General features: G+C 45.1%; 4 protein-coding genes across 4 annotated transcripts in view; 2 read left to right on the plus strand and 2 right to left on the minus strand.

Annotated features, from left to right (window-relative positions):
- Nucleotides 1-5,760: 5,760 nt before the first annotated feature.
- LOC130486781 (N-acetylglucosamine-6-sulfatase-like) lies at nt 5,761-29,639 on the minus strand. The gene is made up of 14 exons (XM_056860078.1): nt 29,633-29,639; nt 27,681-27,874; nt 23,279-23,338; nt 21,017-21,220; nt 20,474-20,539; nt 19,055-19,153; nt 18,753-18,917; nt 17,326-17,408; nt 14,802-14,920; nt 13,624-13,727; nt 12,514-12,615; nt 11,323-11,433; nt 8,940-9,047; nt 5,761-5,914 (listed from the first exon to the last, which is right to left on the minus strand). The coding sequence occupies exons 1-14, from the start codon at nt 29,637-29,639 to the stop codon at nt 5,771-5,773; spliced, it is 1,566 nt and encodes a 521-aa protein (XP_056716056.1). The 3' UTR covers nt 5,761-5,770.
- A 514-nt stretch (nt 29,640-30,153) lies between these two features.
- Nucleotides 30,154-41,441, plus strand: POLM (DNA polymerase mu). The gene is made up of 11 exons (XM_056859984.1): nt 30,154-30,341; nt 31,428-31,614; nt 32,583-32,681; nt 33,310-33,480; nt 34,508-34,579; nt 35,080-35,200; nt 36,121-36,253; nt 37,806-37,908; nt 38,783-39,067; nt 40,067-40,150; nt 41,235-41,441. Exons 1-11 carry the CDS (start codon nt 30,154-30,156, stop codon nt 41,319-41,321), a joined length of 1,530 nt encoding a protein of 509 aa, XP_056715962.1. The 3' UTR covers nt 41,322-41,441.
- Nucleotides 41,442-63,134: 21,693 nt separating this feature from the next.
- Nucleotides 63,135-64,043, plus strand: LOC130486734 (heparan sulfate glucosamine 3-O-sulfotransferase 1-like). The gene has a single exon (XM_056859989.1). The coding sequence runs from the start codon at nt 63,135-63,137 to the stop codon at nt 64,041-64,043; it is 909 nt and encodes a 302-aa protein (XP_056715967.1).
- Nucleotides 64,044-67,514: 3,471 nt separating this feature from the next.
- The window catches only part of LOC130486736 (histone H2A.V), a 13,087-nt gene continuing 9,764 nt past the window's right edge, over nt 67,515-70,837 (minus strand). Inside the window, exons 4-5 of the mRNA XM_056859991.1 lie at nt 68,836-68,965; nt 67,515-67,847 (exon numbers count right to left, since the gene is read on the minus strand). Of these exons, the coding sequence (XP_056715969.1) occupies nt 67,786-67,847; nt 68,836-68,965 (192 nt within the window). The 3' untranslated portion in view covers nt 67,515-67,785. The remainder of the gene's footprint in view (nt 67,848-68,835; nt 68,966-70,837) is intronic.

Here is a 70,837-nt window from a genome sequence, read left to right on the forward strand (position 1 = left end):
GCCCAAGACTCTAACCGCTACATCAACACTTCACCAATGGGAAAAGTAAAGTGAATCTTTTGAGAATAAACCTTAAATCAGCCCAGAGAAAGACCCAAACCAGCTTTCAACCACTCGCACTAGTTGGCCTTGGTCCTTGCAGGTAGGAATTCCACAAAAGTACTGCTGTATGACTCTTTATGGAGTTCACAGAAATACATTAACATCCAGGTACGGATGCCAGCCTCCAGGTGGGAACTGAGGATCCCCCGGAATAACAGCTTATCTCCAGAATACAGAGATCAGTTCCCTGGGAGAAAATGGATGCTTTGGAGGGTGGACTCTATGGCATTGTATCCCATGGAGATCCCTGTCCTCCCTAGGCTCCATCCCCCAATCTCCAGGAGTTTCCCAACCTGGATCTGGCAACCCTACCCACCCATCTGCGCTGGTGGCCAAAGGGGACCTGGCAACCCTACAACTAGAACACCAAGCAATATACAAACACTCCTTCTATACCAACTCCAGCCATCATAACAATGGGCATTTTTGCTACTCCTCAGCACTGACATGAGACCCATCACAGTCCTCTATTAATGTCTAGCTTGCGCAGTGCCCAGGCAAACAGATGGAATACATACTTCTTTGTGTAAAATTCCTTCTTTCACCACCACCCCAGACCAAGTATAAACCAACACCATACCACAGAAAACAGTTTCTGGGTGGCTAGAGGACTTTTTTTTTTTTATCCTGCTGAGATCAAATTTGTCATGTCAGTCCTCCTGACCGTACTCTTATGCAATTACTTATCAACTACTTGAAAGAGCTGTGAAGCACTGAATACATTTTAGAATGAGCTGCCAACAAATCAATATAGCGCAGGCCAAGATGGACCCCATCCCCACACAGATGTGTACATAGCAAAACCACTTACTAGCTATAACGGTTTCCTGTAAGAAAGTTCTCTCTCTGTTCTTACAGTGTTTGACTGACCCACAAAATAAGGGCAGAAAGCAGAAAAATTGCAACCTTACCATCCTGGGAGAAGAAACACAGCTTCGCTCTACCACCTTGGTGCCAGCTCCCATGCAAATGGTGCCCTGGGATTGTGGGGCAGGCACAAAACTCCACTGTATTTTGGATTTGCATATACCTTACTGATGAATCAAGCAGAAGCAGCAGAAACTGAGGATGAGGGTAAATAGTACAGAGGAACACAAAAGGAGTCCAACGTTGTCACCGCCACTTTACCCACCCCACTCCCTTACAAACCACCCGAGAAAACCGGTGAATGACTCAGTTATGAACCAAGAAGTAGCCAAGGCCAATCACTCCTGTGCTATGAACTCCTTAGATGGGCCTTAAGCAAGCAATTCTCTCTCAACCTCCAGTGTTCAGTACAGGTATAATAATACTTCTCCAGCTTAACAGGCTGATTATTGACAAAGTAAATTATCGACAGATAAGTGCAATTGAACACTGTTGGCCCAAGAGAGAAGAGTGGCCCTTTTTGACTCCCGGATGGCAGCCACAGTGAGGGGGGCAAACCTTTGAGGTTGTCCCTTCTCCTTGGTCCAGTAGAAAAAGCTGGTAAGAGCCATCGCAAATGGTATGATTATGATACAACAGAAAGGCGAAAGGAGAAAAAACAGCAAGCCACTAAAAACATGAACTGTGAGATCCTGGGTTCAAACGTTACCTCAGCTATACAAACTCGCTAGTGGTAACTGTCATATGGAGATAATTGATGAGTATATCAAACCCACCAAAGGAGTGACCCCCACCATACACCAGCAATACACTATAAAAGAGTATGCAAAAAAATAGCATACAGTATTTACAAAAATGCAAAACTAGATTTTTACACACGTATGCCATCAAAAAAGGGGGGTCATTTTACATTCACACACAAGTTACAGTTATGTACCATAATTTTACATATTGGGATATAACACTTTTAAGGATTTGTCCCCAACGGGACCTGCCAGAAAACCTTGTTTCCTTCTTTGATCGAGTAATGAGCTTACTGGATCGAGGGAATGCAGTTGATGTTGTTTACCTGGATTTCAGTAAAGCTTCTGACAGGGTCCCCCATGATGTTCTGATAGGTAAACTAGAGGACTGTGGACTGGACTCTAGGATAGTTAGGTGGATAGGGAACTGGTTGGAGAACCGCACTCAAAGAGTAGTTGTCAACGGCATTTCATCTGAATGGAGAGAGGTGTCCAGTGGGGTGCCACATGGCTTGGTTCTGGGCCCAGTACTTTGCATTATTTTTATAAATCTGGATGAGGGTGTAGAGGGACTACTCATTAAATTTGCAAATGACACCAAATTGGGAGCAGCAGCGAACACACCAGAAGATATAGAATTCAATGAGATCTGAACACACTGGAAAAGATGCAATATGCAATTCAACAAGGATAAGTGCCAGGGTCTACATCTGGGTAACTGAAATGAGGGACACACATACTGGATGGGGGATACACTTCTGGGTAGCAGTGTATGAGAACAGGATCTTGGGGTAAGGGTGGATTGTAAATTAAATATCAACAGCCAGTGTGATGCCACAATAAAAGAGGCTAATGCGATCTTGGGGTGTATCAACAGGCATAACATCCACATCACGTCATAGTTCTGCTGTACGCTGCATTGGTTGGGCCACACACACATAGAGTATCCTTTAAAAAGGATGTGGACAGAATAGAGTGGGTACAGAAGAGAGTGACCTGGATGGCCCAAACTAGCCTGATCTCGTCAGATCTCGGAAGCTAAGCAAGGTCAGCCCTGGTTAGTATTTGGATGGGAGACCACCAAGGAATACCAGGGTTGCTGTGCAGAGGAAGGCACTGGCAAACCACCTCTGGTGGTCTCTTGCCATGAAAACCCCAAAAAGGGGTCGCCATAAGTTGGCTGCAACTTGACGGCACTTTATACACACACACACACAGAGGAGAGCAATGAGGATGATCAGGGGCCTGGAGACCAAGCCCTATGAGGAAAGGCTGAGGGAGTTGGGAATGTGTAGTCTGGAGAAGAGGAGGTTGAGGGGGGACATTATTGCTCTCTTTAAGTATTTGAGAGGCTGTCACTTACAGGAGGGCAGGGAGCTGTTCCTGTTGACAGCGGAGGGCAGAACTCACAATAATGGGTTTAAATTATGGGTGGAAAGACTGGATACTAGGAATTTTTTATTTTTTTTATTTTTTACAGTAACAGTTGTTCAACAGTGGACTTAGCTTCCTGGGGAGGTGGTGAGCTCCCCCCTCACTGGCAGTCTTTAAGCAGAGACTGGACAAGCACTTGTCAGGAGTGCTCTAGGCTGATCCTACATTAAGCAGGGGGTTGGACTAGATGGCTTGTATGGCCCCTTCCAACTCTAGGATTCTATAAGAGGAACAACTAGATTTGAGTCCAGTAGCACCTTAAAGACTAACAAGATTTTCAGGGTATGAGCTTTTGAGAGCCAACTTTTAAAGAGGTTATCTTACATTCAGGGTCATCTTCCTTTTAAGTAAATACAGGTACATTAATCTGCTGTAGTTTTTCAACATTATACTGGTATTCAAAAAAGATTTAAGAGAAATGTATGCTACACAAAATAGTAAATTTAAAAAGCCTTGTGCTTAAAAAAAAATAAAAGAAAAAAAGCAGGGGTGCCTACATGGATCCAAGATTCATCACTTCAGATCTGGGGTTTCTATCAAAGAGGGTGGAAGGAGGACAAGAGGTGGTTTGGCACCTCTGTCATGCCTGGAAAGCCCCTTCTCTCCAGCCTCAATCATTTTACCATCTGTTTTACATTTTTCTACACACAACTTAAGAAGCACTGGTGTTGAAAAGCAACGCATAAATTCAACAAATAAATTCTGTCTAATAAGCATGATGTGCTGAGTGCTGTTTCATCAAGAACACATTGGCAAGCACCTTTTCTCCCCCTAAAACCTTCCAATGTAAATAGCAGAAAGCCAGGTATGCAGATTGCAAAGCTCATGGATGGAGGGGCGGGGCATCAATTGACAAGCATTTTACCAGCCCCTCTAGTATTTCAGATTTGGATTCAATATTGTGTATGTTATTAAACAAAATAGGCATTTCAAGTTGGGGAAGTCACTCCCCTATCCACTGATTCCTCACTCTGACCAATTAAGCTCTACTTCTCACCCAGATTGTTTGGACTATTAACCCGCTCACCACAAAGCATTTTTCAATCCACACTCCTTTGAACTGAGATGTGGATCCACGGGGACCAGATACAAACGGTGGGCACATTTGATCCCCCACATGATCAAATGCATCCTCAATGCCAAGCCGAACAAATCAGCTTAGAGAATCCTGATATGGCATGTTTGAATTATCTCAGGGCAGATAATGCCCAACTTGAACTTTCCCACTTGAAGCACTCACCAAAGTCTGTACTCCAGCATCTTCCACAGGTGCTTATATCCATGTTATTGGACATGGCCTTTTGTGGTCAGGTAGTTAGAGCAAAGGTGGATAGAGATTTTGTTGGCATTTTCATTTTTGATGGGATGCAGTGGAATTCTTACATCAGTTATGTTTACAGAATTGCATTTCACTATTGCCTTCCCTGCTCCTCCCATTAATCTGTTGCCTCCCTCCACAGTTGACATTTATATTACAAGCACCTTGGTGGCAGAGATGTGTATTTTTTTGCTTACTGTACTGTGTAGGCCATTATGCATTTTGTTGCATAATAATTTTATTACTTTTTATTTTATGTTGTTGCAATCCTCAATGTTGTGATAGGGAACCCAGGGAAAAAAACAATTTGTTGACATCTTTTCAGGTATAACCGTCTGATGTTTAACACGAATCTAGCCAAGTATATTGTAAATGTACCATGACCCAACAAAAGGCCTTTATTAACACTCAAAGAAGTGGTCCCTTATTTATTTAGTTGAATTAATGAAGGTGGTAAGCTGTGTTGTTGTCCCCATGAAAAGACTGCAGGTTCTTCAAATGCTGATTATCTTATATATTCTTAAATCTCAGGCAGAATTTTTGCTCTCCTCCAGTTTTTAATAGAAGACATGCATGCCTGGCTTTTGTTTACTTGTGTTCAGAGCAGAAGCTGGTTCAGCAAATGTTAAGGCAAGAGATTCATTCCTAATAAAAAGTCCTTTATTCCATTTATTTTCACAGCACTCACAGACAGTCATGGGTGGGATCAAATAGCAGCTTCCAGAGCCACCATTGGCTACACGGCATTTGAATCAAAATTTCTAAGGGTAGAGGAGGGACAGGAACAAAAAACCGAGAAAGGACACTCAAAGCTTACGATAAGAGAAAAAAATATGGTGATGGTGGTGATAGTTATCAGATTATCAGGAACAGGATATATTGGTTAAATGAGAAAATGAACCTATTCCCACCCCATGTCAAGGAGGGTAGGCTATCCTTCAGTTATCTGGCTGTGAATTACTCTTTAGGGTATGGATCAGCAAGGGGTAGCCCTTGGATCATATCTAGCCTGTTGAGTTTGAGCCATTTTGCCTGCTGATCCCAGACACAATAAAGAAAGTTGGGGTCTGGTGGCAGAAGAAGCGGCAACAGGAAGTGACATTAGATCCAGCTCACCACCCCATCCTCCTGATACCAGGTCCCATCAACAAAAGTGCTTGCTGACCTGGGCTTGCCACCCAAAAACTCCAGAACATAAAACCAGCATAAGGTCAGTTTAAGAATGGGGAAGCTGAGAATCAAGAGAACATGATGACTTCCTGGATGTTTTGGCACAGTCATTGAGTGAGAGCATCACTGAGGTTCCCTAGGAGTTGCAGCTAGCCCCGGAGCAAGCCTGGAACTTGATCAGCCTTTGGTTCATCTGCTCCAACAGTGAAGGGTCCACAGTCTTGGCTATATTGAGGAGCTGATGTGGGTCTGACGTCAGATTATAAACTTCTACAAAATTCTGCAAAAGAGAACATGTGTCAGGAATTCCCAAAAAACCCAGAAGATACACCCTCACCACAAGCTTCAGGGATGCAGCTGGAGAAGGAAGGATGGTCTTAAAAACAGAACAGCAAGCAAAGCTCAAGGAAATACCCATCTAAGGAAGCACTAGTTTCATCAAGGACATTCCTGTTTGTCTCGGTCAAAATAGGAAAGCTTCAGTGTCAAAGAGGGGATGTAGAACTCATTTATCCTCACTCCATTAGAGTGGGAGCATGGCCCTGCGGGTACGCATCTGCTTGGCATGTGGAAGGTCCCAGGTTCAGTCCCTGGCATCTCCAGTTAAAAGGATCAGGTAGTGGGTATTGAAGACCTTTACCTAAGACCCCAGAGGGTTGCTACTGCCGTCACAGTAGGCATCACTGACCTTGATAGTCCAGTGGTCTTACTCGGTATAAGGCAACTTCATGTGGTCATGGCTTCTTTCCCCCCCTACATCAATGTACTAACCAAAATACATTTTCATGGGCTGAAAAACCAAGCCCAGTACATGATCGCATGAGATGGCCTTTCTAAATCGTGTTTTCTGGCGATCAATGCTTACATGAGGTTGAATTAAGCTTCTCTCTGTGGCAATGGATTTTAATTGAATTCTAGCAATTTTGAATCCTTTCAAAATGCCAACAAAGCTTCCCAGTGATCAGTAAATACTGACAATCTTCCCAAACAGAACTTGGCCCCATCTTTACAATTAAGGAGGTATGCTGGCCATTGGCCATAACAAATAAACAAATAAACAATTAAGGAGGCTATGACTTCATGACACAGCACATGTTTTGCACACTGCAAGACCCAGGCTGAATTTCTGCTGTCTAGGTAAAAAAGGATTTTGGGTACTGCCAATCAAAGTAAGCAAAGCTAGGTGAACCAATACTCTGACTTCACTGAAGCTTCATATATTCATTTCAATGAGCTACAGGAAAGAAGTGCTTTCTGAACACACACACTCTGGATTCACACAAGATAAACAAGGATCAGTGGGCTTGTCCAGCACACTGGGAATCCAAGAATATTCCCCAGAATGCTTCAGAGAAAACAGGAAATCTCTAGCAAACAAACTGATGTGAGAAGATACAAAAAAGGTAAGTAGCGATGGAGCTCCATAGAGGAAAAAAATTCAAAAGCCATTTCTCATATAAAGCCATTTCTTAGGAACAACTAAAATGTTAAAGAAAGTATTGAGAAACCTTTCAGGTTCCCCAGAACTCTTGATCAGGCCGGACGTTTGGTACAAAAAAAGAAAGTGGAGGATGAAAAAGAAAAATAGTTTCATGAGTGGATGAAAAAGCAAAACCTGCTATTTGTAGAGTCTTACAAGTGAAAGAGTGTTGGAGAACGTGGGTGGTGGTGGAAAATGCTGTCAAGTCACAGCTGACTTATGGCGACCCCGTAGGGTTTTTAAGGCAAGAGATGTTCACAGGTGGTTTGCCACTGCCTGCCTCCGTGTGGGCTGAGAGAGTTCTGAGTGAACTGTGACTGGCCCAAGGTCAGCAAGCAGGCGTCATGTGGGGGAGTGGGGAATCGAACCCAGTTCTCCAGATTAGAGTCTGCTGCTCTTAACCACTACACCATGCTGGCTCTCAGAGTGTGGGTACTTCCACACAAGCTATTTAATCTTATGCCAGCTGTTCACTTAGGATTTTTTAAAAAAAAGAATCAATATTGTCAATATATTCTAGTGTTTGTGTTTTTGGCTTTTTTCAGACTTCATGTAGCAATTCCCTGCCCCCCCCCTTGAAATGCAATTGCAGCATAGGCTGACGAAGCATTACTGAGGCTTTCCAAGGTCTGTCCCTTGAAAGTAAACAAAAAAGAAAGAAAGCAGATACTATTTATGCTTAATTAACTTGCTGCTTACTCTGGGCATTAGTGAAGGGTTCTCCTTAATCATGTCCTTTCTTCTGGAGAGGGAATTTAATTGCTCCTTTTTTTCCTTTTCAGTACATGTAAGTGTTCATTAACTTTTTTCCTTAGTATGATAATTTCACATTTACAAAACTATAATAATAAAAAATAAGGGGGGGATCATAAACACACATTGCAGCCGAAATGAAAAGCAGTAATTAAAGCCTCTCTGTTCAAAGAGAGTAATTGGTTCAGAAATTCACTTGCACCAGAGGAATTAAACTATTAAGGCCGGAATAAGCAGCTGGGATGCATCACATTTAAAAGGGACAACTGAAGGGAGAAGTAAACATCTTGCCCTTGGAAATGGGCAATGCCAGGGAAATGTAGTAATATATTAAGTGTTGCATGCTGTGTTAAAATTCCATTTTAATTCTACTTGAAGCTGAACGTTAGCACTGCTGAAGGCCTCCTTTTCTGCAACCTTAAGATGAAATGGTGCTGGAGGCAACACAGTTTTTTTAAGTTGCACCAAAGGTTACCAGAGCAGAGAAGCAAAATAAAAACCCACCCATTATATTTTCAAAGCTAGTAATTAACCAGCTGTGACCTGGATGGCCCAGGCTAGCCCAATCTCATCAGCTCTCAGAAGCTAAGCAGGGCCAGCCCTGGTTAGTACTTGCATGGGAGAACACCAAGGAAGTCCAGGGTCACTACGTGGAGGTAGACAATGGCAAACCGCCCCGAAGTCTCTTGCCTTGAGAACCCCATGGGGGGTTGTCGTTAATCAGCTGTGGCTTGATGAAACTTTACACAAACGGAGTTACCGGTATTAAGTTGTCCTCCATTTTAAGACTGCTATGAACTTGGCCTTTCCATTATGATCAGAAACAATATGTTCTCCTTCTGGCCATCTCAAGTTCAGTTTTTTGGTACAGAACATGCAGCCTGATGGGGAAACTTGAAAGCTAACAAACTACTTTGTGATTGGTTGGGTAGATGGGAAAACAGATTCCTTCACGGTGAACAGCTTTGAAAGACTGCCTGACTGCTACTGTTCCCAGTGCATCCAAGTACAGAATTCCTAGCTCATTAAATCTTCTTTAGGAAGGGGGGGTACAGAATATGGCCAAGCTCACCTGGGTATCCGCAAACTCACAATACTGCAAGTTGATGTGGCTCAACGTGCGTACACAGGCATAAGTGTTATTGAATGCATCCTCACACACACAGTCAGGAAAGCATTGCTAGGTGGGGAGAAAAAAAGCAAAAGAATTTATGCAAAACAAGCATCTAGCCGAGAACTTGAAACACCCTAAAATATCTTCATTAACCAGGGTTTCCGAAAGCCATCATGAGACCCTAGGTCAAGACTCCCTCTGGACCCTCTCTCACAACACAGGACTTAGCTTAATCATTGTTTGGAGGAAAATTGTTTGGAAAAAACCAAATCACTTGCTTTGCCCTACCCAGAGTTCTGGGATGTCATCCCTCTAACCCCTTTCAAAACTTTTGGAAAACTTTTGGAAGAGATCTGGATTAAGTAATAGGAAGGAGGAGAGATTTCCTTCCGTAATCTTTCAACACAAAACAAAAACTCTAATTGCACTGGCACAAGAGAGTGTGGAACACAGAGTGGGAGATAAATCTGGGGTAACTGCATCCATTTTTATTTGCTTGGTATAATATAACAAGGGCAGAAGACATTGACAAAAAAGAAGCCCAGACCTTCTGTCAACTGTTTGGGAGGCTGGCTTGTATGAAAATTATGGGAAGGAATGGAAACAAACTCCTCTTTGCATAGGCAAATATTAAACCTCGTGAGTCCTGGGGTAAAACCCCTGCTGACAGAGTGCCGGAAAAGAAAATACTAGGGTTTGCATGTTCTATGGACACAAAGGTTTTGTTCGGAAGTAAAAACTAGGCCTTATTCTTGAAAGGGATGGCTGCAGATGCATAGGTGGTTCCTACCTGAAACCATCCCTTTCATAAGCAAAGCCTAGTTTTTCTTCTGAACTGAGGCTACCTAAGCCAACAGAAAACAAAATTGAGAAATGGGCTGACTTTGAGAAGTTGAACCACCTTTGAGAACCTGTCACAGGGTAGCTTTAAGGGGCAGCTCCCTATGCTATATAACCAGCTACTGGAACAAGAATGTAAAAACTCTGAAAGCTTTGTAAACACCCGGAATAGAGCTCTTGGTTATAGTGGACAGTGATGTGTGGAAATATTTATTCGTAAAGCGATCTGCATTTTCAGTGAACCCAGTATTGAAAGAGAACACCTGCAAGATGGGTGCCCAATGACATCTAACAACACTTAAAATCACAAAGAAATACAACACAAATTCTAGTAATTGCTGCTACCGTTGTGAGGGCAACGCTACATTTTTGCATCTGTGGCAGCCTTGTCCAAGGGCTCAACAACTCTGCAGAATAGCAGCAAGGAAGATCTCCAGTAGTTACAACAGTGTAGTACTGTGGTCTCCCAAACATGCTCTCTTGAACTATGTGGTTGAACTACCAAACCAGAACCAGAGATAATATTAAATGTGATTACTGCAGCTTGGAAGTTCTTTGCAAGCCATCAGAGGCAGAATACTTTTCCTCAAGAGACTGAATGGCTGGGGGTCAGGGAACTATGTTGCAATGAGATTTATGCCCCTGTAAAAAGCTCTAGATACCACACAGACATATACTGAAAACATTTATTGGTTTGAAGAGCATTTAGTAGGCCAATAATGGGCTCCTGGCAAAGAAGAATTATTGTGAAAAGTTAAATGACGACCCTTTGCCATAAATAGTGTGAATAAATCTGTATTGCAATCTGGAACTTGAGCATGGTTTTTATTACTCAGCTTCTTTTTTAGAGGCATTGTATGTACTATATGGATCTATTTAATATTCAGAATAAAATTATTTGATATTAGAAAGGATAACTTTCACAAATAAACATGCAAGTTAAACAAAAACAAACTGCACAATATATACGCTGATGGCACAGCCAGCCAGTTTGGAGCAGTGGTGATGTTGCACTAGAATCTGGAAGACCCAGGTTCAAATCCCCATACTGCCATGAAAGTTTGCTGGGGGACCTTGGGCCAGGTTTGGGAAACTCCTGCAAGTTGGGAAACTCCTGCAGGTTTGGGGATGGAGCCTGGGGAGGAGAGGGACCTCAGTGCGGTACAATGCCACAGAGTCCAGCCTCCAAAGCATCCATTTTCTCCAGGGGAACTGGTCTCTGTAGTTTGGGGATGAGCTGTAATTCCGGGGGATTCACAGGTCCCACCTGGAGGCTGGCATACCTACTTCGGCCAATCACACTCTCAGCCTAATCTACCTCACAGGGCTATTGTGAGGATAAAATGGAGGAGAGGAGAACAATGCAAGCTGCTCTGGGTCCCAATTGGAGAAAAGGTAGGGTATAGATAAATAATCCAGTTTTTCTCATTGCAGGAGCTTGATTTTTCCCCCCAAGGGAAGAGTAAATGAAGCCCTGTGACTAACAGGAAAAAACACTCACCGATACCCCTGGTCCTAAATTAGGACACGTGGGGTCTCTTCCACCACTGCCCTCTCCAGTGTACTCCACCAGGAAATCAGACCGCCAGTTATTATTGTGTGTCTTGTTCACCTACAGCAAAAGAGACATATGCTTGAAGAAAAATCCCAGCTAGAATATTCCCCTCCTGCTGCCTTCCACCGTAACATCCCAAACTTGTCATTCTATAGTTTAATCTATGGTAGAAGTTCTGGCCCAATTCAAGTACCCTTAAGAAGCGGACTCGTCGTGATGTGTGTGTGTGTTTGTGTTAAGTGCCGTCAAGTCGCTTCCGACTCATGGCGACCCTATGAATGAAAGTCCTCCAAAATGTCCTATCTTTGACAGCCTTGCTCAGATCTTGCAAATTGAGGGCTGTGGCTTCCTTTATAGAGTCAATCCATCACTTGTTGGGTCTTCCCCTTTTCCTGCTGCCCTCAACTTTTCCTAGCATGACTGTCTTGACTTTTCCTGGCATGACTGGTCGTGATAAGGGGGGGGGGATCTCTAGCAAGGAACTGCCTGTTTGAGAGCTGCATCTTTCAAATTTTGTTCCAGGAAATCCAGTAAGGCAGACAAGCTTCCCTGAAAGAACTGAACACTACTGTCCCATGCTACAAAACAGTGTGTTGTATAGTGTAGTCTTCGTTCATGTTGCATGACCAAGAGGTCTTGCAGCATGCAAACCTAGCAAACATCCATCTATATTACTGCCCAGTATCTTCTGCAACACACAGGAATTCCATGGCAGGTGGTGCAACAGCAGAAAAAAATTGTTATACTTATATTCCACTTTTGACCATAACAGCCTCAGTGGTATACATCATATTTTAAAATAGAATTCTAGCTTCTTATTTCCCCTGTTATCAGTACCTCCTCCCTTACTAATGGGCATGATTTTGCTATACAAAATTCTGTCTCTAACATCTTACAGTCTATCCCTCCCCCTCACACACCATTTTGTAACCAATTAAAGTAATCCAGCCTCATTATCCTCTGAACCACTAAGCATTATTCCCAAAGAGCATCTGCCCAAACAGACATGCAGAATTATTGTGGGAAGAGTTCCTTACAAAGGATAACGACTGAAAACCACAGGTCTATAAAATTCCTAACACCTCTCTTGTTTGTTACCCAGTACATTTTAGAATGGAGTCATGGGGAAGTTGTTACCAGCAGGGGCAGAAAGGACTGTCCATCCATACGAGTCTGAGATACATTGATTCCTGCAATGTCCAGGAAGGTGGGACCCAGGTCGATATTGAGAATGGGCTCCTGGCAAAGAAGAATTACAGAATGATCTAGACCAGAGGTTCCCAAACTTTTTGAGTCATGGAGCACTTTTCAGGAAAGAAATTCATTACAGAGCACTAATCTTCACCTAGCACCTATATACTAATCCGAATGACAGTAGTATTTTTCTTCCCAATCTCTTCACGGAGCACTAGGAGATGCCTCACAGAGCACCAAGTGCTCCTTGGAGCACAGTTTGAGAACCTCTGACCATTCAACTCAACATACAAAATCCTTCTTGATAAGACAAGACGGAAGGCTTTCCCTCATGGCAACAGCACCCACAGAAATCTAGCATGTCAGGGCTAAGAATTCTAACTCAAGTTTTCACTAGCTTTCCATAAGTGGGGAATACCCTTCTCAGTTTTGGCATCAAGCTTAGCATCTATGAGCTTCAAGTGTATCACTACAAAACCTGCCTTACTTTTGCTCATAAACATTCACAGCCACAGAGATTAAGATCATGTCTGCAGTAAGGGTTACCAACTTCCAGGTGGTAGATGGCGATCTCCCACTATTACAACAGATCTGCAGGTGACAGAGATCAGTTCACCTGGAGAAAAGGGCCACTTTGGAAGGTGGACATTATACCCCACTGAAGCCCCTCCTTTCCCCAAACCCTGCCTTTCTCAGGCTCCATCCCCAAGATCTCCAGGTATTTCCCAACCTGGAGCTGGCAACCCTATTCAGCATGCACGCATCACTGAACAAGGCCAATTAGACATTTGGACATTCATAGACATTTGAAGCTGCCTTATATAGAGGCAGATCATTGTTTCCTTTTCACCCATTGTTGCCTATTCCAACTGGCTTCAGTGAAAGGGGTTCTCCAGCCCTGCTGCTGGAAATCATTTTAACAGGGAGTCATGAGGATCTAGTCTGGGGCCTTCTGCATGAAAAGCTATGGCACCTCAAAAGGAGACATTCAGTTCAAGGTGACGGGGGGTGGGTGGGACATGGGTGGAGGTGAAAAAGAAGAAATGCGCCTACCAGGCGGGTCTGATTTGGTTTGATGCCTGGGCCTCGCACAAGCAACGGCACTCGGATGTCAAACTCATAAAGCTGCCGCTTGTCGATGGGCAGTGAAAACTGACCTGTGAAGGCAAAGAAGTCCTTGTTATGGATTTTCACCTCCAAAGGTAACATAAATGGAAAGATGGTTAGGATACTTGGGCACTCGTTTTTGGAATATGTATTCCTGGTTCTCACATGTGGATTTTCTACCCAGCAACTTCCTTTGGCTCCTTACTTAACCCCAGATACCCAGAATCAGCTCTGCCCAACAAGTGAGGCTGCAATTATGGGTGGGGATTTAGGGACTTTCCCCCACCCCATGATATTCTGGGACACTTTCCTTAATTTTCAGCTTTGATTTAAACACACACCCAAGTAAGCCCCTTTCCTTAAAAAGGTGAAAGGAAAACATCACAGTGCCTTCCCCTTAAATATTCAGTAAGAATGCAACCTGCTCCCACCTCACAGAGTTCGGCCCAATGAGCAGAAAGGCACCGGACTTATTGGCAAGTGCCTGGCACTTAATTGAATTACATTTTGTTTACTTAAAAGGTACCTAATACATTTGAGTTATAACTTATTTAAACCACTTGGGCATGATCTAGCCAGAGGTATGTGCTCTTAAATCCCACAGGTTTTAACGGGAGACTAAAACACATGCTGAAATACTTTCCATAGAAACTACCTGGTTTTAAAAGCACTTAAACTTTACATTTGCCCTGATCTGGATGGCCCAGGCTAGCCTGATCTCGTCAGATCTCAGAAGCTAAGCAGGGTCATCCCTGGTTAGTATTTGGATGGGAGACCACCAAGGAACACCAGGGTTGCTGTGCAGAGGAAGGCACTGGCAAACCACCTCTGTTAGTCTCTTGCCATGAAAACCCCAAAAAGGGGTCACCATAAGTCGCCTGCAACTTGACGGCACTTTACACACGCACACAAACTTTCCATTTTGATGCTGCTGCTGCTTCACCTTGTAAGTCAAGGATCCCCCTCCCACAACTGCAAGACATCTGGCTATAGGTCTGAAAACTCCCCACATGTTGTACTGGCTCTCTAATGAAAAAGAGTGAAAGCTATTCCCAACCGCTACCATTCTTCCACAGCTCCTCCCCCGCCCAAGGATATCTAGACAGCAGCAATTTGCAGCTCACCAACATGGTAACCGTGGTCGGAGGTATAGAACACGTATGTGTTACTCATCAAGCCAAGAGACTCCAACTGGCCCAGCACCTTCTCCACCATGTCATCTACAGATAACAGAGTCTGCCACCTGCAAGCAGACATGCACACACACATAACTATCTGCCCAAGTACAGGGCTCCCATGCATTACATTAACAGGATACTCAACCCATTCCTCTTTTCCCAACCCAGACAGTTGTAGCACTGCTTATGTGGCATTCACACATGTTCAGCATCTGTGTGGCCATACTGTTTATTCTGCACTCCCATGGTAAATGCAAGAAGATACTTAGATGATCCATGAGGAAGCATTTTCTAACAGTTAGAGTGGTTCCTCAGTGGAGCAGGCTTCCTCGGGAGCATTTCTGGCAGCCTCTGGTAATTTGAGAAATAAAAGTGTACGCTTGCAAGCCCCCCCACTTTATTTAAACCATGATAACTTCTAGTGCACACACACCCCAATCTCTATGCAGAAGGACTTTCCCTATTCTGCTTCTAGGTCCCGATTGATTGCAAGACCCCTCTTTTTTCCCCAACCACCCAGCTTCTAGGGCACCTTCCCCCCCACCCACTCCCCATTAGTTTCACTAGTCAGTTACAATGCAATCTGATTAGAGAGTTCTGTGTGTGGTTTGTGTGCGTGCGAGAACTAGAAGCGTAGGGGGAAAACGTGAGGCTATCGTCCTGTTGCAACGACGATCGAAAATGCCGAGGGGGGGAGGTAGAGGGGAACCCAAGCAACGTTGCTCCCTCCACGCCCCCCTCTCTCTTGTGTACGCGCTATTTTATTGGAGGTGCGCTCTGAAAGCAGACGTTTCAGAGACGTTAGAACGGGCAGGAGTATGTGGGGGGGGAATCGCATCCAGGACAAACGCTTCTAAGGTGTTTTCCACACGTTTCCTGGACTGGGTGCGATAAGCCTCAGGGTTTACTGAGAAAAATCCCCCAGAAATTTTTTGTCAATGGTAGTATCAGCATTAAGAAAGACAGAACTAAGAGAGAAAAACAAGAGAGAGTATACTGAAAATTAAATATAAATATTATTCAATGAAATAGATATAAGTGTAAGTTGGAAAACGGATTTGATTTTCCTGTTCTAATTGTCTATCGATCCCTCTTTCTCTGAGTAACATTGATATGTTAAGTAATATATTGAAGGCAATCAACAGTAAATCAAGCATTTAAGTATAAAATGAGGGTTAGCACATAGTCTTGTAGTAAGAGTATATTAGTAAAAGTTAAGAATGTAAATAAAATATAAATAGCATTTATTTCTCCCTCTGGAGTTATCTTCCCTTTTCTTTTCCCCATATCTTTAAAAGCAAATTAAAAAAATAGCAACCAAAGGCTCTTAAGATGATGTTGCTAGACTTCAATGACTGTTTTGCTACTGCAACCCCAAATGACACCCAAAAGTGCCATGGGGCTTGCCTACAGAATACAGTGCTCTATGCAGAGCACTGGGCCTTGGCAAAGGGTGCCGTACTCTGAGAACAAGTCTTGAAAGCTTCAGGATTTAGCCAAATTGCTAAGACAACCCAAAAGTGTGTCCTAAGTTTTGCAAACCTTCAGGCATGATTATGGTTGCCTTTTGCAACCTTAGCCTATAGTGCATCCCAGATTCACATGCAGATAGCAGGCCCCTGAAAAGGTTTATTTTATCCCAATTTGAGATTTAAAGAGAAGGGAAGTTACATTTTTCCATATACCTGGGCATTCCCCCAGATGTGCGGAGCCATCTTCCCCCGCTTCATCTTGGCTCCACTGTACAGATTTACTATCTGCACATGGGCCAGCATTGCAGAATTAGATAGAGTGACAAGCATTGCCTTGCTGGATCAGACCACTGTCCATCTAGTCCAGTATTGGTTCTGGGAAACCAACTAGCCAAATCCAAGCCATGTGGGTTACTCTGTTACTTTAGTTTTTGAAGACAATGAGAACATTGGACTTGACCTGAACCCAGCTATGTATCTGCCCATTGAACTCCCTTTGTAGCCTTTCCTCCACCTCAGTGTCTCCATCAGCAAAATGCGACCAACAGAAAACTATCTCAGGGTCAAAGTGCTATATAAACTATAAAATGTATTTTAATTGTATCCTGTCCTTCTTGCAAGAAGCTTGAGACTGCATATATGGCAGGGGTATCCCGTTTTGGCCTCCAGATAATTCTAAAAGCAACTGGCCCCAGGTCTCCCAGCGAATTTTAAGGCCAAGCATGGTTTTCAGCCTGGGCCTCTCTTGTCCAAGTCCAATACTTAGTCTTTACCCAGCATCCTCTGGCCACAAATGGGTGGTTGCACACAGGCTTAAACTTTGTCTGGAATTGTTCAGGTTGCCAAGTTAGGTTAGAGACTATTATAAAACGGATCAAATAAATTTGCTTCTGTCTAATTGGGCACCCCTTAGAGCCTGGTACCCTAGGTAATCACCTAGTCAGGCAGTCCCGGTGTTCCAAAAAAGAGCCCCCAAAATGTTCTGAACCCATTCTTACCGTTCCCTGTAGACATTGTCCAGGAACTCAATGGATTTGTTTGACATAGGAGTCTTTGCTTGCCTCACCAGCCAGTGCTTGTCCTGCCAAACAAGAGGATAATGATTAGGGATGATTTGTTCAGAGTTGGTATCTGTTCAGTTGGTTGGTAAGTGTCATGTCTCTTGCCTTGTAAACCCTATGGGGTCACCATAAGTCAGCTGTGACTTGATGGCAGGACTTGACGTGCATTCAGGCTGCTGTTTTCCACTCCAAAGTGGTCAGCTCCTACTAAAGCTTCAAGGGACCCAGTACAATGTAGTGAATGGCCAAGATAGCACACAGATAACATGATGGTAACTTTTAAAAAATGTATAGCCTGTAACAGAAGCATACCCCCTCACCTCCACAGCAGAACACAATCAAATTTAGACCAGAACAGAATCCCGCCGCATGTTCCTAACTTCATCCTGATCTCTAAAGTCAATCCAAACAAGTAAGTCTTACAGTTGGTTCCAGAAGTTGCTCAAGCTTGAACTTGGAAGAGCCTGAACTGAGAGGAAGTTGCACAATTGCACCTTGGGTGCCACAGGCAGGGTGTCGGCCTTGCTGACTGAATCTGATGGTATCCTTGCTGGATTTTAACAGACTGCCGCTCATTTTATTTCCATTTGCAGCCTCTTGAGATATTGGGGGCTTAAGCCATTTACTGAATTACAAGTTATAACTAGCTCTTTGAACAGGGCACAGAAAAGTCAGGGAGCCAGCATGGATGTCGTAGGATGGATGCAACCTGTGCCATGTCATACAGAGCCATAATGAGGATTAGGGTTGCCAACCTCCAGGCGGTAGCTGGAGATCTCCTGCTATTACAACTGATCTCCAGGTGACAGAGATTAGTTTACCTGGAGAAAATGGCCGCTTTGGAAGGTGGACTCTATGGCATTATACCCCATTGAAGTCCCTCCCCTCCCAAACTTCACCCTCCTCAGGCTCCATCCCCAAAATCTCCAGGTTCTTCCCAACCCCGAGCTGGCAAGGCTAGTGCGGATGCCACATGAAGAAGAAGAGTTGGTTTTTATATGCCGGCTTTCTCTACCACTTAAGGAAGAATCAAACCGGCTTTCAATCACCTTCCCTTCCCCTCCCCACAACAGACACCCTATGAGGTAGGTGGGGCTGAGAAAGTTTGTCTAGCCCAAGGTCACCCAGCTGGCTTCGGGTATAGGAGTGGGGAAACCAATCCAGTTCACCAGATTAGCCTCCGCCACTCATGTGGAGGAGTGGGGAATCAAACCCGGTTCTCCAGATCAGACTCCACTGCTCCAAATCACCACTCTTAACCACTACACCACACTGGCTCTCATGCCCTTGGTAGCCTTCCTCAACAGTGCCTTGATGACCAGCCATATAAACCCTCTGCCCAGTTCGGATGCTTTGCCACTCACCTTCCCATGGACATTGAAGCTTCCAGTACGTGGTGCTTTGAGGGTGCTGTAGGCCGACTTGTAGTGGGGGGCTGCAGTCCAGGGGGAGTGTGAGGCAGGTGGGGCTAACACCATGAGAAAGGGAGGCCGAGAGAGTTTGCACAGGAATTCCATGCTCCGGTTTGTCTGTGGCAGGGAAATGATGGGGATGGACAAACAGAAAGAGAGGATGATAGTGGGAGAGGATCATGAACGATCCAGGCCTCTAAGGGCTATAACATGAAGGGGAAACAGGAAGGAGGGAGATATGGAGAGAGACTCACAAGGAGGTCGGTGAGGTAGTCTTCTTCATAGTGTTCTCCGTGCTTCTCCTCGTGGCCATTGGCTGAAAGAGTGTAGTTATAATACTTGGAATTCCCCACCTGTTGGGCATATGCACAAAAGTTATGAGTGAAAGGGTTTCTTTTGAAATATTGTCGAAGGCTTTCACGGTCAGAGTTCATTGGTTCTTGTAGGTTATCCGGGCTGTGTAACCGTGGTCTTGGTATTTTCTTTCCTGACGTTTCGCCCGCAGCTGTGGCAGGCATTTTCAGAGGAGTAACACTGAAGGATAGTGTCTCTCAGTGTCAAGTGTGTAGGAAGAGTAATATATAGTCAGAGGGGGTTGGGTTTGAGCTGAGTCATTGTCCTGCAAAGTATTAAAGGTAATGTGCAAATCATTGTCCTGTAAGTATCAAGATAATGTGCTAATGAGGGTCTGGTATGTTAATGTGGAACCATTGTATCCTGAAGTGATCTGTTAACATGTGGAATCCAAGGCTAATCCGCTTTAATACTTTGCAGGACAATGACTCAGCTCAAACCTAACCCCCTTCTGACTATATATTACTCTTCCTACACACTTGACACTGAGAGACACTGTCCTTCAGTGTTACTCCTCTGAAGATGCCTGCCACAGCTGCGGGCGAAACGTCAGGAAAGAAAATACCAAGACCACGGTCACACAGCCCGGATAACCTACAAGAACCAATGGTTTCTTTTGAGTTAAGCCAACCAAGCCCCAACCATGGGCCTATAAAAACTATGTTTCATTCCATTCCCCTCACCATATTCCAAGTTTCTAATACTGCACAACAGTCTTGTTGTATTTTCGCTACTCCCAATACCCTTGCGGGAACGATTAAGCAACTTGTTGGCTTTATTCAGATGTCACAGCAACCCTCTGCTTATCTATGATGGGCACGACAACACTGGTTCTTGTGCCCTCCCTCCCCACGTGTGCAACTGAATGCTTTCTGATTAAAGAAGCCTTAAATCAAACTCCAGTTCATTGCAACATCTGAAAACAGCCACTGGGGCAAACTGGAGGTTGTTTCCTTCCCCCAAACCAAGATTCTAAACTGGGAAGGAAGACCAGGAAGCAAACCTTTTATTTGTTTCGGCACCTACTTTTGGACTTAATGGCTTGTGGAAGTTTGATTGAAGGCTTCCCAAATCAGGATGCCTTCAAATCCATTCCAAGTGCAAGGAAGGAAGACAGTATTGGAGCAGTGTGTGTTTGCACCCATCTTAGAGCAAAGAGAGATTTGTCACAAAGTCTCAATGTGATTGTTATTTATCAGCTTAACAAGCTTCTCAGTTGAATGGAAACATAAACCTGGGTCTTCCACATTGAGCAGCTTATCGAATGCACCACCCTCTCAGTTGCAAACTTAGGGGAGATGAATAATATAAAAACTCACCAGACCCAGCCAGTAGGTCCAGCCCATAGGGATATGCTGAACACCTCCTACTTTGGGGTCACCATACTACAAAAGAGAGGAATTTCCAGTTAGAAGCAAGGAATATGATTTTAAAAGCAAGGTGTGCTGAGTAATATGCTACTAAATATTTATTTATTTTGTCAATAGAAGGAGGAGGAGGAAGAGGAGAAGGAGGGGGGGAGTTGGTTTTCATACCCCGCTATTCTCTACCTTTAAGGAGTCTCAAAGCAGCTTACAATCACCTTCCCTTCCTTTCCTCACAACAAACACCTTGTGAGGTAGGTGGGGCTGAGAGAGTTCGGAGAAAACTGTGACTAGCCCAAGGTCACTCAGCAGGCTTCATGTGGAGGAATGGGGAAACAAACCCGGTTCTCCAGATCAGAGTCCGCTACTCTTAACCACTATACCACGCTGGCTCTGTAGATGCATGGCTACGCTCAGAATTGCACAGTGGGAAAGATGTGATTTAAGCCCTCTGGGGGCATATTATCAGCATTTACTAGCAGAGGACAGCCTCTTTACCTGATTGAGATATTTGCCAGCGTAGAAAGTTTGGTAGCCTTGCTTCTGCAGATACACCGGAAAGGTAAACGGCTCCTGAAACGTCTGCCAGGCCTGACTGCTACAGTTGCCATCCAAGGAATTGTTTCTCACCAGGTGGTTGTGAGGATAGCAGCCGGTCAAGATGCTGCTGCGGCTGGGACAGCACAGCGGGGTGACTGCAAACTGAAGGCAGACATTTTAGTCCATGCTTATCCGTTCCTTCTCCACCGTCCAATGTGACATCCGTTCCCTCCATGAGGGCTGTTCAAAGCATCATCCTGGACATAAAACGGTTGCCAGGGTAGAAACTAGTGGGGTTTGGAACACCTCTTCTACAAGTGTTTGTGTCCTCATCTTGTTTTGCTAAGCTGAAGAACTGCAATCTAGCAGTTCATGAAATTATGAATGCACAGGGAGAGTGGAAACGGAGGCATTTCCCCCTTATAATATTAGAACTTTGCTCTTGAGTAAACTGCATTGTGTCCCAGTTCATTTCAAGGCACAATTAAAAGTGTTGCTTTTGACCTTATAAAGTCTCAATCACTTTAAAGTCGGGTTACCTAAAGGACCCCAACATGAGCCTACCCAGATACACAAATCATATAGCAGTGCCCTTACTTGTGCATCACTACCAACAGGTGGCTGCCAGGGTAGAAACTAGTGGGGCAGGTAGCCACATATGACAGGTAGCCACATATGGTTGGCAGGTAGCCACATATGACAGGGCCTTTCTGGTGGTGGCAACAAGAGTGTGGAATGCCCGCTACCTTCTGGCATTAAACCTTTTATATTTTCGGAAGCTGGCCAAAACCTTTCATTCTCAGCCAGTCTTGTGCTCAGCCAAATGTTTTCGATCCTCAGAAAGGTCAGTTAATATTCTTTCCAATTTGCCTAGTGACATTTGTGGATTTGAAGCACCATTTAAGTCAGTTTTGACCCCAAATGCTAGACTGTCATTTCAGTGTGACTCAATGCAGGGTTTCTTTTCTTTTTTTGTTTTCATTGACAACAACTATACCTCCTAAATGGAGGGTCTTCATGATGCGAACATCTGTGTATACATATACGGAAAAAGCAGTGTAAAATATATTAATAAGGAAAGAAAAAAACCTGAGCGCATGCAATGAAGTTGAATGATAGTAGGTGCAGGACTGCAACATGTAAGCTACTACTTTAGTGAGTCAAGACAGCCACTAGCCTCAAGTGACTTTTACAAAAGGGACCCAGAGACATCTTTTGCAGTCGTCCCAGATACTTTAGCACTGGCTGCCAAAGAAGCCTAGCTCCTTATTCTGTCTGAGACAGTGAGGGTCCTGTCCCCCCTAAAGAGAGTTTCCCAGTTTTTGTGCAAATTTCTTTCATTTCTAAACATTCATTATTTCATAAAATTAACAACCATGAATTGATGCAATATTTGGCACCCCTGGTAGTTTCCAAGCTATAATTAAAGTGTTTTGAGATATTACCTCTAGGAATTGAGTGGGGGTACATGTTCGTAAACTAGGGCAGGGAGAGAGAAACGGAACCACAAGTACCTAATCACAATCCAAATTTTTTAAAAACCAAGTTATGAATTCACCCAATTGGCTGGGCAGATCAAGTATGTCCTCTCCCTTGGTGTAAGATGATTAACAGTCTGATATAGAACTAACAAATAAGGCAAGCGATGTTATGGAGAGTGACAGTGAACCTGAGGTGCCCCCGGGACCTCCATGGATGCCAAATTCTGTTGAATTAGTGAGATGTACAGCAATATCCACAGCATATCATGCACAGTTCTTTGGGTGTGCTGAAATTAGTGTGTTAACAGTTTTCAGTGACTTGGGGGGAGGAACAATTTAAGGGAAGTATATGCTGAACTGCCTTTAATTTTTTTTTAACCCGCCGTTCCTTAAAAGTGATTTCCACATAAAGCTTTGAATTTGTTTGCACATCATATTTAAGCAACAGTGGATTTATTGTTTTCGTAAACAAATATTACAGTTTAAGTATTGTTGCTACTGGGAGGTATTCTTAGAAATTTTGTTTACTGCTAAAAATAAGTCAAAATATGCTAAATTAGATCACACTCTGTTTAGGGCACTGGAAAAATTACTATTCATGTTTTCTAGGAAAACCCATATTACTGCTTAGATCTTGCTTAGCATCATGGACACAGGAAACTGGCTTCACTCAGAACGTGCGGATATTTAAATTTCAACTGCAAAGAGCAATACTAAGTGACATTAGTGGGATACTCACAGCATTGGTGAAGGAGGCTCCTGACTGGCCAATCAACACTTGCGTCTTCTTCATGGGAGTCTGGGAATCAAAACAAACAGTCCAGTCTTAGCCTGAGCCTTGAAGATGAGCCTATGAGAACTTATGTGCCCGTAAAAAATGTTTATTTTTATTCTACGTTATTAACTTTTATTTTACATTATTAATAAACTTGTTACTGAGACTCAAGGGGGATTACAATGCAATCAACAGGATGATACATCTAACCTATACATCCAATATGCATCCCATCTGCACATACTTCATTATGAGAGTCACTTCCAGTCGCCACAGATAAATGATGGCATGGGGGGGATCTCTCTATTCCCACCTGGTATTTCAAGCCACAGGTTTATTCCTTAGGAACAGGAATCTCTGTCTGGTCACTATACAGTACTTTCAAAAGCAATCCAGAAGAGGTTATTCAAATACATCAAGGGTTCTTCCCCCACCCCCGCATGTAACCCTGGGAGCAAGACTTTGAATCTTGCTGAAAACAGGAATAATTAAGTTTCTCATTCCTGCTCTTTCAACCTGGAAAAAAAGCAGTTTTGATTTGGTTCCTCTGCTGTGCATACTGAACCGGAGGCTCTTTATTTTTGCATAATTTTGTTTCCTTGAACCAAATTTTCCTCATAGAGTATGCATTTTTCAGCATTTATGCATTAATTAAAATATACATGCATTATATATATAAATAACATACATTTTATATGCAAATACATTATAATTTGTGCATCTAAAATGTACAACATGCGCACACAAGGAAAAATGAAACTACAGGAGTACACAAACGGAAGCTTTTGACAAAAATATAAACAGGGGGGAGAGAATAGGAAACATTTGGTTATCCTAAACTGAAATAATTTTCTCCCCTAATCCCTACTGCAGGGGTGGGGAACCTTTTTTTCGCCAAGGGCCATTTTGATATTTATAACATCATTCGCGGGCCATACAAAATTATCAATTTAAAAATTAGCCAGATGACCTCCCCCTGCACGTGCAGGCAAGCAGGCAGTCATCCAACCAATGGCGCACTTGCCCACCTGGTGGCACAGGATGGTCTGTTGCACCAGCCGGGCATAGCCATCCAGTCGCACACCGGAGTTGCTCCTGCTCCGCATGGTCGGGGCTGGATTCTACAGCCAGCTCCTGCTACCTCCGCCTGCAGGGATGAAATGAGGACACACTGGCTAAGAACTGCGCCCCCCTGTGCATTCTGGCCCTGCCCCCTTTAACCCCTTTATTGTTGCCACTTCTGCTCCCAGCCTTCTTGTAGTACAGAGGGAATACGTTTCTCCATGGCCTGGGTGGGAAAGGGTTAACACAGTTTCTTGGGTGGTCCTAGCAGCTCCATAGCTAAGGACTCTTCTGCAAGGGGGGGAAAAGGGTTCCTTTTCTCGGTAAAACAAACTCACGTCCGCCTTGAATAGAGGCTATTCCTGTCCATGGGAGGGGGTGGATCACCAGTCTTAGATTCTTCTGAGCTAGAGATAATCAGGACCCACGAAGGGCCAGACCAAATGATTTCGCAGGCCTTAAACGGCCCCCGGGCCTGACGGTCCCCACCCCTGCCCTACTGAAACGTTAGCCAACTGTGGCACAATCATAGCCTGAACTCATGGTTCTTTATCAGATGGGTCAAAACCCATAATTAATCAATCCTATTTCCAATTTACCTTTTTTAAGGTGACAAGTGAGAGATGGACGTATACCATAAAAAAAATGAAGAGCAGTTAAAGTAGCTGTTAGTCTTTGTTTAAGTCAGGATGGAGCACTAGAAGCTTTTGCAAATAAGACAACTACCAAGATAGCCATTCAAGGGCCACAGGACTCTTTGGTGGGCAATCTTCCTCAAGTGGTTTACAAGCCTGGGGCACTGCAACAATTACCACCACCTCAATCACCCACCGCAGTCCCATGATCCAGAATGAAGTTATGTATCACCAAGACCCCAGAGCACTTCCTCATTCCAGATAAAACAATGGAAAACTAGACAGATTGTTCTTAGAGGACAGCCGAGAACTGGTGTGCCAAGAGATTAGTCTGCCTCACTTGGTGTCCTTGGCTATCTATTGCTGCGGAAGAAGAGGGTTTAGCTCTCTAATATCTTACCCATAAGAAAAGGCTTCAAAGCAGCAAAAGGGAGGATTGCTTGTGCCCAAAACAATTAATCTTCCCCTGGTACAAGTAGCACAGTAGGAGAGTTCTGTGTTGAATCCATCCGACCTTACATTGAGATGTTGCTAAGGTAACACTCTAGTACCATCTGGCCCTGGCCATCTACTGCTAGCCAGAATTATTACTTTGTTTACCAGGGAGGAATCTGTTTAGGAAGTTAGTAGTAACACAACACAGAGCCTTTTTTTTCCTCCTTGCACTGAAACGGTGGAAGTATTTTATCTAGTCCTGTGTAACAACAAAAATATGTTTTTAACAACTTACATCTTCCATGCTTATTATATAGCTTACTGCATTTCCTTTTGAAACACTATTATTTATCAAGCACCAGCCCCCCCCCCAATTATTTCCCTATATTTTTGTAGTCTTGTTTCGTGTCGTCTTAAATCATGTTGCATAAATTAAAGTTCAAAAATCCCTCAGACAAAGGCTCGAGAAATGTACATATTATTTATTCTCCAGCTTTGGAAGTCCAAAGGCGAGATTAACATCTAGCTTAATTATGTTTCTACAGCTTTTATAGGACCAAGTCCCTCCTGTCAAAAACAGATGCACCAAGAGCTGAGTAACTTCTTTAAAATGCTGGATACGTAGTGGAACTGAAACTTACTACACATGGAAGGAAGCAGTTCTGGGAGTTCCCAGCAGATAACTGAAACCTAGAGCAGCAGTCATTTTGAGTTCCATTGTTGTAAACAGTGGCCCAATATTAGGGGGGGACCCCCGAGGCGCAGAGCGGTAAGCTGCAGTCAAAAGCTCTGCTCACGACCTGAGTTCAATCCTGACCGGAGTCAGTTTCAGGTAGCCGGCTCAAGGTTGACTCAGCCTTCCATCCTTCCGAGGTCTGAAAATAAGGACCCAGCTTGCTGGGGGTAAAGTGTAGATGACTGGGGAAGGCAATGGCAAACTACCCCGTAAACATAGTCTGCCTAGTAAATGTCAGGATGTGACGTCACCCCATGGGTCAGGAATGACCCGGAGCTTGCACAGGGGACTACCTTTACCTTTTTTCTGGGGTTTACATTTTACTCTCTTATAGCACCATTTTATAAAGTATTCAGCAGAACATATTATAGTAGGGTAGGAGTCACATTTTACTTGGCCTCACACCATGCGAATGTTGGATGTCAGTCAGGGAAGGAAAAGCAAACTAAACCACCTTGCCTAAAGAGTTAGCCTGACCAGGAAAATTTAAAAGGCCTGGGCCACAGCACCTGCTTCTGGCTGGTCTCCCCTGAAGTTCCATTAGCTGGGGTGGGGGGACAACATGCTAGTAAGACACCACCTAGTATGCCCTGGATTGAGAATTAACAATCCTTTCTGGTTGCTTGGGTTGAGATTTGCACTGTACCATTGCTTCCAGTGTCCCACGATTCTCTGCTTTTTAAACCACCAATTATGCCTTATGAGAATGAGGAAGTTATGTACACTATCCTCTGGGTTAGCAATGTTCTTCTTTCACCTCCAGCAAACTAACAACATTTAGTAGCAAAAACAAAAAAACACCCTTAACTTTCCAAGGTAAATAAACAGGAGTCTTTATTTAACACAGTTTTATTTAAGGGTTGACTGGGCTATGCTGTCATTTAACAGAGCCAAAGGAAATTGACCAGATTTCAAATAAACATACATAGGAACAGATTTGACACAAACACTCATGGGGTGGGACTATACCATTTCGCTGAAGTAAATGGGATCTACTAGGAGGGAAGCTTGTGGAAGCGCAGTCAAGCTCTTTAATAGCTGGTTGCTCTTCCAAGGATTTATTAGTCCTCAGATTTCCCACTTATTCACTCTTTTGTAACATAACACTAACCAGATCTCCCTGCTTGCAACATGGGGCAAGTACTTGCATACAATCATGTCTGTGCAGACTCTAAAAAAACATGGCTTATACTTGCTTAGCAGCAGCACCTCCTGAATCTTTAAGTGGTAAGGAAAACGGCCTCCAGGTATGCTGGAAAGCTCATACCCTACCAGAAAATATTTTTGTTAGTCTTTAAGGTGCTACTGGACTCTTGCCCTTTTCTACTACAGGTATGCTCAGATACTGTTTTGAATTCCACCCCCAAGCCCTGGTCACATAGCAAGTTCCGAAAACACACCCTTTTGTCTCGCCCCTTCGGGTTAAGCCTGCAGGACTTTAAATAACCACGTTGCAAGGGGGGGGGGTCCCCGCAGCGAACGGACCTGAGTTACTTACCATGCCCCCGAGCACTAGATCTTGGTCATCTGTCAAGATTAGTAGTATGTTCTGCCTCTCCCTCTTTCCACCTCTTGCCTCTGCCCCCACGGCCAACAGCCAGGTGGTTAAGAGACAGAACAGGGTCCCGTCGTTTAAGGAGCCCCCCATGGCAAAGACGGGCAAGTCCTCGCCCCGCAGAGCAAAGGCTACTCCTAGCAGCCAGGCTCACGCCTGCAGAGCAGAGTTTCAGGAAGTGCAACTTTCTACTGGTCATATGATGCGTGCAAACTCCACCTGCCTCTCTCGTGTGTGTGTGTCCCCCACCCACAAGGCTGGCTGACCCAGAAGAGCCTCCAATTGCACCACCAGCCAACGACACCAGCTGGGCTGCTCGCGCGGTCTTTTCCAAGCGCGCAGAGAGAGGGTCACTTGCACTAATAGGTGGGAGGGACTCTGGGCGCGTAAGGACCGCCCCTGGGAGGGGCTTATTTGCATAAGGGGCGTGGCCAGGAAGCGGCTGTTACGTTCTGATCAGGCTGGCCGGGTGAGTTTTCAAAGCCGGGGGGGTGGGGGGTGGATTGGGTGGCGGGTGCAACTTTTCCATTGGGAGTGAATGAATGACTTTTTGCTCGGTAATCGAAGTAAGTGTAATTCCACAGTGGGTCGCCGTGTTAGTCTGTCTGCAGTAGTAGAAAAGGGCAAGAGTCCAGTAGCACCTTCAAGACTAACAAAAATATTTTCTGGCAGGGTATGAGCTTTCGTGAGCCACAGCTCACTTCTGCAGTAGTAGAAAAGGGCAAGAGTCCAGTAGCACCTTCAAGACTAACAAAAATGTTTTCTGGCAGGGTATGAGCTTTCGTGAGCCACAGCTCTGTCTGCAGTAGTAGAAAAGAGCAAGAGTCCAGTAGCGCCTTAAAGACTAACAAAAATGTTTTCTGGCAGGGTATGAGCTTTCGTGAGCCACATGAGCCACAGCTTTGTCTGCAGTAGTAGAAAAGAGCAAGAGTCCAGTAGCACCTTAAAGACTAACAAAAATAGTCTCACGAAAGCTCATACCCTGCCAGAAAACATTTTTGTTAGTCTTTAAGGTGCTACTGGACTCTTGCTCTTTTCTACTACCGAAGTAAGTGTGCAAGCGATTCTAGCAGTGGCTGCGTGGTCCTTGGCGCGTTTGTTTGCCACGAAATGCTATTGAGCCCAGTGAGGCTTAAGTCCAGGATCCTCGAGCGTCGAATTGCAGCATTAGTTGCATTGCTGGTAATGGGGTGTTTCACCTCCCTCCCTCCGCCAAATCTGGCTGTATTTTGCCTGCCTCTGAGCTCGGGGCGGTGCACGTGATGTAGTGGTGAGAGGGTCAGACTAGGATCTGGGAGGCCCGAGTTCGAATCCCCGCTCCTCCGTGAAAGCTGGTTGGGTGAACTTGGGCCAAGTCAGCACGTTCAGCTTAGCCTACTTCGCAGGGTTTGTATGAGGCTAAAATGGAGAAGAGGAAAATGTTGCAAGCCAGTTTGGGTCTCCAATGGGGAGAAAAGTGAGGTATAAATGAAGTTAATACATTTTATTTCTCGTAATAACTCTGTCAGGTAGGTAACTTGGGAACAGAGCGGCTGGCGCAAGATCACCCAGTGAGTTTTGCTGCCTGGCCGTGGGTTTGAACTTGATTTTCCCAGGTCCCAGTTTGGGTTTAGTTAATGATGTTCTTAACTCTTTGCAGAGCCCTTTTACAACTTGTCTCTGTTTTTGCTCCAAGGGAAGAGGTGGTGACTCAGTAGTAGAATATCTGCTCTTCATTTAGGTACTTGTTTTCTAATCTGTTGAAGTACAGGGTCCCCCCACCCCCGTTGTGTCTAGATCTGCCAGTACCTTCAATAAATGTGTAGACAGGATTTCAGCGACAGCATAAGCACTGCATTTCCACAGCACATGTCAAGTGTTCAAAATAATTCATGGGCATTATTTTAGTAATCTACGCAACATCCTGGTAAGGTAGCACAAGGTAAGGTAGCACAAGGGCTTAGCTAAGACTACCCAGTGATTGTGGTAGAGTTAAGATGTGAACCAGGGACAGCGGTTCTTAGCACTGTAATTGCCTGACCAGCTTCTATGCCTTCATAAGCATCTTGATTTGGAGGTGAAGCAGCTCATAGCATTAGCAGTTGATACACACAGAGAAGTCTGCTGTTAAAAGCACAGGAGCTGGCAAAAAGTTGGCAACCCCAATCATGTCAGATTTTTTTCACTTTGTCACTGTAGCAGGCTGGTTCTCGCAGTGATTGGAGATGCTGCGTCTGCTCTGATGTGCTTAGTAAAGACCGTGGTTCTCTGCTCAATAAGAAACCTGGCAGCAGCAGAGCATCCTGCTAAGCCCCCAGAAAAGGTACCTTGCTTTTTTGTGTTTCCCAGGTCCCTCCTCTCTTGAAATGCCCGAGTCGCAGTCTTCAGCTCTATTGGCTGTATTTGGGAGGAAAGGCCTTCTTCTTCCACTGAGCCGATGATGTCACAGATCCCTGTGAAAAAGAAGCGCCAGCCTGCGCCCCCCCTGCCAGCCAACCCGGAGGACCATGCTTGTTTCTCAGATGTGGCACTCTGTCTGGTGGAGAAGAGGATGGGTGCCAGCCGCAAGGCCTTCCTCACTTCTCTGGCCCAGCGCAAGGGTTTCTGCGTGGAGGGTGCCAATAGGTAAAAAGCAGCTGGACCAAATCAGGGCAGGTGTCGGGTCTGGTGTAAATGAATAAATTAAAGCATCGATATTAATGTTGCTCCCCATTTGTTTAGTTCAAGAGGGTATTTTACCAGCCAAGTCTTAAAGGCATTAATGGTTGAGCCATGAAATCTCTTCTGACGTTGAAAAAAAGGGGCTTGATTAAGAACACAAGCAGAGCTTTGCTGGATCAGGCCACGAATCTGATTAGTTAAGCATCCTCTTTCTCATGGTGGACAGGCAGATGCTTCTAGGGAGTCCCATCAGCAACTGCATTTGAGCATGGGTGTGCTGTTTAGCAGTTATGGCTTATAGCTGCTGATAGATCTCCATGAATTTGTCTAATTCCCTTTTTAAAATCTTTGTAGTCAGTGGCTCTCACTGCATTTGTGGCAGTGAGTTCCATAAGTAAAATTGTGGAATGATCAGTTCTGTTACAACTAAACCAGTTGTGCCCAGATTTGGCCCAAATAGCTTCAGTCCATGTTCCAGGCCCCTTTCAGGGTACAGAAGGACAGTTGCCAGAAGAATCCTGCTATGAGTGCCTGTCTCAGGCAGTAGATTTCCATTGTCTTTGATAAAGAGCAGCAGAGAAGGAAAGCGAATGGTTAAGAGTAGGTTGCCAACCTCCAGGTACGGCCTGGGGATCCCTTGGCGTTATACCCCACTGCGGTCCCTCCCCAAACTTCACCCTCCTCGGGCCCTACCCCCAAACTCTCCAAGAATTTGCCAACCCAGAGCTGGCAACCCTAGTTAAGAGCAATGTGGCACAGTCCGTTGGAGTTTTTCCCCGCAGGCCTTCTTGAAATTGACAGGCATTAGAACTCCCTGGGGCCTTTGCATGAAGACATCATGATATATTGTGCCCCATGTTAATCAGGGTGTAAAGGGCTGAATTGTTTAATTTCACCTCTGGCACCAAAATGTCTTTGGCCACCTCGGGCATGGCCTTAGCCCAAGCTCCATATCTCTGAACCATGTTTTTCTGTACAGTGCTAGGCTGGCTGGGTTGGGCTATGTCACTTGGGCTTAGAACTTGAGTCTTCCCTTATTTTCCTCCCTAGCGAGAGAGTGACTCACGTGGTATCAGAAGGCAACTCTGGAGATGAGGTGGTTGAGTGGATGAAGAGGAATGGGAGCCGCTCTGTGGATGCTGCAGGAAGTGGCCCGGCCCTGCTAGATATCAGCTGGTTCACAGAGAGCATGAGTGCTGGACAGCCTGTGGAGATCGAACCCAGGCACTGTCTGCGGGTAAGTTCATCTCATCAGTAGAAAAGGACACCTTGCAGATGCTTGAATTACTCTGTGTTCTGCTAGGGTGCGTGTAGACTATGGAACACAGGTGTTCTCCCCCCCCCTCGATCTTTTGTCCTGCTTCTTCTCCTGTTCCCACATTAGCAATGTGACATGCAGGTGTTTACCATGTGATGCTTTTTTCCAGCATGGAGATAGAAGCTGCTGTGAAAGGGTGGGAACGCATAGCAGTTCCGCTTCCTGTGCTTTTATTTGGTGTTTGCATCCAGAGTGGCTGTTTCTTGTGTGATCTGCTATTGATGATTGCTTGCACAGAGAAAGGGCCTCATGGCATTTCAAGCTCTGTTGCTCTTTGCGTGCCCTTCTGACTTCCTCCAACCAGTCAGGGCGGAGTGAAGAACGGAGTACAATGTTGAATGTCACTGCTACGCCAGCCCACAAAATGGCTTCAGAGAAACCGAGGGAGGCAATGCCTCGCTGATAGTTTGCTTACCGTTTGTCCTGCGGACAGTTTCCCAACTTCTTTTCTTTGTCGGGAAGCTCTGGACCTGATAGCAGAGGAGGATTGTCTGAGTGTTACTCGGCTAGTGCGACAGAGACAGAATGGTGGGGACTGGCTATTATGTAAAAAATAGGAGGGGTGGTCTGGCCGTTATGGTCACTGGGACTTCTCCTGGTGGACCGATGGCTCCCCCCTTAGCTGGGCCAGGCCAGCCCTCTGGCAGAAGGATGGTGCACGGCCCACTGAGACTTGCACAGTGAGGGGTAGGCATTGCGTGGCCAATTGGGCAGGCAGATTGCCTCTCCCTCCTTTGGAGGGCAGGGTGTGGGGCCCTTTACCTGAGCCAGTTTTCCTTCCCCACTCACCCCTGAAAAATAAGTAAACTTTGAATACCCGCCTGGACCGTTTGGAAGGGGGCAGGCTGCAAATCCTTGAAATATATCCTCTGCTTCCTCTTCTTCAGGTGGCTGTCCATGCAGAAACACTTGAGGCCAGAGGCCAGGTGGCTGCTTATGCCTGCCAGCGCCGAACTCCGCTTGCCCACAAGAACCAGCTGCTTGTGGTAATTTGACTAAATGTGCTTCTTGTAACTAGAATGCATTGAGCCTGGGGAACGGAAGCAGTTACAGTGGCAGGGTAAGAAGGGCTGGCTTGGGGCAGAGCCCACAGAAAAGGTTTTGGTGACTAAGGTGAACATTTTGTTAGCTAAGGACCCCCGTGGCGCAGAGTGGTAAGCTGCGGTACTGCAGTCCAAGTTCTGCTCACGACCTGAGTTCGATCTCGATGGAAGTCGGTTTCAGGTAGCCGGCTCAAGGTTACTCAGCCTTCCATCCTTCTGAGGTCAGTAAAATGAGTACCCAGCTTGCTGGGGGTAAAGGGAAGATGACTGGGGAAGGCACTGGCAAACCACCCCGTAAACAAAGTCTGCCTAGTAAACGTCAGGATGTGATGTCATCCCATGGGTCAGGAATGACCTGGTGCTTGCACAGGGGACCTTTGCCTTTAAGGTGAAAAAGTCAGGTGGTGCCCATTTTTTATCCTGGCGACTATCAGGAATATATCACACCCGGTATTTCCCTTATGCAAATCTGAGGCTGTATAGCTCTCTTCTGAGCATTTGAACCTGCTCTTGGCCGTAGCCAGCAGAGGGCATCTCCCAGAAGTTATCTTTATTTTCCTTCCTTTGTCAGGAAGCTCTGGAAACAGTGGCTGAGGAGGCACTCTTCTGTGGAAGTGAAGCACGCAACCTGGCCTTTTCCAGGGCTGCCTCGGTGCTCAAGTCCTTACCTTGGACTATCAGAGGTGTTAACGAAATAAGTTCCCTTCCTTGCATTGGGGAGCACTCCAGGAAAATCATCCAGGTAATTTTTCTGCCCAAGGCTGCTCGTTCTCTCTCAGCACACTGTCTCCAACTTCCTGCTCTTTCTCTGCGTACCAGGACAAGGTTCAGAATGTTTGCTTGTCACACACTTATTAAAAGCAGTGGAGTCTGCTCGCCATATGCAGTCACAAAGATATGAATCTTAGACATGTGTTGGTTTGAATACAGACCACCTTCCAATCTGAGCTCAAATCCACACTGAAATAACCTGAGTATAAGGAAGAACACCTTCTCAGTCTTCCATTCAGAGAATTGCTGGCTTGGGCTGTATGCCATGCTTAAAGGAATGCCTCAGTCTGGGCAGGGACCCACACTAACAGCAGTAAGGGATCCCTGGCAAAGTGGCAAGTTTTGATGAAACCCTGAACATCTGGATAAGAGTGAAGCCAAGTTTATTTTAGGAGGACAACGCATCTATCTGGAGAACTAGAAAACTCAAGCGGTCAAAATAATATCAAGCATTCAGTAATAGCTCATATGATAGAGCCCCTGAGGTAGGAAAAGCTGTCTCCATCTTCCCAGCCCCTGTTTCTGATTGGTCATTTTTTAATTGGTTAAACCCCTCAAGCAAGTTCTCTGGAAGTGTAGGTGCTTGTCAAGGGGTGCTCAGCTAAAACTTTCCCCTCTTCTCTGATGCTAGAGTGCCTCTAGAGAAGTAAGTGGGGTGCTAGAAGTGCTGGCAATATCTTGCCATGGCTGCAGTCCTGTACTAGCCAATGCTTATTCTATCGCAAATAGCTTTTGCATCCAGTTGGTGCCAGGCTGATCACCCCTCGCTGTTGGGCTTCGTGAGTTGGAGGTGCTGCTGCTATCCAGCATCCTTTAGTCCTGTGGCAGATGCAGAGTTGGTCCTTTTCTCCTCATGTCTGCAATTGCAAAGCACTGTAGCAGATGTGCAGCAGGCGAGAGGGTTTTGGATAGAAGCAGTGTTTCTGTACGGGTGCCCTGATGTTGAGCTAGCTAGCCCTGATTTAAGTAACCTCAGCAGGTTTGTGTCTCCTGAACAGGAGGTGCTGGAAGATGGTGCATCTGCAGAGGTGGAGAATGTAAGGCAGTCTGAGAGATACCAGACTATGAAGGTACGATGATTCTTGGGTGGGATGGTAAATGGCCTAGTGGTTGCCGCTGAATGCCATGGAATATAGACAAATCTCCTATCGCCTGTACCCACTTGAAACCTTGGAGAGGATGGGAAAGGTTCCACCTATGGTATTGTGTGGGACTCAATTTCCAGAGAATATTTTTTTTTCACTTTGAGGGGGGAAAACCCACCAAGTTTCTAGACTCCTGAATCATACCATTGGTCCAACAAGTTCAGTATTGTCTACTCAGACTGGCAATGGCTTTCCAGGGTCTCAAGTAGAGGTCTTTCACATCTACTGCCTGATCCTTTTAAGTGGAGATGCCAGGGATTGAGCCTGGGACCTGTCAAGCAGGAGCTCTGCCACTGAGCCACAGTCCCTCCTCAAATTAGTCAACGTGGAAAGGCTTCTCTCCTGATGGAAAGTGAGAAAACCACAATGCACATTTGTAGGAACTACACAGCAGAAGGCTATAATAAACTGCTCTTGCTCTGCAGCATTTCATGAAGATCTTTGGTGTTGGGGTGAAAACTGCTGGTCAATGGTATCAGGAAGGACTAAGGACAATTAGTGACCTGCAGGCATATCACACAAAACTGAACAATGCACAGCAAGCTGGTGAGTAATCTATGCAGACTGTTGATGAACATGAATTATTGGGAACACATCCCCCCACCCTTATTGAAATAACTGCTGGCTGGCTATCAACTTCTCTAGTGGTGTTTAAAGCCTCTGTGGTCTGGGTACTTAAAGGACCACCGACACCCAAATGTGCTTGTCCAGCTTCACGGTCTTTTTATTTTTTGGCACCCTGCCTTTGGAAGAAAAGCGAGTCTGTGCCAGAGAAATAGCCTTTTTGATAGAGATGCCTTGCTTATGAAATACCCCCTTTTAGCCATCCTGGTACCAGTTCCGGACACTGGATTAAATCATTTTTAGTTACCCAAGTTTTTGATTGTGTTGTTTTTCAGTTCTAGGGTGTGTGTGTTTGCTTTGTCTGTGCTCCTCGGGTAATGACTTCTAAACTCCAATTTCGGATATTAACTTATTTTACTTGCTGCTGTGTTTTGTAATTTCCCTTTTATTTCCATGACACTGTACTGGTGAACATCTGAGTAGACAGTCAGTGCCTTCTTAAGCAGAATTGAACCCTTCTAAATCTTTCAGTGGACTTAGAAGGATGTAACCCTGCTTAGTATGCCATTGGATGATTGGTACATCAGAAATTTTTTACTGTGCTGCTACCCATAACGATGTCCCAAATTTGAGGAGGCATTCTCACCTGGCTTAGTGGGAAGGTCCACCCATTGTTATGGACTGCTTTGTGGGACATTGGAGGTGTCTGTTCTGGGTGGCCATGAAGGCCTTCCGAGGCCTGTTGGGCAAAACTGGAGTAGTAGATCTTTCTCCTGGGGAAAGAACAGGACGTAAGAGACATCAGTACAGAACAGACCGAAATTTTGTTTCCTCTTATTGTTATTCTTCTACTCCTGAAGTGCTGATCTCTTCCTCCTGGGTGTGGCTTTATTTCCCACCAGGACTCCTGCATTACAGAGACCTCAATAGCCCAGTGAAGCGCTCTGAGGCAGAAGCCATTGTTCAGGAGGTGCAAAAAGCGGTGGACCAGTTCCTGCCTGGAGCCTCCGTGACTCTGACGGGAGGGTTTAGAAGGTGAATTGTCTTGCTTCATGGGCACTTGATATCCAGCTCCCGGAATGCACTAGTATCGGCTTTTCTAATCCCCTGGAACCCTTTCTCCTTCAGTAAGGTGGAGGAATGATTTGATTTTCCAGAGACGAATAGACATGAGTTTTCAAACCCATTTTGACTGCCATGTCTCCCAGTTAACAACTCTGGGGATTACCCTGTGAAGGTGCTAGAGATCTTGTAGCGTAGATGTGTCCTCTGATCCAATTTGCTTTACATAAGAAATAATCCTTAGGTTTGCCATGGACTCAAGGAGAATGGCAAGTATTGTGGGAATGCGCTGCCTCGGGGTGGGGGGGTGGAGTCTCCGTCTTTGGACGTCTCCAAGCAGAGGTTGGACAGCCACCTGTCGGAAGCGCTTTGATTGTGGGATCCTGCATGGCAGGGGGTTGGACTGGATGGCCCATGCGGTCTCTTCCAACCTTGTGTGATTTTGTGATTTTTGTGGGAACGCCTGGTTCCTGTAACAGGGGGCACAAAGCAGACATGCCGCTTTCTCTTGCTGTCTTTGATCTCCAGTTGGTAGGATGGTGTGTCCAAAAAAAAATCATAATGTTGCAATAGTGTTTTATTCAGTCCAGCTCATTTTACACCAGAGAGCCAGAGAGAGAAGAAGGAGGGTTGGTTTTTTTATATGCCGACTTTCTCTACTACTTAAGGAAGAATCAAACTGTCTTACAATCACCTTCCCTTCCCCACAACAGACACCCTGTGAGGTCGGTGGGGCTGAGAGAGCTCTAAGAGAGCTGTGACTATCCCAAGGTCACCCAGCTGGCTTAGTGTGGAGGAGTGGGGAAACAAATCCAGTTCACCAGATTAGCCTTCACCGCTCATGCAGAGGAGTGGGGAATTAAACCCAGTTCTACAGATCAGAGTCCACCACTCCAAACAACCACTACACCACACTGGTGTGCTTAAATTTCATGTGAAATGGAGAAAGATTTGCAGCATGTTGGCAAACTATCCAAATGAACTCTGGCTTGGCTTAAGCCCTGAACAAAGCCTGTGCAAACAGCCAAACCATAGTCTGGAATTACTGGGGACTATGGACTCCTCCACTTAGCGATGAATGTGCTTGGGGCAGTTTTCCTTTCCTTTACAAAATACATTTGCTGATGCTGCAATTTAAAGGGGAAGAGGGCCTTCTTTACTCCCCCGCCCCCAGCCAGGTTTTATTCCTATGGAGGCTGCTTTTACCCCTGCTAGGCAAAATGTCAAAGTTTTTTTGTCTTTCTCTGAGCAGGGACAAAAGCATCTTGGTGGGGGTGGTTTTCAGCATAAAAATGACCTGGGGAAAACATCTCTGTGCCTGTCTTCCCTCTCAGCCTCAACATCTACATTTTTATTAAGCCCCTAAAAGGAACAGGGGAAACAACACAAAACACATAGCTCTGCACAAGACTGGTTAAGAGGATGTTGTGGTTGCCGGTTGTGCGTAAACTGTGGAGAAGGGGTTGGTTGAGAGCCAATGGTTCCTTCTCCCTTATCTGAGATTGCCTTTGTGCTTCTCCAATAGGGGAAAACCAAGTGGTCATGATGTGGACTTGCTCATCACGCACCCTACGGAAGGCCAAGAGGTGGGGCTGTTGAGCAAAGTTGTCAGCTGGCTGGATAGTCAGGTAGGAGCAGGTTTGCATTCAGGTGAGGAGCTATGGGAAGATCCTGGGAGCTATGGGAAGATCCTGGGAAGGAAGAACATTTGAATGTGGTGGAAAGGGAGAAGAGATTACTCAGATAATGCCCATGAAGAACTTTAAGCACCCCAGAGCTCATAGGGATAATTTGGTAACTATGTACCACCAAAAAACCCTTAATTATATCCTTTTCAAAACACTCAAGTGTGTGTACCCATCACATGGCATGCAATCTCTGTCCCATTTTTCCAAATAACTTCTGCTTGAAAGCAGGTACATCTGCTCATGCTTCAGATATGATTGGATAATTCTCTCCACTGTAGAAGCACAGTAGAACTGCCTGCTCTCGGAAGAGGCTGCCTGTTGCATCTCTGTGTGAGCCATTGCCCTGGATTTGGGCAGGCATCTTCATTGGCAGATCAGTGACAAATCCAGAGTGGGCACCTCTGAGAGTAGATAACTGTTATTCTCTCTGAAGCTTATACCTTTTTTGGGTGTAAGAGTGAGTTATACCAATCAATTATAATTCAGAGGAAAAAGGATGCCTTGACTATCCAAAGTCTAGGAATCCTGGCACTTATTTTATTTCATTTTAATTTTTTTGTCTATAGTCTTCCTTTCTCACTGGGACTTGAGGTGGATTACAAGTATGATAGATCTATTAAAGTTGATCAAAATATGATAACAATATTTTGAATCTATCAGCAGAGGATCCTAGCAAAACGATTCAATCAGCAAACAGATTACAAAACATTTGCATCTAACAGGAGAGATACCAAGTAAAACAACATAATGCGTTGTGGCTGGGATTCTCAAAAGGTGCTGTACTTCTCACCTCCCCTCTTCATCATTTCCCTAGGGCTTCCTGCTGTACCACAGCAACCGCAGAAATACTTTCCAGGTCCTTGAGGACCCAGAGCTGTCAATCAGCACAGCAACCATGGACCGGTTTGACCGTTGTTTCTCTATTTTCTGCCTCAACTATCTGCATGGGAGTGTTAAAAGAGACTCCAGTGCTTGGGAGCCTGCCTGTGGACTGAAGGACTCTGGAGATGCCCATGGCTGGAAAGCTGTCAGGGTTGACTTGGTTGTGGCCCCCTACAGTCAGTTTTCGTTTGCTTTACTGGGCTGGACCGGCTCAAGGGTGAGTGTGTTGATTTTTCTTGTTTTGGGATGGAGCTCTATTAGTTTCAAAATGTTCTTTTTTTAAGTTTGAGAAGAACCTGAGCCAGTTTGTCATTCTGTAGGATATTATCTTCTATAGTGATGTTCTATATCTTTTTTTCCCCCTTCCTAGGGACTCAATTGGGGAACAGGATTGCTTTCCTTTGCTTCAGGGAGCCATCAGTATCTTTTATGACCTCAGTAGCCATTTCACTCATCTCAGCCCTATTTGCTTAGCAGCAAACCCACATGTTTATGCAAGGACTCTCCTGTCCCCATGCTGTATTCCCACACATATTTATACTGTCTGGGCATCATGCTAACATGGTTGCTGAAGTAGGGCTTCCCTGTAACTGCATAAGGCTGAATGATAGATTACAGTGAGGTAGCAAAGTGTGGAAAAGGCTGGTAGTCTCAAGACATGTAGAGAAGGAGAAAGCAAGAATGGGGCAAATCTCACTGAGATAGGATATAGCCTCATATCCTACTATTTGGTGGGCATTCTGCTAGTTTTGTTTAGCTTTTTTCTTTGACTGTAGTTGTGTACTTGAGATTGCATGTATGAGCTTAAAGTTCAGTTCCTGATAGTTCAATCTAGCTGCAGCGTTCCATCTGGAAGGGCTGAGATCCTAGGGAGCAGTGACCAGGGTTGTGATGCTCCTGAGTTAGCTGGACCTTTGGTTTATCTCTGTAGAAAACCTACTTGGACAGATGACTTTTCCTAATTCTGCTGCATTTCTACATTGGGAAAAGACTGAAAGATCCAACTGCACCCAATGCAGATACGGTTTCAGTTTGCTTTTTGTGGGGAGGCCAGGCCAGATCAGTGCCTTATGCAGGGGTGTGATAGGCAAACTGCTTTGTAATTGGGTGTCCTTAATGCATCAAGCCTTGCATTAATTCTTGTTATTCTCGGTTTGGGAATTACTGCCTCACAAACCGACTTCTTTTCTCTCTTCTGTCCCCAACCGTCTTTCAGAATTTTGAGCGGGATCTCAGGCGATTCTCCAAGCATGAGAAGAAAATGGTGCTCAACAGTCACACCCTTTATCACCCAGAGAAGGTATGTGACTTCTGGGGAGAGGAAAGCATGAGGAAGGAGCTGTGCCTTTAGCTTCAAGTTCTTTTCTTGTTGGGGGTGCATTTTCCCAGAAAAGGTTGCCAACAGTCAATGTGCAGTTTTTGGTTACCCACAAATCACAGCTTCCTGAACAGTCTGAGTTCAGATTCTTGAAGGTCACTGGGTGAACCTTCGTCTAGTCTTTGAATCTAAGTGACCTCACAACGTTCTGAGGAGAAAATGTATGCTGCCCTCATCTCCTTGGAAGTACAGCAGGATAAAAATGATTCTTATGCTGTAAGAGCCATTTTGAAAGGATGTCTCTGAAAGAATATCAGTTTTCCCCATCTGGAATGTTGGGAACTATCTGTTGATCGGGAAACCATGCACACAATTCAGCAGTATGTTGGTTTAAGAAAGCAAGTTTTTAACCTTGAAAGCTGCTCACAGAACTTGAAATGCATGTATCCACCTCCTTTGAAACCTCAGGGTCAAACCCTGACAAAGATCAGAGCCCCCAGTATTTTTAAAAATCCATTCACTGGCATATGGGGCCCATATTTGGACTAGGACCATGGCATGAAGGGAGGGGCAGGCAAATAGCAACTCCAGAGGGCTCTTTCAGATCCAGAACAGAGCACCGGGGAAGCTTAGCCCTTCCTTTTCTCATGTCATGGTCCCAGCTCAAATTGGGGCCCCTCACACCTGATAACAGAATTTTTAATCAAGCCAGAAGCCCAAGTTATTGTCCTATTTAGTCCTTAGAAGCTGGAGTGGTGGGTGGGGGGGTGAGAAGAATTCCTAATAGGCAGGCTGCCAGGGTGCAGTGTGCAACCAGAGGAAGCAAAATACGAGTTGCCTCGCAAAGTGCATTCAAATGTGTTTTCAAGTGCACTGCCTCCATTGGAAGGTGGTGCGAATAAATGAAATGAAAAGACCTCTGCTTTGTTTACTTGATTTAGACAGATCACAGAATCTGTATGCAGAATTATTATTTTTTACACTGCGTTGGGGATAAGTAGGATGTGGTGAGTGGCGGGCCAGGCCACAAATATAACAGTTTCTGATTCTTTTAAATGCTCTTCAGAAGATATTTTTGACAGCTGCCTCGGAGGAAGAAATCTTCCAGCATTTAGGCTTGGACTTTATACCTCCAGAAGAGAGAAACGCTTGATGCTTGTCCTGCAAGGAAGGAATCTTCTTGGTCCTACTGAGGTCCCATGATCTCCAAAGAGGAAGCAGGTGTGCCTCAGTCAGGCTCTTTCCCACACCCACCCACCTTCCTGTGAATGGTCTGGAGTCACCTGTTCCGGCAGCTGCATAAAGGGCCTGTTATTCCACTGAGACAGAAAAGGGCATGTTTGAACATGGCTCTTCCTTTCCCCATGTGTGTGGAGGGGGCAGGCACCTAAGGGTTCCTTTGGACCTATTCCTCTATGATGCTGATGGGAATGTAAGAAAATACACAACTATTTTTGGCAATATTGTTTTCCTTGTTTTTGTTTGAGCTTGTTCTTTACTCTAGGGAAATTCTCTGCTGGCTACTCTCACCTTCCTAAGTCTCTGCAAAACCCAAGGAGACAGCTGCAGCTGTTCTTCTGGACAGTCAGTTTCTGAAATTGGGCCCGGGTTGGGGGTGAGAGGTGGGCTTTGGCACCTCTAATTAAAAACTCTCTTGGGCCACAAGCCTGTGCTGCCAGTCAGAGCTGGTGTTTACTGACTTTCAGCCAGGCAGAGTTCCTGTGCCTTTGCTGCTGTGTGATAGGCAGAAGTTCAGTAGGCAAAGCTTTTCAGGGCATGAAGTGATAGGCAGAAATCCTGCAGGTTAAGCTGTATTGTGCAGCTTTCTAAAATAGAGGATTTTACAAAGGAGAAAACAGCGATTCTGTTCCACTTCTCTATCACAGCTGGGGTCTGGCCCTTCCTCCTCTGCCCCCCCCCCATGCTATCATCCCCATTCTAGTGGTTAAGAGCAGTGGACTCTAATCTGGAGAAGGTGGTTCGATTCCCCACTCCTCCACATGAAGCCTGCTAGTTGCATCATGAAGCCTTGGGCTAGTCGCAGTTCTCTCCAAACTCACAGTCCCACCTACCTCACGAGTCGTAAGGAGGGGAATGGAAGGTGATTGTAAACAGCTTTGGGATTCCTTAAAGGTAGAAAAAAGCAGGGTATCAAAACTGTCTTATTCTTTTGTTGAGGTCTCAGACCACAATATTTGACCAAAAGCTGAGTTTGGGGGTGAGGAGGACACAATCACTTTTTAGAAGTACACTGGTCATTTCTGAAGCGGGGGACAGGAGGCTGCAGAAGTTGCTACTGCAGTGATAAGTGGGATTCTGTTGTGAATAAAGAATGATGGGGAAAAGATTACTTTGGCCAGCAGTCACCTGAACAAGGAACCAGCTCTGGGTCCTTTGCCTCCAGCTATTGGGCGTCTCTGGACTTAACCCTGGTGGTAACATTTAGACCCACGATTCAGTAACCATACCAATCTATTCCAACTCCATCTCAGCCCTGCTTTGTCCAGCATGACATCCAAAGGGAAGGATCATCTATCATTTTGGCAAATCAGCCTATGCAGTCCACAATGCATGAGCAAAGAAAGCTGTAGAAAGTTGCAGGCCGACAAATACGGCGGATGCCTTGAGCAAATGAGCCAAGGTGCATGTGCTCTCTTGAATGGTAGCCTTGAGTGCATGCTGCTGTTTTCTCCTGGATGTGTGAAAGCACATCTATGGGGGAAAGCCATATAGTGTATTGGGGGTTCAGTAAGTACTTCTGCTAGGCTACCCCCGATGAGTGCCCTATGCAGGAAAGACACTCCTTTTTGCCTCCTATAGGCAGCTCCAGGTGTAGGAAGAGACCGTATATTTTTGATGCTCCTATCTGCCCCAGTACAGGAGCTGGACCAGAGCAGATACGACTCCTTGGCTCCCTCTTCTCTCCAGCTACTGCTTTGTCAACAGAGCAGGAAGTAGAGGGTGAAGCTGTAGATGTGATGGAGAATTCCTCCTGGGAGTTGCATCTCCCGCTGAGCTGAAGTCACCTATGTCCATTCCCAATAAAGCTTGTTCAAGACAATGCACCTTTGCGTGACTGAATGCTTCAGTGGCACAGTCGTAACCGTGAGTGAAGCTGCCATCCCCACCACCACTACCCTCTGCTGGGGCATCTGCCCAGTCAGATCCAATAAGTGTTTGCCACTCTCTTTCTGCACGGGCTGCAGAGGGGGGTCTTGAATATTTCATCGTGGCAGCTGCCGTGACCCGTGCCCAAGCCTTTTTGACATAGCCCACCCCCTTCTCCCAAATAGATTATTTATGGCAGTGTACGCTCAAGATAATGGGAGGAAGGCAAAGGATTTTATGCTACTTCATTGCCTCAATGGATACAGAAGTGTTTCGCCCATCCAGGAGGAAGGGGAAATCGGGAAGCAAGTTCTCCACTGAGTCAGCCAGAGTTCAGTACTCTTCCTTAAAGCAGGGGAATATCTCTAGTGTCTGTGCAGAGTGGACAGGAAGCCTGCTTGATAGTGGTTTGAGAGGTGTTCGTCCTAGTGGGTAACTGGAACCAGCAGGGAGAGAAACTGCTCAGTCTTTAAGTTATTTAAAACAATGGTTGTGGGAGATGAGCAGATATTATCCTGTGTGAAGTCTGCTTTGTTCCTTCTTCCTCTGTGCTGCTCTCAGACTTTGTACAAGCATTTCTGGCAAATGTGACAACATTGGAAGTCTCTGTGTACTTTGAACTTGGAGTATCCTGTGCCACCAAGTTCACCAGTCATTTTCTTGTTACCCTTGGTGATTGCTGGAGGAAAGGAACAAACACCATGTAAGCCAGTAGGAGAATTCATTACATCTATTGATTTCTATCCTGTGAATTTGGCTAAAAGCTCACAAGTTATCTTCTACTACTTAAGCTAAAGTACTTGAAGGATCACCACCTCCTACATTTTCCCATTTGACAGGAAAAGGCCTTTCTCTGGGTTTGTCCCCAACCGCTGAAGTAAGGCTACGATGGAATTAAGTTCTCGGTCTAGAACACTGACCGTGTCTGTCGATAGTCTGTGTGTCTGTCATGTGAACTTTGTGGATGACCAGCCTGAGTAGTACGATCACCTGTATCCTGCTCTTCTCCAAGGAGCTCAGGGCATCAGATGTGGGGGAATTCTCATACACATTTTAGTGACACAGAAATCTTATGGGGTCAAGGGAGGATGGCCAACATGTCACAGATATCAACTGTTCTAGCTGCTGCTTAGCACTGCTCCATGTTATTCCACTTCTGGTACAGACACCCTAAAGGAAAGTGGCTGGTGCCTATGCCCAGGGGTCATTAGATGCAGGATATTTGCATCCTCTGGGGTTCTGCAAGGCCCAAATGATGCTAGAATTAAATTCATGCTTTACTGATGGCAGCTGCAATAGGAATGCATCTTTTGGACAACTGCTTTGTCTTTTTACAGCATGGATCACACCACCAAAGCCTGTCTCTGTAATCTGCTTTTGGCATTTATTAACTTCCTGCTCCTTTGTCCAGCCAGACGGGAGACATGGTTAGGTAAACATCAGTTTAACAATGCACCATTGAATTTGCTAACTTCTTCATTTTTCTCTGGCCTGAGGAACAATTTGGTGTGACTTTAAAAAGAAAATTATGAGCAGCTTAAAGCCAAACACCAGTACCACCTTTTTGTTGTGTGTTGCTTGTGCTGTGTTTCAAGGGTGCATTCAAAATCTTGCATTTCTGCCCCTAGTGATTAGGAAAGATGGATCAAAAAGAAGAACAAAATCATGTATTACCTTTTGTTAAGACAGACTAAACATAGTATGCAAGCTTCTGGGTTCTCCAGAACTCACAACCCCAATGAATAGTTCTGGAGAACTCAAAAGCTTGCACAATGTGTTGTGTTTTGGTTGGTCTTAATTACTTGGATTTTACTGTGAAATAACATGGCTACCAACATTTTTCTCTATTGAGAGAAGCAGCAGGAGAGCTGCTATGTGCCAGGAACTTTGCCCTTTAACCCTACATCCAGAAGAACAAAGTGACTTGCTTTTTAAGACAGTGGCTGTTTCTACACATAATTTAAGAGATGCATAAATTGTTATATGTATCCGTTCTTGTAGGTTATCTGGGCTGTGTGACCGTGGTCTTGGTATTTTATTTCCTGACGTTTCGCCAGCAGCTGTGGCAGGCATCTTCAGAGGAGTAACACTGAAGGACAGTGTCTCTCAGTGTCAAAGTGTGTTGGAAGAGTAATATATATATTCAGAAGGGGGTTGGGTTTAAGCAGAGTCATTGTCCTGTAAAAGAACCAAAGGTAATGTGCTAATCATTGTCCTGTAATCATTGTCCATTGATTCTTTTGCAGGACAATGACTCAGCTCAACCCTCCCCTTCTGACTATATATATTACTCTTCCTACACACTTGACACTGAGAGACACTGTCCTTCAGTGTTACTCCTCTGAAGATGCCTGCCACAGCTGCTGGCGAAACTTCAGGAAAGAAAATACCAAGACCACAGTCACACAGCCCGGATAACCTACAAGAACTGATGAACTCTGACCGTGAAAGCCGTCGACAATACTTTGTTATATGTATCTTTGTATCCTCAGTTGGCAGAGCCACTACAAATTCTCACACCTGATGTGCACCAAGAAAAGTGGGGAAGAGAGTGAGAAATGCAAAAGAGAACACAGAAAGCTATTGTATGTGCAGAGGGCAAGGCACACGAGTCACACTTCTGCGGCTTGTGTTTTCTTTTTCAGGGTACAGCATGAAGTAAATAATGGTGACTTCAAAAGAGCCTGCAACAGGGCAATCCTGTTCCATTGAAGACAAAAGGGTTTAGAAAAGTGTAACTCTGTTTAGAATTGCAAGTTTCTAAAAAGCCATCTTTGCTCACAGCCTGGTATCTGTCCCCAAAGGACGTGAGCAACATGGGAGCTATTCAGAGCGTAATCTATACACAAAGAAGCCCCAATGCCCAGCCCGCCAGTTCAGAGCCTCTTCCCAAGTACTATTCTCTGTGCCCCTGTTAGCAGAAGTGAGATGGATAGCAAGCAAGCAGACAGGGCTTTCTTAGTGGTGGCATCTTGCTTTTGCAATGCCCTTTGCCTGGTGCCTACCTTTACTTTTGACCACAAAGCCAAAATATTTCTTTTTACCCAGGCTTCTAACCGGTTTCAACTAGCCTGAGTATCGTTTCAGGAATATAATTTCAGGCTGCTGAGTATTTTTTTTATGCACTAGCTTGTTTTTATGGCTTGTTTTATTATTTATAGTGTCACAATATTTTTATCAGATTGTTTGTTTACCTTGTGATTCACCTTGAGCAGGTCTCTGGCGTCTACCTTTTAAAAATAATAATTCATCTGCATAGATTTCACCTTTTGAGTCTGTGCTAGTTGCAGGACTCTTCAGTCAGACTCTTTGGTGTAGTTACCAGATCATTCCAATGGTGATCATATCAACCATGTCATGGTTATCTTCATCAGCAACTCTCTCTAGGTTCAAGGTACTCACACCACCTTTATTTGTGTCCAGAGGTCCAGTTGCTGCCTATTATTTTCCCAATATGCATTTCTCCTATTATACCCTACTCAGATGCACGTCAAGCATATGTTGGTGATACTTATTTCTGTAATTACACCAATACAATATATTTCTTGACTAGCAGATCTACCTGTGTCATGTGGCTGAGAGCATTCACACAGTCTCTGCGTTTCTGGCTGAGTCATGGTGGTTTAGCTCACTCACCCTCAATCAATCTTTATTAAAAACAGTCATAGACCAGCACAGCACAATTTACCATTAAAACCCTTAGTGTTACGCTCTACCCACAGTTTAATACAAATAGTAAAAAAGTTGTTTGGACTCTTTGCAAACTATATAAACTACCCATTAAAATTGACACACTGGTGTTCTCAGCAGCATTGGCGGATTCTACAGGCCGCTGCACAAATCTTAGCTGTTTCTACTGTAACCTGTGGATTTTTGCCTTTAAGCAACATTTTAGTTTGCTCCTGACCTGAATGGCTGGAAACTTAGAACGAACCTCTTGGTATAATGGACAGTGTAGTAGGACATGCTGCTCTGTTGTTTCAATTTCCTTTAAAGCACAGGGACATACTCTATCCTCCAAGGGAACCTTTCTGTATCTCCCATCCACAACCGCCGAGGGAAGAGCTTGGCATCTGGCAAGGGTGAATGCTTTCCTATATCTAAAGATCTCTAATTGGGAAAGGTAGGCCGCAGGAGAGGCAGGTGTGTGTACTGTGCCATCAAGTTGCAGCCAACTTCTGGTGATCCCAGAAAGGGACTTTCCAGGCAAGTGAGAAGCAGAGGTGGTTTGCCAGTGCCTTCCTTTACAGAATCTTCCTTGGAGGTCTCCCTTCCAGGAATTCACCCTGCTTAGCTTCTGAGATCAGGCTATACCGCGCTGCCTTCCTCACACACCCATATTGTCACTTGGTCACACCCAATGCCAAATCTATGAGCTGATGCCACAGGAAAGCACTACCACTGAGGCAATGTGGAAAATCAGGATGTGGTGCTGGCTCTCATTTGCACACACAAGTCAATGCTTGATGTTCCAGTCACCAACACTCAATTCATGTGTGTAAAATACAGTGCAATTCTGAGCAGAGTTACACTTTTCAGTTTCACTGAAGTAAATGGGGTAAATTTAACTGTAAATTTTAAAATTTACATCCCACCATTGCCCCCAATGAGGACTCAAAGTAGCTTTTCACATTGTTCTCCCTTTCGCCATTTTATCCTTGCGAAACAACAGCTCTGTGAGATCCATTAGGCTGAAAGAGTGGGATAAGTCCAAGATCACCTGGCAAGCTTCCATAGCAAAGCAGAGGTTCAAACCCAGTTCTCCCAAGTTCCAGCCCAATACCCTGCTACTACACCATGTTGGTGTAGTAGAATTGTCTGTTATCCTTGGCAACTGACCATGTGAGCTGGTTCCATTGTTAAGCATCATGTTTGGGGGGATGTGAAAGGCCTGTCTGTGCATGCCAGGGCTCAGCTGTGGCATTCACGCATACAAGTCAACATGTGACGTTGCAGCCATCAAGATGGCGTGAGCGCTGGCATCAATTTTGTTAGTCTTTAGAGTGCCACTGGACTTCTGTTTCATTTTGCTGCTCTAGAATGATCCGGTTACCCCTCTGGAATTACTGTCAAGTGATGGAACATGCATATCTGAATCAGCCTCATGTGATCAAAGCCCTGTTACTTCAACTGGCATCTGACTCCACCCTTGAACCAGCTCTTTGTCTGTTTGATTGTCTTTCTTTCCGTTCCCTGTGAAGAAGAGGAACAAGTGGGGCAGCCAAGCAGAAGGGACTGCCCCACAAGCAGGATGCATGTGTGCTTTTAGAAACAGGACAGCTGAACTTTGCAATAACAAGGAAGCAGCAGAGTGTGCTTCCTTGCAAAGGCAAGGACTGAAAATGAAAGAGCCGGCATTGCCATCCCTTTTTATAAATCCACCATGTTGCAGATCCTGTGTACTATGTTCTGTTCTGGTTGCCCCTTCACAAAATAATCTCAAAAAGCTGGAAGAGGTGTCAAGTCAAGTTTATTAATACGGTCGACTGACCAATCACGTGCCAACACATCAACATTTCCAGACACAGTAGTTTTGCACTGCAGAATCACAGACTGCCCATACATATAAAGGTGTAAGGTCAATAAAAGCAACCCCTGGTTAAAATTATCATATTAAAATTGATAAAATTGTAAAATATTCTAACAATTATTCTCTAATAAAGCTCTGCGTATTTTAATAGCAACAGTGCAGAACTTGGCAGTTTGGAGTGTAAGCTGAGGGTCTTCTCCTAATAGGAGCTTCTTTGCCAAAAGTTCAACTGACTCATCAGGGAATTTACCAAGTAGGGGGGAAATAAGCTTTGATCTAACTTCGTGGTAGAATGGGCAACATATAAGTGCATGTTCGATGGAGCTAGAAGAGGTGCAGAACAGAGCAACCTGAATGATCAAGAGGTTGGACATGTTTCCTATGAGGAAAGTATAAGAGTGTGGGTGTTTTCAATTCAGTGCCGGGGTGGCTTGGAGGCAGTTTTTCTAGAGCAATGGACCTGAGCAAAAAACATCCCGTGCATGTGGTGCCATAGGTATTGAGAAGACAACGTTTCACCAGCGATTAGCAAAGACTACCTGTGTTTGATTGATGGTGTCGCAGTATAGTTGGCCTAAAACACCTGTGGTGTTTTGCCCTGGACCAGACAAAAAGTGTCTCGATCTGGCTTCCGTCTAAGAGAAATGACTAGCCACTCAAGTCCCCGAGGGGTGTATTTGTACCCAAAGGGGAGACCAGCCTTCCAGCTATTCTTTGCATGCCTTGCAGCCAGTAAAATTAGTTGTACCCCCACCTCTTGTGGTCAAAGTTTCCTGTGCCACAAATAGGGTTACCAGCTTCCAGGTGGGAACTGGAATTTCTCCTGCAATTATGATTTCTCTCCCGAATTCAAAGATCGGTTTGCCTGGAAGAAATGGCAGTTTTGGAGGGCAGTTCTAAGGTGTACCATAGGATCCCTGCAAAGCTCCTTCCCCAAATATCTAGGAATTTCCCAAGGTGGAGCCCTACAAACCTCACCTGATCTTACAGGGTGAAACAATAGAGGTCTATAAAATCATAAGTAGGGGGACAGAGAAAGATTTATTTCTACATCTTCACAATACTAGAACTCAGGGTCACCCAGTTAAACTAAGCTGTTAGTTCAGTCTAGGTAAAAGAAAGCATGTCATCATTCACTGCATAATAATGGAACTCATGGCCACAAGATGCAGTGATGGCCATTGGTTTAGATGGCTCCAAGCGCATGCTTGGAGTACTGTTTTTGACATCAGTTATTCAGTATAGCTCTGAATACCTACCAAACAGCAGCTTCCTGACCTCCTTGAAGGTTTCCTGGATACATAAGGCTGTCCAATGACAGGAAGTTGGATGTATCCTAAATCCTGTAGAGTTATGCTTTTAGAGATAGTACATGCCCTAAAGTGATGGCCAAAAGAAGATGGGTCTACCCAAGGGAACTGGCTGAATATACAGGAGTGGGGAGGGGGCTACGGTTCCATGGGAATACCCAGATTATGTCCTTGTGACATTAATTTTTACATCACTTTTCTTGAATTATTTAGTGCTCTTCTGCTGAAATGTTCGCACCTCCGGGAGGGTGAGTTTGAGGTCAGTAGCTTGTGAACTGTGGCTGAACCTGCTGCTAACATCTTCATGATGCTTCTCCCAGGACAATTTGGTGCCTTAGGCAGAAAATTCCCCCTCCTCAGTGCTAAATTCTCCTGCACAAGTTTCTTTGTGAAGTGCTTAGAATACAGCCCGACTCTTCTTTGTCTGCCCACAAGTTGATCAGGCATGTGGGCATAGAGGCGTGAGGTGCTTAACCCTGAATATCCCTCAAAAGGAATTCTTAATTCTTAACACATGTTTGCATGTTTGACTGTAGCGCTGTATTTCTTAATATTATTTATGGTGGTGGAAAATGATGTCAAGTCACACCTGACTTTCGGTGACCCTGTATGGTTTTCAAGGCAAGAGATGTTCAGAGGTTGTTTGCCATTGCCTGTCTCTACGACCTCGTAGGTTTTCAAGACAAGAGATGAACAGTGTTGGTTTGCCATTGCCTGCCTCTGCATAGCAACTTCCTTGGTGGTCTTCCATCCAAGTACTAACCAAAGCTGACCCTGCTTAGCTTCTGAGATCTGATGAGATAAAGCTAGCCTGGGCCATCCAGGTCAGGGCAATGTTATTTATACTTCCTCTTTATTTACCTGCCCCATTTTAGTAATTTTTACAAGATTCCTGTAAGGTAGTTCAGATTTGCATCATAAACTAATAGCCAGTGTGATAGACTGTTCTTGGATTTAGCACAAGGAGACCCAGATTCAAATCCCCACTCTTCAGTGAGTGATCACAAACCAGTGGCCATTCAGTCTAGCCTAACTCACAAAGTTGTTGTGAGGATAAAATTGAGAATGGGACCATGCCTGATACTGGAGTTTTGTGGAGGAAGGGTAGGAAAGACATTTAACAAATACATGCTACGGTCTAGATATTAAGATTACGAGATGAATGTCTACACCAGCGTGGTGTAGTGGTTAAGAGCAGTAGTTTGGAGTGGTGGACTCTGATCTGGAAAATCGGGTTTGATTCCCCACTCCTCCACATGAGCGGCGGAGGCTAATCTGGTGAACTGGATTTGTTTTCCCACTCCTACACATGAAGCCAGCTGGGTGACCTGGGCTAGTCACACTCTCTCAGCCCTACCTACCTCACAGAGTGTCTGTTGTGGGGAGGGGAAGGGGATTGTAAGCCAGTTTGATTCTTCCTTAAGTGGTAGAGAAAGTCGGCATATAAAAACCAACTCTTCTTCATTTAACAAATACATATTGCAGTCGATCTGTTAAGATTATGAGATCAATGTCTTTCCGAATATGGGTTAGGCTGGTTGGTTCTCAGTTCCTTCCTTCTTTCTTTTCTTTTAAACACCTTGTTCCTTTTTTCTCAAATCTGACCACAAATATTATTGACAGTGAAATAGCTCTGCACCCTAAATTAAGCTTTGGACCACCAGCTCATACACCCTTGGGATAAAGGCAGCGTTCCCTGCAAAGGGCCAGTCACAGATGCCTGATGCAAAGTCCCCACCCCCTTTTTTGGCACAGTGATCCAAAGTGGGAAGCCCCCTGGAATCCCATTGGACTGCATTGCTTAATCATTGATATTTGTGGTGGGACTGGAGAATAAGGAACCAGGAACTGCAAACAGGAAATGGGAACCAAATTCTTCCTTATCGAAAACTACCTAATGAGGTTGTGGCTAGGTGAGATTTGAACCCAAGACTTCCTAATTTGTAGGCTCTCTGAAGCACCATTGCTGTGTTGCAGGCTCCATCCATTATTGGCTGTGGCTGTGAGTGAGCTGTCCAATCCTTCTGCCCAGTCCTTCACAAATTTGCTTGTCGGGAATCATCCCATTCACCCTTTTTCACCCTTTGTGCTTTTGTGACTGGGGCCATGTCATACTTGTTGTTCTCTCCAGCACCTTCCCCTGAAGACTGCAATAATCCCTCTCTCTCTTTCTCTCTCCACAGAGGGAGGGCAGGACAAGGATTACTTACTGCTTAGAGAGCACCATGTGCTTGTGGGCGGGCAGGAGAAGCGGTACATAGAGGCTGGCGCCAGGCAAAACATCTGGAGAAAGCATAGTGGCTGGTCCAGACTGTCGCTGACTCTGGAGCCCTGCATTTTGACCGGTAAGGGCTTGGAGCTGAATTTGTTATCATAAGTAGTAGACATGATCAGTATAGACTGGTGTCTGAGTGCCTGTTGCCATGTGGAGAGTTCAGTGTTTGCATGGGTGGGGACTGAACTGTGCCTACTATGGAAGCTCCTAATCTATAGGCAGGCATGCTTTTTGGCATCTGGGTGTGAATTAGAGGGCAGAAGTGTAAGTCCTGATCAAAGTTGGCTTGTATGTGTTGTTTCCTTTTATTGTATTGTATTTAAACTTCTTCTGTTGACTTTCATGGATCCTCACTCTCTCTCTCTCACATATCTGTCCACATTTCCCCCGTGAACTCAACTCCCATCCTCTATTCCCAGACTGCATCTGTTTCCTTTGTTGCTCCTTACCTTTGGGGTTTTTGACCTCCTGAAATCTGTCTGACTTCTTCCTGATGGTATATTTAATTTTAAAAAATTTCTTTTTCTAACCGATCTCTTCCCCCTCTACCCCCTTCCTTTGTGTGTCTCACCACTAGATAATAAAACCTGTATGCAAGGGTTGCATGTTAAATATATTCATGCATTCTACCTGGTTATTTTAGGAACTCTATAAAATAATAATAACAACTCCTGGTAATGAAATCATGTCCACAGATGAGCTAGCTGAGAATCAAACAGCCAAGATGAGGGTGGCAAATTTGGGTCCAGTGTTGACCTTTCTGATCTTTCTGATGAGACCCAGAGTGGTGAAGTGGTCAAGAACGGTGGTTTGGAGCGGCAGACTCTAATCTGGAGAACCAAGTTTGATTCCCCACTCCTGCACATGAAGCCAGCTGGGTGACCTTGGGCAAGTTACAGTGAAGAATCAAACCAGCTTACAATCACCTTCCCCTCCCCTCCCCACAACAGACACCCTGTGAGGTAGGTGGGGCTGAGAGAGCTCTAAGAGAACTGTGACTAGCCCAAGGTCACCCAGCTGGCTTCATGTGTAAGAGTGGGGAAACCAACCCAGTTTACCAGATTAGCTTCTGCTGCTCATGTGTAGGAGTGGGGAATCAAACCCGGTTCTCCAGATTAGAGTCTACCGCTCCAAACTACTGCTCTTAACCACTACACCATGCTGGCTCTCAGAAGCTGCATAACAGCTTGATGGTGAATGCTCGGTCATCTCCCGTTGAACTCAATGGTAGTTAAGTGCTTAATTTTGGCTGGGTCATGCCCAGAGGTTTCTTTTTGACACGGTTGAAATTGATGCTTGCATGCTAAGGTAATGCACATCCCTACCTCAATGTTTTCAGTTTCTTCACCATTAGGAATGTACAAGCTGGGAACCAGCAAGGACTTGTGGGGGGGGGGGTCTCGTTTTCCCCTACACAATATTTAACCTTTCATTGTCTTGAAAGCTCTATAGTTTCTCCTCTTTTCCTGCTTCTTTTGTTCTTCCGACCCACTGCCCAAACTAACTTTATCTGCCCTTCTCCGCCTCCCACCCCTCCCAGTCTTCAGCTTTTTCCTTCTCCCCTCTTCTCAGCATTCAAGAAAACTCTGGCCAACTTGTGCAGCGCTGGCTTCCAGGGCCAGTTGTACTCTGGGGTACCTGCAAAGACTTGTGAGGGGCACATCACTTTCCCTTGTATCCCCCTTCCCACGCTATTTCCTTTTTTCCTCTTCCTAGACTGACACTCCTGTAGGAGACTGTAGGTGCTTTCGCACATGCTAAATAATGCACTTTCAATGCACCTTCACGATCTTGCAAGTGGATTTTGCTGTTTCACACAGTAAAATCCAGCAGCAAAGTGCATTGAAAGTGGATCGAATTTGCATTATTCAGCATGTGTGAAAGTGCCAATTCCAGGAGATGTGTTAGAGAGGAGGTGACTTTACATTGGCAGATGGAGGAGGCAGGAGAAGGAGGAGAGATGGTTTCAAAATACGGTAGATCAAAATCTCTACTGTATATTTACTGGGTGATTGTTTCTGTTCTGTCCAGCATCAGGATGTGGCAGAGGCCATAGACAGAGGGGAAGTGTTGAAGGGAAATTCGCAGCTTAGTCTATCTGTGGACTTTGCACATTGCATTAGCATCTGGATTTGGAATAATGTAAGAGCTGCTTTATTCAAGCAAAGTGCTACTATTCTTTTAAAATAAATCTTATTTCAATATTTTATTTCAACATTCTCATGAATTTATTTATTGATTTTAGTTCCAGAAACAGAGATTATAAATATAATTAATTCTCAATGTAGCCCCATTAGTTATCTTAATTCAATATTTTATTTCAACATTCTCATGAATTTATTTATTGATTTAAGTTTTAGAAACAGAGATTATAAATATAGTTAATTCTTGACGTAGCCCCGTTAGTGGATACTTAAATCCAGATATTGGAACCATATTGAGAAGGGGCAGAGTCCAGATGCTGGTGATTGCTGCCAGCAGTGGAAGTACATGAAACAGAGAGCGAAAGCAATATTTTAGTTCTTGGGATGGGGAGCTGTACTGAAGGTCAGGTGGGAAGCACTCCAAGGCCAGGCGGGGCTGCCAGTTACCGATCTCAGTTGTACCCACAGAGTTCTGTATATTTCTTTTGGCTCTCTGGGATGATCAAATGTGTAGGAGGATGGGGCTTTTTTGCTTTTAAAGGTTGCACAGGGGACAGAATCTTGGCAGGTTCAGCTGAACTTCTATACAACGCTTCAAAGCAAGTGAACTTTTGTCCTCTTTCACATCCAGCCACCCCACCCCCGTTCCCTTTGCCAGCTTTGTTGCTCAACTCTCAGAGCTCCTGGCACTCTGATGCTTTTGCCTGACCGCTTTTTCCTCCCGGTCCATCAAGACACCTTGCCTTTTTCCTCCTGAAAATTCTGACCCAGAAATTGGGTTTTTTAATGTAACTTAGTGGTTAGAGTGCTACGCTTTTATCCTCTGCTATGCTTTCCCTAAACTATGTTCTCTACTCCCAGAGACCTCTCCTGTGTCTCCCTTGCAGCTCCTGTTACCTTGGTGACCGCTTCTACTCCTGCTCCCCACCTCTGGGACCCCCAAACGTGTCATACCCCATCATTAGCAGGTGTTAGGAAGTGGCAAGCATCCCCAGCCCCAGAGGGATCCACCTCATTAGAGCAAAGCAGGTCTTAATGAAAACAAAAGCCAAACCCCACCAGTGACTAGCCTTGGTAGCCATAACCCCAGGCCAGGTGCCAACCGTGACAGGTCATGACGGCAGGGCAGGCACAGTTGAGCCAACACAGGCTCTGGGTGGTAGACCATGCACATTCTGGCAGCCACAGGTGGCCTAGCCCCAAGGCAAAGTGAGGAGGCTACCTTCACCTGTGGATTCTGGGTGTTGTTGGGGCAGCAGATGGGGGAGATGGCAGGGTGTGACTCCAGGGGAGTTTACCGGGGAAGCGCTCCTATCCAAGCCCTGTTGAAATGAACAGGAACTGCATTTTCCCAGTGGATTGTGCTTCGCAGTAATTAGCACGCAGATTGCAATTCTGCATTTCTTTGAGAAGAACCCAGGAACTCTCTGTTCCCCCTTCCCCTTATCTTAGCAGCTGCAGTGTGAAATTTGCCGGAACTCAGAGAAAGCATGACCATGGAAATGTAAGGGCCCCGGAGGATTGCAGTGGAGTTTGTCAAATTGTTTAGAGCATCGCTGTGGCACTGAGTGACGCCACGCTGGCCCCGGGAGAAGAATTTAGACTCACAGAGCAAGGATTCTGGGCTTCGGCCCCTGGAGTCTCATTTAGAGGAAGAATAGGGAAAGGGCATTAATGGGTGGGGGAAGAGGAGGACATTATGCCTGGATCAACTCACAGCAACCTAACCTAGCCCTTCTATTTGTACATAATTTGCAGTGCTGGTCTGAGGATAAGGTGGGTACATTTGGCAGCAAATTTGACTTGCAACTTAGGGGTAGTAAATTGAGGAAGGGGGGATTTTACTTTGTCTGCCCTTTAATTTCCAGCAAGGTAGAGCCTCTCAGAAGAGCCCTGTGGTGCAGAGTGGTAAAGCTAAAGTACTGCAGTCCAAGCTCTGTTCACGACCTGAGTTCGATCCCGATGGAAGTCGGTTTCAGGTTGCCGGCTCAAGGTTGACTCAGCCTTCCAACCTTCCGAGGTCGGTGAAATGAGTACCCAGCTTGCTGGGGGTAAAGGGGAGATGACTGGGGAAGGCACCAGCAAACCACCCCGCAAACAAAGTCTGCCTAGGAAACGTCGGGATGTGACATCACCCCATGGGTCAGGAATGACCCGGTGCTTGCACAGGGGACCTTTACCTTTACCTTAGAGCCTCTCAGCTTGCTGGGGGTAAAGGGAAGATGACTGGGGAAGGCACTGGCAAACCACCCCGTAAACAAAGTCTGCCTGGTAAACGTCGGGATGTGACATCACCCCATGGGTCAGGAATGACCCGGTGCTTGCACAGGGGATCTTTACCTTTACCTGCAGCCTCTCGTTGCCCCAAAGTGTGTGTGGGGTAGAGAGGGGGTGTCTCTGAGATGTGTGTGAATTTTATGCAGATTTCCATCTCAAATGGGGCCATCCTGCAGGAGCCGCTCCAGGAAACCTGCCTGGCCCAAGCGCAGGTGTGTCGCCATAGCTACACTGTCACCCCTGCACCTGTCCGCCTCTTTGGAAGAGCAGCAGAGAGCTCCACCCATTGCAGCAAGGGGTGGCTCAGTGAACAAGGAGATGCCAGTTATGTACCAAATTTCACTGCTGGCATTGGGCAACAGCTATCTATCTGACATTAAGAGGGTTGTGTAATAGCCAGGCTCATTGACTTGCCCTTTGTGGAGTGAGGATTGCCTATGCAAGAAACTTGAGGCATAGTATTTCCTACTTTATTCCTGTACCACACCTAATCCAGATTCTACCCTTTCATCACCTAAATTCTGTGCTCAAAATAAAAATGAGAAAAACACATAGCACTGATTAAGATCTCCATTTACCAAATGTTGCCTCATGGCACAGCTGTCTCTATGCTGCAATTGCACCAAGGGCAGAAAAAAAATAAGGAAAAGAAGAAAAAACACATCATATTCAGCATCCTAAGAATTTTACCATTTTATTTAAAAACACAACAACCACGGAACAAACGTTGACTTCTTAACACTCTTATTAATTATGATTAATTTCCCGTCTTGGAATCAAGGGGACTTAAATGTGCTTAATTTTGGCTGGATCATGTACCACGTTTAAATCCATTACAGTGTGCAGGTCAGATGCATCTGTCCAGGCTTATGACCTTAGGCAGACCATGAGGGGGAGGGCATCTTGGCCATCTTCTGGGCATGGAGTAGGGGTCACTGGGGGTGTGGGGGGGAGGTAGTTGTGAATTTCCTGCATTGTGCAGGGGTTTGGACTAGATGACCCTGGTGGTCCCTTCCAATTCTATTATTCTAGGCTGTCTCACTGACTAGTGCAGTGGCTTTTAACCTTGAATCTACTACTGCCCCCAAGTAGGCAGTATTGTCAGTGAATGGCCCTCCCTTCCTTCCTCCCTTCATTCATTCATACACCATCTTTTCCAAAACTTGACACACAGGTAACAGGCAACTAAAAAGAAAACAAATCAAGAAAATACAGCCGTAACACTTTCCCTCAAATAATACTTTTATTTGTGTGTGTGTGTGTGTGAGAGAGAGAGCGAGAGCGAGAGAGAGAGCGCTCAGGCATGCATTCAATAATGCCATTGTGCCTAATGGCAATCAACCATGTACTTCATGTTTAGTTCAATTTTTGTTTGCTGTTTTCAAAGACAGTGGGAGAAATCTGAGATTTTATCCTCAGGGCAGGACGGGCCATATAAAACAACTCTCCTTCACTTAGCCATTGCAAGTGAAGCAAAGAAGCTACCAAAAACCCTGGATGCTTCCCATTTGGCCACACGTGCGCGTGCACACACCCACCCACACACCCACACACAGTTCTGAATGCTTCCAAGATTTGTAGCTTATCCCACTCAGATGTTATATAATTGCCATCAAGAATAACTTGGCTATTAGCAGGTGCTCCTGAAAAAAAAAAAAGTCAAACAGCTCAAGGGCCGAGAACCACTTAGAGCAGCAGAATGGGAAAGAAAACCATATCTGGGTCCATCTCGGTGGAGTTCTGGCTGTTCCTGCTTCCAGCACCACTAAAAATTGGAAACGCTGACATCCAACTCAGAGCTCCCTAAGACAGAGATCAAGCTGTGCCTCCCAGGCTGAAATATTTGTCCTCCCCTGGGATAGGAGCTTTGGCAAACCTTGCTCCTTCCCAGCAGAATGATGCATTTTTCCAATGACTTTGTCTAATTATGCAAGACTACAGAAATGATGCAAATGTGCTTAATTTATACAGATCACAGAGTTTAAGCAAACTGCTTTGGATTTTTAAAAATTAAAATATGGAGAGTTGGGTCATAAAAACAAAAGAATAAGTCCTGGTCTGCACATGCATAACAATGAGGTGATAATAAGTGGGCAGAATGCTGAAGTGGTACCACATCAGGTAGTGGCTCATGGATTTTCAAAGTATTGCTGCTGCAGTCACAATTCCCCTTCAGTGGAAAATAAGCATTGCATGCAAAGGGCGAGGCTCAAACCTTGAGGATCCCTGAAGCCCACACCCCCACAGTCAGAAGGTCACCTCTGAATTCTACCACCTCCACCTGCTACATATGTAGACAAGGCTTATGACTTTAAATGGCAAGGGAGGAACAGGGGCTTCTGCAAGTTAAAGGCGTCCCCTCCTAAAAATGACACAGTCTTTTGCAAAACCAGCCTGCACACACTTCCAAAAAACCCACCCACCTTAATATTAAGCTCCAGAGGAACCTGTTTCAGTGGCAGATATCTAGCTCCAAATACCATAATAGAAGACAATCAACACACTCTGTTTGTAAGAGCCCCAGTTCTGGATGCCGTGCCCCCAGATCTAAGTGTGCTCATCCTGGTGTTCTCTGCGCCTGTGAGTACCTTGTGTAGCCCTAAAACGTCTGTTTCCCACAGATGCATAAGTCATTCAAGGTTGTAGGCAGAGTTAGCATCACAACATGCCCTTCCTATGCATACACTAGTCCAGGGCTGCAGTCTGCAGACAGTACAGAGATGTGTACACTTTTGTGTAACTTCTTGCCAGGCTGAAGAATCAGGCAAACTTTGTGCAACTATATCCTTCTTTCTGGAAGCAGCGCCTAATCTTTGTCCTAGATGATGCTTACAAGGAACATTGTTATTTCCTACCCACATTGCCTTCATTCCACATACATCTCTATGGATTGTGACTCACATACATATTTATCTGCAGGAGTAGGGCTGACAAAAAAAAAAAAATTCGGTACAGTTCGGATTCGGCCGAATTTGGCCCTTGTGGGTTCGGTACGTGCCGAAGTCCGAACTCCCCCACTTCGGATCCGTTCAATTCGGCGGGAATTCAAAGTTCGGAAACAAATTCGGCCGAATAAAGCCATTAAAAACACAACCGCGCCTTTCCGCGGCTCTGGGGGGGGGCATTTTTGGGCTTAGAGGTCCCAAACTTTTGGCAGAGCTTCAAAGGACGTTTATTGAAAGACTCCCCAAGTTTTGTAAAGATTGGGTCAGGGGGGGCTGAGATATGGGCCCTGAAAGGGGTCCCCCCCACCCTTAATGTTGTGCATCTCTCAGCAGAGCTTGCCGCCCACACACAAAGCTCCCAGCCCGACAACAGCGGAGAAATTAGCAAAACAACTGCAAACACAACCTTGTTAAACAACACCTTTGCAACACACAACTGAAACCTCCCCCCTCAAACCAGGGAGCGAGAGACTTGAGGGGGAACACACACCCCAGGCAGAACCGACGAAAGCCCCCTTTGGCTTCCCCCCCACCCACAGAAACTGCTCCCTCCCCACACACACACAGACTCTGCTTTCTCCCACACACACACACATACACAGGAGAAAAATTAAAGATTAAAGCCCCCAAAGGGGTCTTACTGTGGCTGTCTTCTGTTCCATCAGGACGGGCTGTAATCCAAGATGATTCCAATTAGGCACGGAACGTTTTGCTCTGGAGAGATGCACACAGGATCGGATCGGCTGCCCCATTCATCCCAATAGGGGAAAGGGGAAAGGGGAAAGCCCATATCTCGGGACTCCCTGACCCAATGTTCACAAAACTTGGGGGGTTCCTTAAGAAGCTTAATCTAAAGTTCCAGTGAAAGTTTTGTGTCTGCACCCCCAAAAATGCGCCCCCTGCAGCCATGGAAAGAGAAAAGGGGGGAGGCGATATTTCTGCCCCCACTGAACCCATCTTTACAAAACTTGGGTAGTATCTTAAGAATAATTCACTGAAGCTATGATAAAAGTTTGGGGGCTATATCCCCAAAAAAGCGCCCCTGCAGCCACATAAATGGAAAAGGGGGGAGGGAAAAGGGGGAGAGCCCATATCTCGAGACCCCCTGACCCAATGTTTACAAAACTTGGGGGGTATCTTAAGAACACTGGTCTGAAACTCCGCTCAAAGTTTGGGATTTGTACCCCCAAAAATGCGCCCCCTGCAGCCATGGAAAGAAAAAGGGGGGAGCCCATATCTCGGGACCCCCTGACCCAATGTTTACAAAACTTGGGGGGTACCTTAAGAAGCTTCATCTGAAGTTCCAGTGAAAGTTTTGTGTGTGCACCCCAAAAAATGCGCCCCCTGCAGCCACAGAAAGGAGCGAATGTGCACAAGCACCCCCCCCACACACACGAGGATTTCGCTCTCTCTCTCTCTCTCCCTGGCCGGGCCGCACATCAGCTGATTCCTCCAGTACTCAATCCTGACTGATTGGCCAGAAGAAGACCCAGCTTGCCCACCGATTGGCCGGGGGAGGAGAATGCTGCTTACTGACGGTTATGCTGCTTACTGACGGCCGAATTGGCCGAATTTATTCGCGAACTCCCGAACTCGCTGAATTCGGGCCCCCCGGTTGCCCGCCAGTTTTGAGTTCAGATCCGTCCGAACAGAAAAGCAACGAATCAGGGGAAATTCGGTTGATTTTCAGTTTGGACCGAACCGAATTGACAGCCCTATGCAGGAGTGCACCAACTATTTTCTAGGACCAGCTGCAAGATTCAAAATACAGGCCTCACCCAAATGCAAGAAAAGGCTCAGCAAACACATATGGAAGGAATGTCATCCTTTCATCTCTTTTGTGTAGTTCTTCAGTGTATTGTTCCCATCTTTTCTTTTGGTCGTGTTAATTTAACCCAACATTTTCCTTTCCATCTGATTACAGGGAAGCTGTGGAAACCTTGGGTGTTAGTCTATGCCTGGATGTAGATGAATAGTAACTTAATCCAGACAAGACTGGTGAGATTTGGGAAAAACTGGTACAGCAGTCGATGTATAACCTTTTCTAGAGGGAGCTAAATTCATAGCATGGGAGTATTCCTACACTCATCTCTATCACTGGATAAGAGGGTGGTCTGGTATACCTTCTAGCAGTGAGGCTGGTTCCTGGATAAAGCTGACCTGGCCACAGTTACACAAGCTTTGGGGAAAGATTAGCCTCCGGAATGGGGGTTGTCTTTGAAGATGGTTCAGAACTATTTCAAAGTGCAACGACCAGGATTCTAACCAGAGTCTGGCCTAGGGAACCTAAACGTATGATATGAACACAGCCTCTCAAGTCAGCTTTTGGGTCATTTTAAAATGTTCTTTAAGAGCTGCTGACCAGCTTGGGACCAAAGCATTTTATAGGTCACATGACCCTCCCTGGGATTTATGATCGGCTTGTGAGGCCCTGCTTCACTGCAGTGAAGATGGCGTGAGCACTTGAAAAAGGATGTTGCGGCACCTGCCACACATAACACCCCCCAACACACACATTCATTGTGACCAGCCATTGATTTAGCCTTTGGACAGCATATAAAGACTTATTTGGAATTGGATAGGTTTTTAGGCTTTGCACTGTGACTTTTTGTATGTATACAAATGTACAGCTGGCTTTTAAATTGTGATCTAATCTGTTTAGCTTTCTAACATGTGTGTGTGTGTGTATAGTGCTGTCAAGTCGCAGCTGACTTTTGGTGACCCCAGCAAGGGACCTTCAAGGCAAGTGAGAAGCAGAGTTATTTTGCCATTGCCTTCCTCTGCAGAGTCTTTATTGGAGGTCTCCCTTCCAAGTACTGACCCTGCTTAGCTTTGGAGATCTGACAAGATCGGGCTATACCATGCAGCCTTCCCTCCCATTTTTCTGACATAGCAGAGTGCATTGTTCTAATTGCTACCCAATCCTATTTGATAATTATTGCTAATATAATTTCAAAAATTCAGTTAATTATTCAATGCTCTCATTTCCAAAGCAACAGGGCTAGGGGAATGTTCAAGACCACCAGATAGCCACCAGTCCTTGGCTTCAGCTACCACCCCAGATCCCCCTTGTAATTCCAAATCACCCATAACTATTTCCCTACCTCGATGGAACCTTGGAGGACCAACTTACTGACAGCCATTCACAATATTCTTCTCTTTTTTTCCCAGGAACAGCTGCCGTGAGCTAGGCTGTTGGTGAATGGATGCTCTTCTAGCAGGAACTCCCTGTAACACTAAAATGGAAAGCCTCAAGAGGCTGTGGGCAGTAGACGGAGAATCTGCTTTATAAAAGTCCTCCAAGTCCAGAAGAGTGACCAAGGGCCTCTTGTAAACAAGCATATTCAGCCACTTCCCATTTCAAGACAGCCTCAGAGATGGGGAAGACCTGCCTGCTTCTCTTGCTTCTGAAGACATGTGGAATTCATATGGAGGAGGAAACGAGGAGCCACCATGGCTGGGAGACTCAGTGGAAAGGGAACAACTCTCAGTTCCCGAGTGAAGCTTGGAAGCAACGCCTACCCCAAAGTATAATTATAGGGGTACGGAAAGGGGGCACAAGAGCCCTACTGGAGATGCTGAGTCTGCACCCCCAGGTGGCTGCTGCCGATTCAGAAATGCATTTCTTTAACCTGGATGAGAATTTCAACAAGGGGTTGGGTTGGTACAGACAGCAGATGCCAATTTCACACTCTGGGCAAGTCACTGTAGAAAAGACGCCAGGCTATTTTTCTTCCTTCAAGGCCCCAGAAAGGATCCATGCGATAGACAGCTCTGTGAAGCTCCTGCTTATTGTCCGGGATCCTGTAGAAAGGCTGGTGTCTGACTACACTCAGATCCTGCACAACCGCAAGGCACAGCACAAGCCCTACCAGTCTTTGGAACAGATCCTCTTGAAGAATGGCCGAGAACTCAACACCAAGTACAAGGCCATGCAGCGTAGCCTCTATGCTGTGCACCTGGCCCGGTGGTTAGACTTCTTTCCGAGGACCCAGATTCATGTCGTGGACGGAGGTGGCCTGATCCGGGAGCCGCTCTCAGAAATGAGCCAAGTAGAGCGCTTCTTAGGACTGGAGCCTTACCTAGGCCCAGACAACTTTTACTTCAACCAAACTAAGGGCTTCTACTGCCTGCAGGCCAGAGGGCATCAGCACTGCCTGGACCAATCCAAAGGGCGACCTCACCCTGCTATAGATGAACTACTACTGGAACAACTCTGCACGTACTTCAGTGAGCACAATGAGAACTTCTTTGCCATGGTGGGACGGACCTTCAACTGGTGCTGAACCCTGCCTTGAGGCTTGATGAGATATTCAGATGGTGATTGAGACTGGATGTAGGTTATGGCCCCTAGGGACTGGGCTTTCTATCGTAGAGGTTTGTTCCCCTTGCTTTCCAATGAACTGGAAAAGGGCTACTATCATGGAGAAGCAATTCAGTGGTCTGTGAGTCTTGAGGGAAACAGCACAACAGCAAGTAGCTTATATAGTAGAGACTGTAAACCCCCCCTTTATTCAGAATCTTTTGATATGATAAGATAGCTGTTCTTTCCAGATCCTAAAGCAAATTAGACTATGAGCCCTGTCTTCTATATTCAGATGCTGCATTGTAGGTTATGGGAGGTTCAACACAAATCTCGCTTGGGGTCTATTTCCAGCAATTGTGTGATGAGTCAAAAGCAGATTTAAACTCATTTGTTTCCACAACTGTTTCCTCCTTCTGTTCCTCATAATATAAGCAACTGTAGGAACTGAATCCCAACTATTCAGATCTATTCACCTCATGCTCCCCTCTGCAAATCAGTTCTATTTCTTTTCAACAGAGGGCAGCAGTCCCTCAAGCAATAACCTTTCTGCAGTACTCTGTATGATCTGGATTGTTAAACACTATACAATATCGAAAGGTAGGCTCCCTCATCTACAGATATCTTGCTTCTATTGTGAGCATAAGAAATTGCTTCCTTGTACAGATCACTGGTCCGCCTAACCCAGTATTGTTTACACTGACAGCAATTTTCTAAGCAGCCTCAGGCAGTGAAGCTCTTTCCAAGTTCTGCTACCCAAGAGATTTTAACTGGAGATACTATGGGTTAAAACCTGGGATATTCGATATGCAATTAATGGGAACTGCTGCTAAACTGCAGCCCCTTGCTTTTTGCGGGACAGGCCTGACAAATGCAAAAAGATCCCTTCAGGTAGCCTTTACAAGGTAGCTCAAATTCCTCATAATACTCATATAAATCTGACTGTGTTGAATCTGTGGCTGTAAATCCAGTTGTGAGCAGTCTGAGAGGGAGAATGACTACATGGGAGAGACCTGGTTAAAGCATGTTTGCTCAAATGTCCCATGAACTGGGGCTTATTCCCATGTTAACAGTGTATGAGATTATTACCTCTCCTGTACCTTGTGTGCTTTATGGGCGGGAAAGGAGAAGCTGCAGCAGTGCCCTTCCTACCATCAAACTATCTAGTCCTCAGCAGTAGTTAATCTTTTTGCAAAAATGCTGTTGTTTGTTCCAGCTGCAGCTGCTCTCGATTGCTACAGCTGGAGCAAACAACAAATGGCTTTTTTGGACAGTTGTTGCTGAAACCAAGAACAGAGCAGGAAGGGTGCAGAAACATTCTCCCCTCCAGTTACGTCCTGGGGGAAGCAAGCCTGTAATTTGTGTACTAATACATGGGAGTAAGCCCTATTGAATCTGACTGCATAAGCATTCATAGGATCAGGCCATATACCTAGTTTATGTTGCTCATGCACAAGTGGCAGAAACAAGCAAAAACTTTAGCAGCATGCATCTAGTATTTCCTTGAACTAAATCACATAGCAGCTACTGGAAGAGAATACCCCGGAAACCCTGTAGGTTCAACTGCAGATGTAGCTGCTCCTGTGAAATTCCTGTTTGCTTCCAGCTTGGCTCTATGCCCCGGCCCAAAAATACCTTTGTGGGAAAGTAAGTGTGATTTCTGCAGAAAAGACAGGGTCAGAATAAGAGGGAATTGGAAGCTGAAGATGCACTAGTGATCACTGAAGGATTCTTATGCTTTTACACCCAACTTTCCCCAATGCCTTTCTTCAGAGGGTAAAGGTGTAAGGAAGGTATCAGAGAAAGACTTCACACCTGTTCCTTAAAAAGTGACAGGCACACAGTATCACTGCTCATGACAAATCCAGCCATGCAGGAAAGTAATCTATTGCATGATCTGGCAGTTCTGGGGGCCAAACACCATACAGACTGAAGCACACTGCTCACCAGGAAGTCTCACACCAGGCACTCGGTCTTCAACCCACAACAATAAAGGACCCCTCATGCCTGTCTTCTCGTCACAAGGATGCACACCAACATGATTTTTCCTTGTCTACTTCTTAAGAGAATCAGTCCCTTACAAGTAGTGAATTCACTGATCTTCATAGTCTGTTAGAGAGACTGAGCCAGAAAGCAGCATGCTTATTGCTGAAGGCTGGTGACAGACAAGCAACCTTGTCTTCATTGTTCATTGTTCCATAAGAGTGCCATTCTTGGAACTCAGTAAATAAATACCCTATTACAATGAATACTCCCCTATTGAATATGCCAGTTTTCTATCCCACATTAAAGTGCAATGCCATCTTGTTATACCACTGCATCTATTAGTAAAAGCATCTGAAAACATTGATTAAAGTGATCAATTTTGCTGTCTCACACACACCAATACAAAAATGGGCCTTGGGAAGAGTCCAACTCCTTCCCAGCTAACCTGCCACTACAGGCCTCTACTTGCTGATTCTGAAATCCTTATCTATATTCACAAGGGCTTCCTCCTTGATCAGAGCTTGGCATTAATTTTAAATGATCATTCTTATAACAGAATATGGTGGACAGAAATCCAAGGCAGCTATCAGCACTACTGCCAGAAACAGAGATACAACTGAAGCCCCACTTTATGTGGCCCAATTCACTCAGGAAGTTCCTTCCCAAAGCTCCTGACAAGACTCTGACTTGAAAGCTGCATACCTTGTAGTTTCAAGTCACACAGCTTCTGGGCATTAGTTTCACACTGAAATCACAACTCAAGTGTTTACACAGATTTACTTAAGGACAAACATAGGCATGCCAGGAACTCAAGCATAAGTATTTATAAAAACAAGTCTCATTTTGCCATTATAATTTGTCACCAGTGTGCCTGAAATTGTACTGTATGAACTAGCTAGATTAATAACATTTGTAGAAAAATTAATTCACAGAGCTTACTAATATGTATAGCCAGCCACCGTTATTATACTGTATAGGGGTCAAACCATATATTAGTAATCATTGCAATGTTGCTAGTGTAGCATTTTGCTTAAGTACTTGCTTTGATACATTTGATGGATTTTAATTTGTGTACCAAGGCCTTTATAACTAGTGAGTAATTGAGAACAATAAATACTGTATAGCACAACTAAGCATTAGCTAAAGCAGAGGTCAACATGCTATGTTGAATAACATCTCTTTTACAATCTGATACTCCTGTAAAAGTATTGCATTATTAAACTACACATTCTTTTACACATTAAATTCTGGCCTTTGATTCCATATGACTACCTTAATTACCCATCAAAGAACAAGGCAAACCAATCATAAATGTGGCCATGTTAAAAACTACAATTTGGGAAGAGGTTTATTTTTTTGTTTAAAAAATGAAGCTCAATAGGATTTGAAGGCACCAGCTTTATAGCTAAGATATGGAGTCTCAACCACATTAACTTTACAAACCACCAAAATGACACACAAGAACAAGTTTTGTAAAAAATGGTTTTATCAGTTCCATTTTTGTATAAAACACATGGGAGAAACCTAGCCAATCAACACACAAATTGCTGCCACATAACAAGGTACTTTTTTTTGTCAAACTTTGAATCTAAAGAACATACAAATGTTTTAAGTCTACAGTCAATTGTCTATGCTCTTCCATTTAACTATTTTTTTAAAAATTCCACATATCCCCATATTTCTTCTGTCCCAGTTACAGTACAATGACAGGGAGGAAGAGGGCTGTTTAAAACTCTTCTCTATGCAGTTTTCTGCTGTCCCTTCTTTCCGATCAGAGACTTGTGGATGTGAGGAATTACACCTGCAAAGAGAATAATGGATTAGAATTAGCACTTGATACTTGACAGCCATTCATATTGTGTTACCTTCTCTTCCAGTTCCCTTAACAAGCTGAAAGTATCACATTTTGCAAACTCTGAGGTGTCCAAGTTATACTTCAGCAGTGAAACTGACTTGACCAAAACCCCATGTAAACACATGGGGAAAAGAACCAAGCAGATGCCTTTCACTTACTGTAAGTATTTGGGGCTGAACTGGCTCCGTTCAAAAGAAAGCATGGTGCCAAGAATAATTACTACACACACTTTAAAAACAAGCAAAAAACCCTGGGTTTTCTTCTCAGGTTACGCTTTCCTCATGGCACTTATACAGCTGGGCTGTGAGGGATATATTGTGAAAGGATGTTTCTAGTTTCATCCCCTGATCTATTTTTGTAGCCCTAATTAAAAATAAGAAAATTATTTTGTAAAAAGGTGTTGAGGGATTGATATCCAGGACACTGGTGGTGCAAAAAGCATCGCCATAATATCTGCTCTATTTTTCTGTTGAGATTAACACCATTTAGGAACAAATGGTCATTTAACACATTCGCATGTTTTGAAAATCCACATTCAACTAGTGGCAAAGAACAGATTAGAACCCACCTCTGTCTCAAAGCTGTATCTGAAGCAGTGACCTGGAGTCATATTAATAAGCATGACCATTTACAGCTACCTCATACAGTAAAATACAAACAGCCATTTATTAAGCAGTAATTTATCACAGTTGAGCAGTTTCTCACAGCTAAACAAACCAATGTTCTGCCATGTGGTGAGGGGAATTTCATGCATGTCCTCACCTGAACAGAAATCCAGGAAAGAAACAAATTTCTCACTACTTGGCAGGGTGTTACAGATTAGCATCTTATTATATAGATACAAGTACACTGTGAAAAGCTACCACTTGATCATTGGTAATCAACAGTAGCTTTTCTATAATCTAATCATTTCAGAAACTCTGCTGCTACATACCTCCTCCAGCAATTGTAGCTTTAATAAGGGAATCCAATTCCTCATCACCACGAATAGCAAGCTGCAAGTGACGAGGAGTGATACGTTTTACCTTGAGATCCTTGGAAGCGTTACCTGCCAACTCCAAAACCTGTCAGGAGAAAGGACAGACTGAAACAGAAAGCTTTTTAAAAGGTTCAAATTCATTTGTTTTTGGAAAGCAAAGCCTATATTTTACTAGCTGAAACATGGACATGCTTTGTTACATTGAGATCAGAAAACTAATGCTAGGCTCTTAGAATAAATGATATCTTAAAGGTAACCAAGATGATATCATACAGCTGCCGCAAACGTCTTAACCATGTAGTGAGCTTGTTTCATAATAAAGGTGCTGATTTAGTATTTAAAATACTAACATAATAGAATGATGTATTACAATCTGCCAATGAAGACTACAATTACAGTTAAACAGAAAAAATACTAAGTTCTATTCCATACTGCTGCAGTTCCAACAACAGTAATGTTAAAGGAGCAGATTATAAAATAACAGCTGGTATTCAGCTCAAGATTCCGCTGAGGGCCAATCTAGGTGAGACCCTGGAAGACCATTCCAGGGAGAGAGGACACCTAAATCAGGTCTCTGGATAGCTTCTAACAGCATTTTAAAAACAATGGGAATACCAAAGCAAACTTGCTAGATGAAAAGAAGGCAGAGTGTGCAGCTTTGGGGTCTTTTTACTGGCTTTTGGAACCAAAAAACTACCATTTACTGTAAATATAACATTAGAGATGGTGATTTTGTAAAATCAACTCCTGGTGTGTTTTAAAATGACAACAGGCACACAGAAATTTGCTGCTGCCTACTGAAAATTTGATTACTCAGTAACTCTTAATAACATAAAGTTTTTACACTCCTTGAACATACCACTATAAAATACAAGTAACATCCTGATTTAATACAATAAATAACATTATTAGTTTCAAAACAAGTAGGATACACTTAAGTAATTCATTGGGGTTCAAATGCTTTATTTGCTTTTTCCAAGGTGAACTTTTGTCCTGGGTCGGCCCCAAGCCCACCCCAGGACTCGACCCTCCCACAGGCCTTCCCCGGCCGCACTCACCTCCGGTCTGGCGGGGGGCGGGGCTTGGCGCGGTGGGCCCCGGCGGGGTGTGGGGCTGGACCGCTGGCTCGGGCCCATGAGGGCCGCGCGAAGTGGGGGAGCGAGTTCCCTGGCGGGCGGCGCTCGGGTGGAGCCCGCGGACAGGCACGGCGCCTCGACCCGGCCGGCTGCATCGCCGGCGACATTGCTGGGCGGAGATGGCGCGGGGGAGCACGCCGTCGCTGGAGGTTCCGCCGGCCGCCGGCCCCTGCCTTGGGAAGGGGGCGAGCGGGGACTCGGCGGGCAGGCGGCCCCACACCAGCAAGGAGGGGGCGGGTCCCAACCCAGGGACCAGTGGCGGCCAAGGTCGCCAGGCGAAGGGCGAGCGCGGCGGGGCAACCTCCGGGCACCCCGGCCCGCTCCTCGAGCAGAGAGCGGGAGAGGAGGGGCCGGAAGTAGGCAGGCTCCTTATAAGGTGGGAGAAGAGAGGGGCGGGGTAGATAAGGGGAGAGAGAGCGGAGGCCGAGGGGGAGCGAGCCAGAGTCGTGAGGGCTGCAGCGGCTGGAGCAAGCTCTGCAAGCTGACACGCTGGCTGGCACAGCAGGCGAGGACAGCTCAGACTCGCCTGCTGAGTGGTATGAGGCCGAGGAAGCTCCTCTCGAGCGGATAGTGAGGGCCCCGACTAGGGGGGAACCCCGGGACGTGGTGCAAAGTCCTCACAACTTTCTTTATAGCTAAATGAAGATGGCCATAAAGGTGTCAGAGGTGAGCTTGAGACAGAGGACAAAGACTGACTTCACAGGTCTACAACTGCAAAGTGTCTCTGCTGGGTTAAATTGCCTGGTGATCCTGAGGGAAGTTCTGCCTTCTCCTGAAGTGCATAATATAGTTCATTCTGTTGAGATGTACGATACGTGTTT

The sequence above is a fragment of the Euleptes europaea genome, chromosome 14, assembly GCF_029931775.1.
Source record: "Euleptes europaea isolate rEulEur1 chromosome 14, rEulEur1.hap1, whole genome shotgun sequence".
Taxonomy (NCBI): domain Eukaryota; kingdom Metazoa; phylum Chordata; class Lepidosauria; order Squamata; family Sphaerodactylidae; genus Euleptes; species Euleptes europaea.

What these genes read in the sequence shown, in the direction of transcription:
- LOC130486781 (XM_056860078.1), bottom strand. An exon ending in GAGCCTCCTTCACCAATGCT is followed by an intron (nt 21,221 to 23,278) that starts GTGAGTATCCCA and finishes GTCTGCCTTCAG; the next exon opens with TTTGCAGTCACCCCGCTGTG. An exon ending in GCTTCAATGTCCATGGGAAG is followed by an intron (nt 17,409 to 18,752) that starts GTGAGTGGCAAA and finishes CTTGTTTGGCAG; the next exon opens with GACAAGCACTGGCTGGTGAG.
- POLM (XM_056859984.1), top strand. Translation starts at nt 30,154, where the DNA reads ATGATGTCACAGATCCCTGTGAAAAAGAAGCGCCAGCCTGCGCCCCCC. An exon ending in ACTCCAGGAAAATCATCCAG is followed by an intron (nt 33,481 to 34,507) that starts GTAATTTTTCTG and finishes TCTCCTGAACAG; the next exon opens with GAGGTGCTGGAAGATGGTGC. An exon ending in CCCTTTATCACCCAGAGAAG is followed by an intron (nt 40,151 to 41,234) that starts GTATGTGACTTC and finishes AATGCTCTTCAG; the next exon opens with AAGATATTTTTGACAGCTGC.
- LOC130486734 (XM_056859989.1), top strand. Translation starts at nt 63,135, where the DNA reads ATGGGGAAGACCTGCCTGCTTCTCTTGCTTCTGAAGACATGTGGAATT.